Source organism: Symphalangus syndactylus, chromosome 16 (genome assembly GCF_028878055.3).
Source record: "Symphalangus syndactylus isolate Jambi chromosome 16, NHGRI_mSymSyn1-v2.1_pri, whole genome shotgun sequence".
In the NCBI taxonomy this organism is placed as follows: domain Eukaryota; kingdom Metazoa; phylum Chordata; class Mammalia; order Primates; family Hylobatidae; genus Symphalangus; species Symphalangus syndactylus.
This window is the reverse complement of record NC_072438.2, coordinates 89,528,068-89,600,156: the sequence shown is the minus strand read 5'-3', so window position 1 is coordinate 89,600,156 and position 72,089 is coordinate 89,528,068. Positions and strand designations below refer to the sequence as shown.

Here is a 72,089-nt window from a genome sequence, read left to right as displayed (position 1 = left end):
ACTTCAGGCAAACAACCTGTAGTAGTATTTTCTTGCAAAGTTAAAAAAATACTTGCAGGCAAACACAAAGAAAAAAATAGAAAGGGCAGACATATTTGCAAGAGAGAATTCTGAGGTGGTAGAGCAATTTCCTAAGTAAACAGCAGTGTTTTCTCTGAAGAAGACTACACAAAAAATATAAAATTATTTAGGCTACTAATAAAACTATGTGTTTTCTAATTCTTTACAGGAAAAATATTCATTTGTGGATATAACTGATTTTGTTGACTATTATTAATATAACATATATTAAATTACAATTGTATTCATATAATGTCTACTCCTATTTACCTTTCAATTTTAAAAGTCCCCAGCATTTATGATATGTAAAAGGTTAATTGATTCATATGATAGTTTTACTATTCCATAAACAGATAATGATCTTTATTTAAAGTTCTTATAATAGGGGTAGTGTAAATTCATGCCATATTCTAAAACGTTAGAGTGTGTTAAAGTAACATAACGTGCATGTTACAACTCTCACTGCTGAGCCCTACTGCCAGAGTTTCTGATTCAGTAGATCCAGAGTGGGTCTGAGAATGTACATTTCTGAAAAATCGCAGGTGATGCTAATGTTTCAATCCAGGCTCCAAACTCAGGTCAAAACAATTACAAGTGTATCTTCACACTTTATTTAAAGCAAGTAATTTTAAAATTAAAAGTTAACCTAGAATGGCAGTATCAATTCCTGAAATTCTATGCCAAGTGTAATTTATGGTAGACAGGGAATCTAACCTAGTTTGATATTGGAAAACACTAGAGAAATCTAGGTTTCTCTTAAGTCACCTGGAATGTTATTTCATTAGATATTTATTTTTCGTATGTGAGATTCTTTTATGTTTATGAGAAATAGCAGATCTATGAAATTTTAGATTATCCAAACCATTTTGATTTAAAACATATCAAACTTATAATCTTTCAAAAATACCTAAAATTAGGGATTTTTAGAAGTCGGCCTTTATGATGTTTACTATTATATGATCATGATGATCAATTTGTTTCATCTTTAACCAGAATCTGTCCTCAGAAAACTCTAAAGCACTTGCTGGGTGCCATTGTTTTATGAAAGGAGACAGAGAGATACAGAGAGAAGAAGAGGAGGAGGAGGAGGAGGAGAAAGAGGAGGAGAAAGAGGAGGAGGAGGAGGAGGAAGAGGAGGAGAAGGAAGAGGAGGAGGAGGAAGAGGAGGAGGAGGAGGAGGAGGAAGAGGAGGAGGAGGAGGAGGAGGAAGAGGAGGAGAAGGAAGAGGAGGAGGAGGAAGAGGAGGAGAAGGAAGAGGAGGAGGAGGGAGAGGAGGAAAAGGAGGAGGAGAAAAAGAAGAAAGAGGAGGAGGAGGAGGAAGAGGCAGGGAAGAGGAGGAGGAGGGGAGGATGGGGAAGAAAGAGGAAGAGAAGGAGAAGGACAGGGAAAAAAGAAAAGAAAAACTCACATCTAAGGACAAAACATCTTCAAAGCATTTTCCCCCCTGACTTCCACCCAGGAATACTCAGGCAGAACTGGCTTTATGCATATTTGACCTGTACAATCACAAGATACCCTGTGTTCAGAAGATCCCTGTGCTTAGTTGAATATTCTGCTGTCGTTGTCTTGAAATTTCTAATAATTTTAGAACAAGCACCCTGCATATTTATTTTGCATTGTAGCCTGTCCTGTCCTCAGGTAACGAAATTAACTCAAACATTGTTTTTTCTCCTCTTGCACTGTAAGTGTATACTTGTTAAGTAAATGTCTCAAAATTTTAAAAATGAATTAAAGCCGCAAATACTTCTAAGCATATTTACACATAGGGAATGTGTTAAGTATGACAGAATAAACAGAAGAAAACTAAGGTTGGAGTGGGGAAAAGGAAAATAAGCGTATGGATGCTGGGAACAGATAAAACCTGAAATTAATCAAATAAAGGAAAAAGAATTTGAGCCAAAGACTTCCAGGTTTTGGAGGAACACTCCCATGTCTACAGAGGGAAGGACATCAGAGACTTGTAAATAAGAGGAACATACGGTTGAGTAAAGTGAATTATCACAAAATCTACCATGAAATATTCACAGGCAGATCTAACACTTTATAAATTGTGTGTGGAGGCATTTCTGGCCTAGAGGAACATAGATAAAATACCTAAATAGCAAAGCTAATCTACTCAATCCATGGCCTCCATTTGGAGGCTCTTATAAATTATTAAATCAATGCATTTTCTGTTACCCATAGAAAAAAATTAATATTTCTTTATTTTTATCAGATTGCACATGTACTTTCTTACAGATCGAAAGAAAATTCTCAGAAGTCTTTTTTTGTGCTACTTTTAAAGGACTACCCTAAGGAAGAGAATGCTTCCATTGTGTGGAGGGAGGCAGAGGGGACAGAGATAAGTAAATAGACATTTTGTTTCCATTATAATTAAATTCCAAGTCTCAGGAAACAAAACATCTAACGTGTTCAATAATTCATCCTCTGTTTGAAATAACAGCACAGTAAAAATGAATTACCCAAGAAATAAAGCACTCTAAAATAGGATATTGGGTCTCCTGTCCAAAAAGGATTTATTTTCATTAAAAAATATGGAAATGGTAGACACTGAATCAAAATTACTCTGGAATTTGAGTAGCAAAATTATAATTGATGATCTTCAAAAAGGTAAAATTTATTCTATACTGCATCCTACATGTTCATGTCCTTAACAGTTTTACAAATAGGATTCCTGAACTTCCAATTCTTAGGAAAATAGTCTTGTTTTGTTTTGTTTTTTGAGACAGTCTCACTCTCTCGCCCAGGCTGGAGGGTAGTGGCATGACCTCGGCTCACTGCAGCCTTCCCCTCCCAGGTTAAAGTGACTCTCGTGCCTCAGCCTCCTGACTAGCTGGGGTAACAGGCATGTGCCACCACAGCTGGTTAATTTTTGTATTTTTTTAGAGATGGTGTTTCACCATGTTTCCCAGTCTGATTTCAAACTCCTGACCTCAAGTGATCTGCCAGCCTCAGCCTCCCAAAGTGTTGGAATTACAGGCGTGAGCCACTGTGCCTGGCCACTTGGGCAATAGTCATGCAAAAAATAATTACTCTAATCCATCTATATCATTGTCTCCTTGAATTATGAAACTGAAAAGTGCATATATTTTTTAAAATCACAGCAAAATGTATTTTGGAGACAAATGCTTGAGAATCAGGCCACTAAAATTTAAATACTGACTGACAGTTCTGTGAATTTGTGAAAATGCTTACATTCTCGGAACCCCACTTTTTTATCTCATATTAATGACAACAAAAGAAAAATATTATAATTCTTTTGAGAATTAAATGCATTAGATGTAAAGTGCTAAGAATGATCCCTGGTATTCAGTAATTATTATTCTTATTATTATCACAATATATCAAGACCCCAAGACTAATGAAACAATCACAAAAGACCACCCAGAGGAAGTGCTTTAAGAAACTGAATTTAACTTCCCAACAAATGTTATGCACACATTTCCTAAAGCACATATTGCTTAACTGGCCTGACATATTAGACTCGAATAAAGCAAGGTCTGTGTTTCACTCACTTTTGCATTATTTATGCAAAATTCCAAGCTTAAGAAATATTTGCTGGATTGAAATTGCCATGACTTCAACTACTGGCACAAATTACTTCCAAACATTATAGAAAGGCTATGTTCTTTAAGATAACAGAATAGGAAGTGATTATAATTTTAGATGTGGCCTGTAAGAGACCCTAGATATCAAGAAACCCAGCATTTTCATTAGAGAGATGAGAAAACTTGACCTCAAGAAGCCAAATTGCGTATCAACATGTAGAGCAAGTGAACACCTGCAGTGAGATTATAACACAAATTCTTCATCAGCAGTGGTCACACCAACACTAGGGACTATGAGACCTTTTAGTTTTTAATCCCTAAGTGTATAATAATTTTGCCTTATAACACTCATAACAATAGGCTTCTTTCCACTGTTGAAAATGCCCAGGAAAAGGACAAATCAACCAACTGCCTTGCTCTGCTCCTAGAAAAACGACCTCTTTACTCCCTCAGACACTGTGCTCTTTTTAAAAAGACAGAATCAATGTAAACCCTATGTGCAAAGAAAATGTCACCCAATTATATTTCATTGCTTTAAGTGTTATGGATCTAGGAAAGAAAACAAGAGCCATGAAAATTCTATCAAAATGTTAACCCTAAACATTCTTCCATTATGAGTCAAGTGGATAAAAATACAATGTTAATTTTTTTCAACAACACCAATTACATCTTGGCAAGGATCCAATTACAGTTGATATATCTGTTTGTTTGACATCTTACCTCTTTCTGATGACTAAAGAACATTTTGTTTTAGAGATGACACATATTCATGAAACGATTTACTTCATTTTCTCACAGAATATCACATCTCAGGCAAATATAGCTACAAATATATACATATGTATATACATATGTATGTGTGTGCGTGTGTATATATATAAATATATATATAAATATATATACACACATGCACATTTTATGATCATTTTGATATAAATAAGAGCCCTATCTACAAAATTTTTAAGAAATAAATGTTAAAGTTTATAAAATAAATTTATAAAACAATACCATTCAAAATTAGCAGATTGGAAAGCTTTGAAGAATATTCTACATACACAGTGAAATTTCTAGTCCACTCATATCTGTTTTCTTATAATAAAAACAATATATAATTTGTCAAACTTTTAGCAGTCTCTACTGATATTACCCATATCTCTTGCTCTTCCATGGTTCCTGGGTGTATTACCAATGCTTGACATAATGCTAGAAAAATAATAAATATTTGATAAATAAATGCATCAATGGTTAAAAAGGTCTACAGAGATTCTCTTGATGCGGAATAATCTGCAAGCATTGTGCTTAAAACAAGTGCTTCCAATAAAAGCCTGATTTCAGTTCAGCAGCCTTCAATGCTTGGAAGATATATGCTTATTACTACTCTGTCCTCAAAAAACCCTCCATATTTTTTTCTATTTTTTTAAAATTTGCTATTTCTTTCCAAATGATAGCCAGCCACTAGACACAGTACAACACTGAGTCACCCCTTTGACCTCCTATCCTCACTTCTTACAAAGATCCAGGAACATAGACCATCTTCCTGTTCCTTAAAAGTGCCAAGCACAGGCAGACTTTAAGCCCTTTGTACTGGCTGCTTATAACCTGTCATGTTGTGGCCCTTAATAATTATTGCCTTGAAGGATGAAACTTTATACTTTTTAAGGCTTTCTATTTGGTTTTTTAAAAATTAAACAAGATCTGCTTAAAGCAAAAATTGCAAGTGATTGTGGGATGGGTTGGAGGAAGGGGTGATCTGGCTCCTCAGTTAACTATATCAGTATCTTTGACTAGAGGGTTTCTTTGGCTTGTCCTCTTACTACATGCACAGCTTTTACTAAGATGTTGACTGAGGAAAGAATAAGATTATAAAATATGGATTCAGGTCCTTGGGAAGCACTGTAGAAAAAATTTATATGAAGTTTTATTTTTTAATTTTGAAATATTGAAATAATGTGTTAAATTGTGCTATGAAACCATGGAATTGTTCAATTGTAAGAAAAGTAGAACAAAATATTTCAGAAATCGAAGACAATTTTCTTGATTTTTGTCAGATTTTACACAGAAATCTGGAGAGATTGAGGAACAAAGGCCCATGTCCTCCATTCCCTAGTTTTCCTTGTAGAGGAACGATGGGTTAGAACATTCTTATGTGCTCCTTCAAGATCAAATGTTCTGTTTCACCAAAGTGTCAAATTTTATTTTCTATCCCTATAAGACTATCTTCCATATTATCCTCTTCATATGAATAATTTCCTATACTAGGAGCCATTTACTTACTTTTTCTCCTAAATTCTGCCAGTGCTTTTTCTTTCCGTAGGTATTATAGAGCCAGCTTGCCAAAGGAAATAAGGCTGAGCTACAGTGAGAGCAAGGACACAAAGGGGAGCACCCAGGGGAGGTTTGCAAATGCTCTTTCAAATGCCTAACGCTGAAATGAAGAGCAAAACGTTGCCTAGGATAGTGAGGAGGAAAGCAAGATTTGAGAGTAAACCCACAAAATTACACTTGCATATACGCTTTGATGCAGCAACCCCATGTCTAGGAGTCTGTCCTAGAAATTCAGCTGCACAGAAGTAAAGTGACATGTGCATATGGTAATTTATGATGACATAATTTGTAATAGTTAAAGCTAAGAAATAGCCCGGTTTCCACAAAGAGAGGACATACGTAAACCATAAGTGGGATACAATGCAACATAAGAGTGAGAAAGTTCTCCACTTACTGTGGGAAACAATCTCCAAGATATGTTTGAAAAAACAATCAAGGTAAAAAATCATAAGTATATTATGCTAACATTGTATTAATAGAGAAACTGAGAGGAGAGCATATACTTATATTTGATATTTATTCATAAAAACTCTAGAATTAGGTCTAATAATTTTTACATTTTAATTTCTTTAAAATTTAATTTGTACTTGTAATTTTACAAAAACAAAGTGTTACCCATATGTGCTGACTGAGAGGGAGGTATGCTCTCTATGGAAACACACAGATGACAGGAAGTTATTCTTCTACACACTACTTAAATTATCCATATTTGAACTTTATAAATTAAATATCTATTCAAATACATCTGATCTTTGACAAAGCTGACAAAAACAAGCAACAGGGAAAGGATTCCCTATTTAATAAATGGTCCTGGGAAAACTGGCTAGCCATATTCAGAAACCAGAAACTGGACCCCTTCCTTACACCTTATGCAAAAATTAACTCAAGATGGATTAAAGACGTAAATGTAAAACCCAAAGCCATAAAAACCGTAGAATAAAATAAAACACAGCGAATACCATTCAGGTCATAGGCATGGGCAAAGACCAAAAGCAATGGCAACAAAAGCCAAAATTGACAAATGGAATCTAATTAAACTAAAGAGCTTCTGCACAGCAAAAGAAGCTATGATCAGAGTGAACAGGCAACCTACAGAATGGGAGAAAATTTATACAATCTACCCATCTGACAAAAGTCTAATATCCAGAATCTAAAAGGAACTTAAACACATTTACAAGAAAAAACAACAACCCATCAAAAAGTGGGCAAAGGATATGTCCAGACACTTCTCAAAAGAAAACATTTATGCAGCCAACAAACATGAAAAAAAGCTCACCATTACCGGTCATTAGAGAAATCCAAATAAAAACCACAATGAGATACCATCTCACGCCAGTCAGAATGGCAATGATTAAAAAATCAGGAAACAATAGATGGTGATGAGGCTGTGGAGAAATAGGATTGCCTTTACACTGTCGGTACGAGTGTAAATTAGCTCAACCATTGTGGAAGACAGTGTGGTGATTCCTCAAGGATCTAGAACTAGAAATACCATTTGACCCAGCAATCCTATTACTGGGTATATACCCAAAGGATTATAAATCATTCTGCTAGAAGGACACATGCACACATATGTTTATTGTACCACTATTTACAATAGAAAGACTTGGAACCAACCCAAATGCCCAGCAATGATAGACTGGATAAAGAAAATGTGGCACATATACACCATGGAATACTATGCAGCCATAAAAAATGACATCAGGTTCTTTTCAGGGACATGGACGAAGCTGGAAGCCATCATTCTCAGCAAACTAACATGGGAACAGAAAACCAAACACTGCATGTTCTCACTCATACGTGGGAGTTGAACAATGAGAACACATGGACACATGGAGTGGAACATCACACACTGGGGCCTGTCAGGTAGTGGGGGACAAGAGGAGGGAGAGCATTAGGACAAATACCTAATGCATGCAGGGCTTAAAACCTAGATGACAGGTTGATAGATAAAGCAAACAACCATGGTACATGTTTACCTATATTACAAACCTGCACATTCTGCACATGTATCTAGAAACTTAAAGTAAAATTAAAATAAAACAAAAAACAAATGCATTTCACAATGAAATTATTAAGTAGGATACATTAAGTTTGATTAAATTTGGTATATTTTTAAGAGGAACACCACTGGAGTTTTGTTGGCTTTTTAATTTTTAAAAAATTTTTCATTGAGATATAACTGATGAAAGTCGTATATGCCCAAGTTATTAATATATACACTGTAAAATGTTTTCCACAATCAAGCTAATTAACATACCCATGTACTTAAGATCTACTGTCTTAGCAAATTTCAAGTATGCAGTACATTATTAGCTACAGTCACTATGCTACACATTAGGTCTCTAGAACTTACTTAGCTTTTAACTGTACATTTGTACCTTTGATGGGGAGATGTTGATCTCCCCTGATCTCTGAGCCCTGATACCCATTCTTCTACTGTTTCTATGAGCTCAGTGTTTTAACATTACACATAAAGCAAGATCACACAGTATTTGTCTTTCTGTGCCTGACTTATTTTACTTAGCATATGTCCTCCATGTTTATCTATGTTGCTGCAAATGACAAAATTTCCTTTTTTTATTTTAGATTTCTTAATTTTAACTTTTAAGGCTGAGTAATATCCATTATATATTTCTTTATCCATTCATCTATTGATGGACAACTAGGTTATTTCCATCTCTTGGCTATTGTGAGTAATTGTGCAATGAACATGGGAATGCAGATACCTCTTCAAGATTAGTGATTTTATTTCCTTTCAATATATAATATACCCAGTAGTAGAGTTGCTGGATCATATGGTAGTTCTATTTTTAACTTTTTGAGGAACCTCCATACTTTTTTCAATATTTTCATATAACAGTTGGTTATTTGTATATCTTAATTGGGAAAATGTCTATTAAATTTCTTTGCCAAATTTTTAGTCAGGTTATTATTATGATTTGCCATTGAGTCATTGGAGTTCCTTATTATTTTGGATATTAACACCTTGTGAGATATGTTTGCAAATATTTCCTACCATTCCATGGGTTGCCTTTTCATTTTGCTTCTGTACAGAAAGGTTTTAGTTTAATGTAATCCCATTTGTTTATTTTTACTTTGGATGCCTGTGTTTTAGCAACAATTGATAGAAAAAAAATTTACCAAGAGCAATATCATGGGGCTTTACCTCTATTTTCTTCTAAGAGTTTTTGGTTACAGATGGTATGTTTAAATTTTTTTTTTTTTTTTTTTGAGACGGAGTCTCGCTCTGTCGCCCAGGCTGGAGTGCAGTGGCACAATCTCGGCTCACTGCAAGCTCCGCCTCCCGGGTTCACGCCATTCTCCTGCCTCAGCCTCTCTGAGTAGCTGGGACTACAGGCGCCCGCCACCATGCCCGGCTAATTTTTTTTTGTATTTTTAGTAGAGACGGGGTTTCACCGGGGTCTCGATCTCCTGACCTCGTGATCCGCCCGCCTCGGCCTCCCAAAGTGCTGGGATTACAAGCGTGAGCCACCGCGCCCGGCCCTGTTTAAATTTTTAATCAATTGTGAGTGATTTTTAATTATGCCCTGAAATAAGGATTCAATTTCATATCTTTTGCTTGTGTATATTCAGGTTTTCAAACATATTTTATTTAACAGAGTACCATTTCCCCATTGTGTATTATTAGCACCTTTGTTGAAGATCACTTAGTCATATACACATAGGTTTATTTTTGGGCTTTCTATTCTGCTTAATTGCTCTATATGTCTGTTTTTAACAGTATCATACGTTTTGATTACTGTGGCTTTGCAATATAATCTGATATCATAAAACATGATACCTCCAGCTTTGTTCTCTTTCCTCAATAATACTTTAGCTACTTATTTGAAGGATTTTTTTGTTTCATATTCATTTAAATTTGTATTTCTCTGAAAAAATGACATTGGAATTTTGACTGAGTCTGTAGATTGCTTTGAGTAATATAAAAATTCTATGAAAGCATAACACTCAATGGCAAAATAAGCAAATAGTGAAAATTAGAATGTCCTAATACTGTAATGCTGGTATATAAATTGCTTACATCCCAAGTATAAAGGTCAAAAGACAAAACTTTTAAAAATAACTAAGTTATAATAATTTGATAATAACTAAACAATATAAAAAGACATAAATTGTGACAAATCTAAACAGACAAATAATAAATAAGGAAATTGAATCAGTAATGAAAAGTCTGCCATCAAAGAGAAGCCTAGGATCTGATGGTTTTACTTGTGAAACTACCAAACATTTGAAGAATAACTAATACCAATTCTTCTCAAACTCTGCCTGAAAATAGAGGCAGAAACACTTCCATATTTGCTCTATGAGGCCAACAACCAAGATACCAAAGCCAGACAAGGACACTACAAGAAAAGAAAACTATTGGCCAATATCTCTGATGAGCACAGCTACCAAAATCCCCAATAAAATACCAGAAAACCAATTCAAGAGAACATTACAAAGATCATATACCATACCATGGGATTTATCCATAGGATGCATGAATAATTAAACTTATGCAAATAAATTACTGTGATATACCACATTAAGAGAATAAAGGACAAAAATCACATGAACAACTCAATAGATGCAGAAAAACTTTTGACAATATTCAACAATCTTTCATAATAATATCTCTCAACACATTAGATATAGAAAGTATGTATCTGAACACAATAAAGGTCATATATCACAGGCCCACAGCTAACATTATGTTCAACCATGAAAAGCTGAAATATTTTCCTCTAAGATCAGGAAAAACACACGGACATCCAGTCCTGCCACTTCTACTAGAAGTCCTAGCCAGAAAAATTAAGCAATAAAAAAATAATTAAAAGCATCCAAATTGGGCCAGGCATGGTGGCTCACACCTGTAATCCCAGCACTTTGGGAGGCCGAGGCAGGAGGATCACGATGTCAGGAGATGGAGACCATCCTGGCTAACATGATGAAACCCCGTCTATACTAAAAATAAAAAAAAAATTAGCCAGGCGTGGTGGCATGCACCTGTAGTCCCAGCTACTTGATAGGCTGAGGCAGGAGAACGGTGTGAACCCAGGAGGCGGAGCTTGCAATGAGCAGAGATTGTACCACTGCACTGCAGCCTGGGCAACAGAGTGAGACTCCATTTAAAAAAAAAAAAAAGAAAAAGAAAACATCTGGCCGGGCACAGTGGCTCACGCCTGTAATCCTAGCACTTTGGGAGGCCGAGGCGGGTGAATCACGAGGTCAGGAGATCGAGACCATCCTGGCCAACACGGGGAAACCCCATTTCTACTAAAAATACAAAAAATTAGCCGGGCGAGGTGGCGGGCGCCTGCAGTCCCAGGTACGCAGGAGGCTGAGGCAGGAGAATGGCGTGAACCCCGGGGGGCAGAGCCAGCAGTGAGCTGAGATAGCGCCACTGCACTCCAGCCTGGGCGACGGCGAGACTCCGTCTCAAAAAAAAAAAAAAAAAGAAAGAAAAAGAAAACATCCAAATTGGGAAGGAAGAAAAAGTTGTCTCTTTTTGTAGATGACATATATATAAAGAGAAAACTTTAAAGACCCCACCAAAAAACTGTTAGAACTGATAAACAGATTCAGTAAGGATGTAGAATACAAAAATCAAGACACAAACATCAATTAAGTTTCTAGAAACTAACTTCAAAGTACTTGAAAAAGAAATTTAAAAAAAAAGTCTAATTTACAATAGCATTAAAAATAATAAAATTTTCAGGAATAAATTTAACTGAGGAGGTAAAAGATCTGAAAACTATATGCTGAAAACTATAAAATATTTGAAAAAATTGAAGGAGACATAAATCAATGGGAAGATACACTATGTTCATGAGTTAGAAGCATTAAAATTATTAAAAGGTCCGTAGTACCCAAACGAGCAACTTTTTTGTTTGTTTGAGATGAAGTTTTAGTCTTTTTTGCCCAGGTTGGAGTGCAATGGCATGATCTTGGCTCACTGCAATCTCCACCTCCCAGGTTCAAGCTATTCTCCTGCCTCAGCCTACGGAGTAGCTGAGATTACAGGCATGCACCACCACCCCCGGCTAATTTTGCATTTTTAGTAGAGACGGGGTTTCACCATGTTGGTCAGGCTAGTCTCGAACTCTTGACGTCAGGCGATCCACCCGCCTTGGCCTCTCAAAGTGCTGGAATTACAGGCATGAGCCACCATGCCTGGCCCCAAATGAGCAACTTTAACGATAAATGCATTTAAAGATAAATGCAATAACATTACCAATAACTAATACCAATTCTTCTCAAACTTATCTTTGAGCTTTCTATACCCCTTTTTCATGTATCCCGTATTTTCATGTACCAGGATTATCCCCAGGCTTTCTCCCACTATTCTCAAACACCATCAATAGTTTTACCTTTTAATTATGACAAAAATATTTTCTCTCTGCTTAACATTAACTACTTACTGTTTTTCTAAATATCTACCAATACATAGCCAGCAGTCATGATATCTGTCTGTTACCTAGAAACACACATCCTGAGATGGTAGTCTCATGGTTCTACTTTTAATCCAGGAACCCAGAATTTGAGTGCAAAGGGGTTCCATTACAAGCCACGATGTGAATTTAAAAATTAGATGGAAGCACCGAGAGATTTTATATCTGTCTTATGTGAAGAATTCAACATTTTCTTGAAAACCTCATTGATGTGTTATTTGATTAACTGCCTTTTCAAGATACTATATAGTGCTTTCTCCTGAGAAATTGTTTTTACTTAGTCTGATTTACTATCAAATCAGTAGCTGGCATGATTTAATACAGTTTCAATTACATCTGATCTCATAAATTCACATGTGTGCACCTTTATAGATATTGTGCATGCATTTAGCAATTCTTGTAACTAGGAAAAAAGACTTAAACATGTGGGGTTTTTTTACATTTATAAAAATTTTATAAAGATGAGACAGTCAACATTTTTTCTCATAGTTGAATGTTCTTTGAAACAAATAAATTCAATTTATATTGATACCTACACATTTATTAATTTGTGGGACATCCTCTGGAAATAAAAAAGAAATCACATTTAAAATTAGATTTTGATTAAGAAGAATTTTCGTTCTGCTGTTAAAAATAGATTTTTCAGAAAACAAAACTTTTATATGGACTTTAATAAAACATCATTCCTTGATGATTATTAAAAAATCAGGGAACAACAGATGCTGGTGAGGCTGTGGAGAAATAGGAATGGCTTTACACTGTTGGTTGGAGTGTAAATTAGTTCAACCACTGTGGAAGACAGTGTGGCAATTCCTCAAGGAACTAGAACCAGAAATACCATTTGACCCAGCAATCCCATTACTGGGTATATACCCAAAGGATTATAAATCATTCTACTACAAAGATACATACACATCTATGTTTATTGCAGCACTATTTACGATAGCAAAGACTTGGAACCAACCCAAATGCCCAGCAATAATAGACTGGATAAAGAAAATGTGGCACATATACACCATGGAATACTATGTAGCCGTAAAAAAGAATGAGATCATGTTTGTTTCAGGGACATGGATGAAGCTGGAAGCCATCATTCTCAGCATATTAACACAGGAACAGAAAACCAAACACGGCATGTCCTCATACGTGGGAGTTGAACAATGAGAACACATGGACACAGGGAGGGGAACATCACACACTGGGGCCTGTTGCTGGGGAGAAAGGGGAGGGAGAGCATTAGGACAATACCTAATGCATGCGAGTCTTAAAACCTAGATGACGAGTTGATAGGTGCAGCAAACCACCATGACACGTGTATAACCTACGTAACAAACCTGCACATTCAGCACATGTATCCCAGAACTTAAAGTCAAAAATAACAATAATAAAACATTCTTAAAAATAATCTAACAGTGTAGATATGCCATCTATTTAGATCAACAGTTCTAATTTCTAATTTGTGTTTCAAATAAACGAACATTTTATGTTATTAAAATGATTTGAGAAGCCAAAAGGGCTTTTGTTTTTTGTGGGTTATGTATATCAAAATCTTTGTGAAAAATTACTATGTTCTATATCTCCCTCAAAATACAAAAAAGAAAGAAGAGTGAAATCACACCACAGTTTTGCACACTTCTTTCATATCTGGTTGAATAGCCCACAGCAGGATTACCACATATGATTATGGATCCATCTGTTGCCTCCTGCATATATGTAGTTGGATAATGGTGAAATATTTTAAAATAATTTTTCCATGATTGTAGATATTCTTCTTTGCTTCTACCACAAAGTTTAACAAGTGCACAAGTGGTGATTTCTTAAAGGTTAGCTGCAATGTGGAATGTGAATTAGTATCGATGTCCTTTTCGTACTGTTACATTAAAATTTATTTTTTGAATTAAATTTGAATTAAATAGATCATTTACCCATGCATAATTTTGTAGCATCATGTACTGGTCATTTGGTATATATTGTCTCATTGAATTATGTAGCTCATGGAAATGCGGACACATTTTGTTTTATGACATCAAGACATCACATTCGTTAATATCACCAATAATCTCATCAGAAAAGTCTTTCAGAATCCTGAATCTCTCAAGCTCATGATGATGGACACAAGTTTCCCAAAAGTCTAGTTTTCACTTGAAATTTCCAGTACAATCATTGACAACAATTACTGTCAGTTATCCTTGAAGTGACAGTCTCACATCACTGATAATTTCTAGAAAATACCTTTCAAATACTAAAATCCAAATAATTGGTGTCGGTCATTCTTTACAATAAAAATTGTGTCTCATGGAAAACCACCTAGTACAGCTCACAACTCAAACAACTGTATATGAAACAATTGCATCTACTCAAGTAAAGCATCATCTTTCCTTTTGTAACAAACGTGTGTAGTGTGTACTTCCCGTTTCACCACAGATAATTTTTAAAACACAGGGATCTAAGGGTCACTCAAGTGTTTCTCTCCTAAATAGTAAAGAGAATAAAGGGAGGCCACTAATCAAAGCAGGGTCATAAACTGATGAATTATTTTATAAGGTGAAGTTTTCTTTACATCTTACTCCACTCCTTTGTATGACACCATTCCTTCCATTTTGGTCAAAATAGAAAGTGTTTCCCAAGCCTAGTTCCATACAGGAAAATCTAAAGTTTAATTTTTGTATCAGAATTGCTCAATAAATATTCTATCATGTTGATGGTATGAATAATCACTCCATCTCTTAGGTGATTTTACTGTTCTTTACTTGGACCATAGAATGCAGATCTAATTGTGATATTAGTAACTTATCATATATGTTATCATTTAGCTCTCTGGATTATACACAGAATTTATATGATTTCTAAACATTTTTAAGATGTGCATGAATAGCATTAAATGTTGAGAATAAGCAAAAGTTTCTGATTAGCCTTAGTTTTCAAATTAGTTTCAACCACAGATAAAATTCACTAAAGAATATAATCAGTATTCCAAAAATTATTGTGTGGGTATCTTCACAATTCATTCACCTTCTTTTTTTTTTTTTTTTTTGAGATACAGTCTCGCTCTGTCACTCAGACTAGAGTGGAGTGGCACCATCTTGGCTCACTGCAACCTCTGTCTCCCAGGTTCAAGTGATTCTTCTACCTCAGCCTCCTGAGTAACTGGGATAACAGGCATACACCACCATGCCCAGATAATTTTGTATTTTCAGTAGAGACGAGGTTTCACCATGTTGGCCAGGCTGGTCTCAAACTCCTGACCTCAAGTGATCCACCAGCCTTGGCCTCCAAAAGTGCTGGGATTACAGTCATGAGCCACTGCACCCGGCCTCGCTTTCTAATTCTCTCTCTTTATAATAAAGCCACTAGATTTGTTTTGTAATTAGAACACTTTATAAAGTGCACAGAAGTGCTTGGATTTATGCTGAAAGAAGCTGAATAAAATAAATACAAATGAAGTAGAGATCTCAGTCCACTGGATTCATTATGTGGAACACAAGGCAATAGAAGTATTTATTGTCACTTTACTAGCTGATAAAAAGTATCTGGATTTATTTCATATAATATACACTATTTCAGTTCTAGGAGAGTTTGTGAGAAATTGTTAAATTATATTCTTGAGATAAAGAGTTGAGGTCTGATAACCAGTTGGAGAAAAGTTTAGGAATAAATTTTCCCAAATAAGAAGTATAAATGCAAAGAAGATATTTATAATTCTGTGTGTTTTAAAAAATACCTGTTACATGTTAGGGTTAATAAAGACAAAATAGGTAGAAAGTATAAGAAAATTGGAATTAAAATTATTTTTTGATATTTTTCTTTAAGTGACCTAAATCACATGACAATAAAATATAGAATATGTTTTTTACAAGGCATAGTACCAAAAGCAAATAGTTGCAAAGATTATTTTAAACTAATGGTTTAAATCATATATTATTTTACTGAATCTTTGGCTGGGGAGTTAATTTAGAATAATTGTATTTGCACTATTGGCAAGAACCTGTGGCTGAATGTAATGGAACAGCATCTCACTGGGAAGCAAATGACTTTGTTTGCTCTTCAGCCAGTCAGAACACCTCCAGCAGCTTAAGCATGGCACATAGCTTACCATGAAGCAAAACAACTGTGCACAGGATGATGGGCTTTTCTTTTGAGGTGCTAATTAGTCATAAAATTCACACTGGAATCAAAGTAATTAATGATCAGAAATTGTTACTTACAGGGTGCATCATTTGGAAATGAGTAAATAATCAGGCTAAGATTCTGGATTTAAGATCTCTTTGCCAAGTGGTTGTCAGCCAATACACAGGCCGTGTTTGCCAGAAAGACTTCTGTGCCTATGAGCCTTCAGAATCCTGTAGTCCTCATGAGTCCCTACTGTCATGATAATGCCTTTCTTCCTCCTTTGTCCCCAAGATAGGATCCTAGGAACTCTGATTTCAGAAAGATACCTGGAAGCAAATCCTCTCACAAAGTGTATTGAATAAAACCATTAACAGCCTAAAGACATGAAGACAAAACTATTTCAAATTCTTATAAGAAAACCATAATTATATTTAGCAAGGCACTAGCTTTATTAAATGGAAAGGGCATGAACTCAGGATAAAAAATACAAACAACAACAATAATACTATAACAAAGGAGATACATGTGCACCTGATGTCATAGGTTTTGTAAAGTAGAATTTTTGTTTTAATACATAACTTCTATCCCATAAAATCTAACTTTGTAGTGCTTAAGATAATAAATGATCAGTAAGAACATCAAGAAGCATAACTATACTACAGCCTTTTATGCATAGGTAATAATTACAAATGTGTATATGTATGAAAAATATATTTTCAATATATTTTTAAAACTTTAAAACTTATGTTTCCATGTAAGTAAGCTAAGTATCTTACAGCAACTCTTTTACCAAGAGTAGACATTAGCCCTGGAATCTAGAAGAATCCAAAAATAAGATCAATTATCTTTCAAGTACCAGCAAACAATCTTAAAAAATTCCCTGATGACTCAAGGAATCACCATCCTCCACTGCCCCAAGGTCCTTTAAGTCACTTCTTTCCCCAAAAGCCCAGATAACATTTTGAAGAAAAAGCAGAGAAGAGGAATCTAAAAGACTGAGGTATTAAACCTATAGAAACTAATGATGTACTAAACTATGCTGATTAAAATCCTTTTAAGTTTCTAAGTTCGCTGCATTGGACTACATTTCATATATTTTTCCACCAATCAACGGCATGTCTGTGAGGGGGAAAAAAGCAAAACTTCATACATCCAAGTTGTAGTACTATCAATTATGTGATCAGAATAAATTCAATAAGATAAATAAAACAAAAATAAATAGATGAAAAGAAGAAAATGACAAAGAAAACAAATGCAATTAATTCCCTGGGCCTTTTGATCTGTTATAATTTTATTTAACATTCATCTCATCTCCTACAAATTTGTCTCTACTTCACAGTTGATGCTTTAACTGTTATGTTTATCTTCATGTATCTGATGGCCTTCCTCTGTTCAGCTCACATTTCCTGTTATTTTGTGCTCTGTCACCTCTGGGTTTCAACACATTCCCCAAAGTTTCTCTCCTATTATGGCTTTCTCTTTGACTTCCTTATCTTCCAATGTCCTGCCTGTACTATCAATACCCAGTAATCAAGGTGTTACAGGTAGTTCAGCATGAACAGGGCAGAAGTGGGCTCCCCGCACCACCCACTAGAAATATGGGTGATGATTCAGCAGTTATCACGTTGCCTCTCTAAAAGTGATAAGTTGGCAGCCAGCTCCAGGCAGAGGCTGTTTCCTGATGGTCCACACCTGTTAACATTAAAGTGTTAGTTAAAGGCAGGCCCAGGGAGAAGAAACTTCCTAGGCACGCACATTAAGAGACAACAATGGTGAAGTATGATCTTTCAGGTACACTCCACTGGAAAAAGGAAGAAAGCCTCAGGTGGGCATGCATACAATTCCCTAAACACACTGCATGCTCACTTCCTGAGGGTAAGGAGTGCTCTGCACATGCGGCCAGCCTGCCGAGACCAGCTCGGTAGGGGAGACCCTAACCCAGCGGCACTAGAGGAATTAAAGACACACACACATAGAAATATAGAGGTGTGAAGTACATAGAAATATAGAGGTGTGAAGTGGGAAATCAGGAGTCTCACAGCCTTCAGAGCTGAAAGCCCCGAACAGAGATTTACTCACATATTTATTAACAGCAAACCAGTCATTAGCATTCTTTCTATAGATATTAAATTAACTAAAAGTATCCCTTATGGGGAACGATAGGATGGGCCGAATTAATTGCAACAGGAACACACCCTTAAGACACATCACTCATGCTGTTTGTGGCTTAAAAAAAAAAAAAAGAAAAAAGAAAACCAAACACCACATGTTCTCACTCATAAGTGGAAGTTGAACAATGAGAACACATGGACACAGGGAGGGGAACATCACACACTGGGGCCTGTCGGGGGTGGGGGGCTAGGGGAGGGATAACATTAGGAGGAATACCTAATGCAGATGACGGGTTGATGTGTGCAGCAAACCACCATGGCACATGTACACCTATGTAACAAACCTGCACGTTCTGCACATATATCCCAGAACTTAAAGTATAATAAAAAAAAATTAAAAAAAAAAAAAAGGAAAAAAAAAAGAATGCCTTTAAACAGTTTTCTGCCCTGGGCAGGCCAGGTGTTCCTTGCCCTCATTCCCATATACCCACAACCTTCCAAGTTGGGCATTATAGCCATTATGAACATGTTACAGTGCTACAGAGATTTTGTTTATGGCCAGCTTTGGGGCCAGTTTATGGCCGGATTTTGGGGGGCTTGCTCCCAACACAGCCCACCCTAGGGGAAGAATCATGGGAAAGAGGCACCTATAAAAGTCCTAGGGAGACGGTTATACAGGGCACTTGATCTCTCTTCTCTTCTCTTGGACTTTCATGCACCCAATTGAGTCTCTTCCAAAAAGTTCTTTTCTGTTCTAAAGCCTTTTTAATACATTTCCACTCCTGCTCTGGAGCTCACCTGGGCCTCTTTTTCTGCATGCTGCCTCTCAGTCGAATCATTTCTTCTGAGGAAGCAAGGGCTGAAGCTGCTTCAGATGTGTACAGATTTGTTGCTGGTAACTCAGGGTAATTTGGATCTCTTCCATGGGTAACAAAGAGGCCTGTGCAGTGGCTTCCAGTTGATAATGTTCCAAGGAAAACAGGTTGCAAGGTTTCTCAAAAGTAATTTCTACAACTTATGAGTGTGATATCAAAATAGGATATATTTTAATTTTGAGGGTTTTTTTTATGATTCTATTGCTCCAGTGGATTGGAATCAAGAATGGAGACTGTGGGAGAAGGAGCAAAATTGAAACCAACCCAATTGTCCCATCAACAGTTTTCTTATTTTGTTTTGATAAACATAGAAATTGACCCTTCTGGTCTTAAAGCATGAAACATATATTTTTTATTTCTGAGTTCTTTCTTCAGGAAAGAAACTTCCGACCTCTCAGAAAAATTATAAAAGAACTGAAACTCACCAAATAATAATATCCATATAACGAGATGCGAGACCCCTCATTCATCATGAATGCTTCGTGGCCTCTCACTAGTTTCTGTTTTCTTACACATTGTTACATTTCTTCCCTGCTATATAAACCCCTAGTTTTAGTTAGTCTCAGAGATGGTTTCAATTGAACTCCCATCTCCTTGGCTGCAGCACCCAATTAAAACCTTCTTCCCTGGCAATACACATCTTCTCAGTGACGGGCTTTTTGTGCAGCAAGCAGCAGGACCCAGACCAAACCCCTGGTGTTTTGGTAACAAATTAACTCTATCTGTCCATGCCCAATGTACAGCTAAGGAATTCCAAGAACCAGAAGTTGAAGGCCCAGCATGAGTTTCTTTGTTATTTTTCCAAAGTTATTTCAGTAAATTCAATAAAATATATTACATATTTTCAATATATAATAAAACTCTTTATTCTTCAGTGGCCACTGACTCTACCCTTCACCTGAAACAGGAAATGGTAAGGTGGCCAGCAGAGAAAGAGAAGTGTGAAACGAAACTAGAGAGATGAAATTGGCCAGATTACTAAAGATATTTCAGTTTGGGGGACTGTTTTCTCTAGACAAAAGGAGAGAAATAAAAGTCTTTCAAGGAAGAGAATGACATATTGTAATTGGCAATTAAAGCCACTGAGAAAACTGCTGAAAGAAATCATGAGGGAGGTCAAAACCACTGCCCCATATGGAAAACAAGCCTATGGAAAGTAGTGCACTTGCATTGCTGTGTGTGGAGGGCTAAGGGAGATACACTGGGCTTGGATCTGAAATGTATCTTCCCTAGGATTTTCAGTAATATTTTGTGATAGTTGTTATGGGATACTGTAAAATTTGAGCTTTACCTGGTTTCCTAATGCATAAAAATGATGACTTTCATAATAGTAGTATTTCAGTTTTGAAATATAAATCAGTATGATTACAGAATATATGTTCTTGTGTACACGTGTGGGTGTATGTGGACCTTTATATGTGCATATATATGTGGTATATATATATATATGCCTGTTTATGTGTATGTGTGTGTGCACATGGCGTTTGTGTATCTTTGGAAAGGGAATGATAAACCACCCAGTTGGAAACCTACCTGTGAAACCTTTAGTGAAGAGATTTCACTAGGTTTCTAGGTGGGAAATCAGACTAATAAAAACGTGACTTTGTTACTGAAACATTAGGGGTTCAGTTTCAGTGCTGCTGCTTGCCACATAGTAAGTTAATCACTGAGATGCCAAGTATTACCAAGGAAGAAGGCTTTAATTGGATGCTGCAGCTGAGGAGATGGGAGCTCAGTCTCAAATCCATCTCCCTGACTAAACCAGGGGTTTATATAGAAAGAGAGAAATGTAACAATGTATAAGAAAACAGGAACTAGGGAGAGGCAAGGAAACAATCTTGGTAAATGAGGGGTCCAGCATCTGATGCGATGATCTGGTTTCAGTTTTTTGAGACTTTTTGTGAGAGGTCTCGAGGTCATTTCCTGAGGAAAGAATTCAGATAAAACAAATATAATCACACCTGTAATCCCAGCACTTTGGGAGGCCGAGATGGGAGGATCACGTGAGGCTAGGAGTTCAAGACCAGCCTGGCCAACATGACGAAACTCTGTCTCTACTAAAAATACAAAAATTAGCTGGGTGTGGTGGTGCATGCCTGTAATCCTAGCTACCTAGGAGGCTGAGGCAGGAGCCAGGAGGCAGAGTTTGCAGTGAGCCGAGATTGTGCCACGGCAATTCAGCCTGGGCTAAAGAGCAAGACTCTGTCTCAAAATAAATAAATAAATAAAAATAAAAATAAAAACGAACATAAGTTTAAAGTTTTTAAGACTAGAAGGGTAAAATTTATATGTTTACTGAAAAGAACAGTCTATGGGACAACTGGGTCGGTTCCAGCCTGACTCAAAAATGGCCATGCCTTCTGTGTTTAGCACTTTTCTCATTAAAATTTGATACACAATTTGTGTGTTTTGCAATATGCTAACAGGTATCTATAGGCTTTGTAAGGAAGGCAAGGGAAAGGTCCCTTATTCTGCCAATGGATTCTGCACTTTAGTATCTCCAGACTGCTTCTCAGCAAAAACCTTTTTCAAAGACACAGCCCATTGGAGGCTGTCTCAAAACTCATGGCTAGAATTCACATATATCAGTGATCTTGTGGTTCTTTTGTAAAATTTCTGTGTATTTGTATACATTTGTAGTTGAGTATAAGTACTCCCACAGCAGTATCCTCTTATTACATATATGTGTACAATTTTACCCTAAACATAGTTTAGGCACACAAGGAAAAGAAGAAAAAAATGTTATGAGTCTCACTGCTTGGGGAGGCTACAGAGCAGACTCTTCAATTCCTTTTGGGAAGAGGCCAGTAATTCTTTCAGGAAAAAGAAAAGGGTAGTTGACTGAGAATTCTTCAACCCAAATCACTGTTGAAAAACATTCCTCAGTGCAATTACAGCAGAAAATTTCAGGCTCTGAGGTTAGGTCTTTAATATACATGCAAAAATTACAGTTATATAATATAATCCAAAAATAATATAATTCAGGACTTGCAGATGGTAGTGAATATCCACAAAGTGGAGGAGATGAGGCACAGAGAGAATAACCTTTCACAACCACACTAAAATCACTTTTCATTTTTCTTCTAAACTTCACTTAAAGAAGAATAAAAAATAAAACATTTTCAAGTAGATTTTGGCATAAATAAAGCCAGTTCTTATAAAAAAAAATATCTCGTTTCTGTTCTGAATGGTCAGATTAATTATCGGAAAGTCGGCTTCCAACTTGATGAGATTTGTGCTTACTTTGCTTTGAAAATTGACCTTTTCGTTAAACAAAGCTTTACAAAGACCAAATAAGTCCTTACAAACTTTGTTTCCAATGCATCATCACATGTGACTTGTTTGCAAATAAGAATTCTGCATTCCTAGGGCCCAGTTCTCTTTTATTTATACCTTTGATCTCAGCACATTTTCTCTGGAGGTCTCTAAATACTACTGCCCTTACTGGATCTTACTCTAATGCTGCCTAATGCTGCCTAATGCCCATGTCCTACAGTCAACTGTTCCAGTGGGAAAATAATACTTACTTCTTCCTTTACAAGTGGCCACTCAGAACTGGCCCATGACAGTATTTTTCATCATCTTCCCTTTGTAAACCTCCTGCATCCATAAGTGAATCTCTTTAGGATGAAACGTTAATGTACTAAAGTGTCACAAATGGCTGTTATCCTACATCTGCTATATTTGTCATCCATTTCTCAACTTGATCTTTATAGTTCACATTTATTCATGATTAATGTGTTTCCAGTTAGTACTAGTAGAAAAAAAATCCATTTCTTCATGGTTCACTAGAGAAGATTATAAACCTTCTAACTTAAAATTATCTTCATATTGAAATTCTGTCCAAATGCAAATCCCAGATAAAGCTTCACATGCCCTGTTATGTTTTTCCTTGGTGACCTCAGCCTACAGAAATTTGTGTTTTCTCCAAGTGTCTTTTGCATTTATGGCTCCCAGCATAAACTTCATCACACATATTTAAACTCTATAGTTGTTCTCTGTGTAAATTATTGCCTCAGCAGTGCTTAATCTCCTTGTCAGTAGGATCTATATTATCCTTCCTCTGTATCCCATGAAGTGCCTAGAATACTACTCTGTAGGGGTCAAAAGTGTTAATAGATTTGACTTTGTAATGTCATAAATGGGAAATTATAAAGAATATTTAATCTCTTCAATTATTAGATTTCAAGACTTGAGTTCTTTCTAAACTAAACTCCTGGAAATCAGAGAAAATGTAACCTGTTGACAGACTCACTCAGCATCCATCTTGGTGCCTTATAAGTTAGAATGCAATCTCAGTGAAGCCAGGGATGTTGACCCTCCTGTTCACCCCTACAACATGGCACACAATTTAGGTCCTAGACAACTGCATGTTGAATGAAAAAAAGTGAGTTGTATCAAATAATTTCTGGGATGTTTTCCTAGCCCATATTTCTCTTTTTGAAAACATGCTATGGTTTGGATGTGGTTTGTTGGTCCCTAAAAAACTCATGTTAAAATCTCGCTCCCAAGGTGGTAGTGTTGGGAGGTTCAGCCTACATGGAGGCGTTTGGATTATGGAGTAGATCTTGCATGAATGGCCTGCTGCTGTTCTTACTCTCGCAAGACTAGATGAGTTCATGGGACTGGATTAGTACTTGCCAGAAGGGGTTGTTATAAAGCTGGGATACTCCTCAAGTTTTCTTCTTTTCACATGCATCCACCTCCCCTTTGGCCTTCTCTGTCATGTTGTGACACAGCAAAAAAGCCCATGCCTGAAGCCAGGGCCATGCCTAAGAACTTCTCAGCCTGCATAACCATGAGTTATATAAACCTCTTTTAAACAAATTATGCAGTCTTGGGTATTCTGCTACAGCAACACGAAGCCAGTTAGGACAGAACACTACTTCCCTCACCAAAGGTGAGCCCCATAAGCAGAGAAGGCCCCTTTTATTTTTGTCATAACTGATTAGACTTGTAATACATACTTGACCTAAACCAGCCAGTCAGATTCCCCCTTATTCTTGTTGAACTATTAACTTGGGGCACTGGAGTACATAATAGGGATGAAAGCTGACAGTAGAGGTGAATTGCAGGGCTGGAAGAACCACATGCTGCCATAGATACCGATGGCAGAGCTCTCATGTACGAGGAAGGAGAAGACAAAGCTGATCTGTGGAGAAAGGTGAAGGAGCAAACCAAGGGGAAGAGACTCATGGGGCAAGAATAGACAAGCTTTGCCCCAGGGCTCTTGTCCGGTCCTGCCTCTGATACCTCAGGAGTTTGACTCATCCCCTGCCCTTAATTTCCATGAATCACTCCTGGGCGGTCACAAGCCATCTCTCAGGGTTTCCTATTATTATGTCACCAAACATATTTTATGGACCCAAAATATTCAATAAATATGTGTCATAGAGATTGAATTGAGAGGACCATGAAGGTGCTTCTAAGTAATAGACAGAGGACTTGAACCCTGCTGTCAGTTGCACCATAGGTTGTGACTGAGTTACAATTAAGTTACAGTTAAGAACGCTGAACCAGATTACATTCATGGATGCTTCTACCTCCCAATTTTTGTTATCTGCCAGGTACCAGTCATTCCAATGAAAATGATTACATTCAATTCACCAAATATTTACATTCACCAGTTCACCAAAACTATTACATTCAATTCCCCAAACTATTTACATTCAAGTCACCAAATACCCAGACATTTCATCAGTTACGAGGATATAGCTAGGCATTTATAGCATTTTTTAGTTTTCATTTAGTTTAAATTAAATTGGTGCAGTTTCTTTTCAAATCCATTTGTAGCTCTTCACATTCATATCTCACCAGATTTTATTTCCTTTACTCTGGGATCTTTCCAAAGAAAATGAAATCAAAAGTATGTTTAAATAGGCTTTTCTAATCCATGTGCATGGAACACCTGTCTTTTTTATATCTGTAGAAGGCTCTCTCATTAACAATTTAGTGTTGTGATTTTATGATTTTTTTCTTCTGAACATATTAAAGCAGCTTTGTTAACAACATTTACAAGATTTTCTGGGCATATGTAAGTGTAAAAAACATGGTACAGGCCTTGATAGAAATTAATACAGACCCAAGGGACAGAAAGAATGGCGCATAGCAAAACAAACAAAAACAGTAGATATTTATATCATATCCAACTCTAATATTTCAATAAACCTTTACATAATTACTTCTATGTAGTTGAATGATAGTTTGTAAGATGGAATTATAGTTGTTAAAGATGAGTTCAAAATGTGTTTTTTTCTCAGTAACTTTTTCTATACTTTGTCTTGTTAAGCAGCTGCAAAATGTGTTTGCTAGCCCTAATTAAATAGTATGTATAAAACTGTATTTGTTACATACCAACACTGTCTGCTTAAAATAAAAAATATATATACATATGTGCGCATATATATGTGTGTGTATATATATATTTTTTTTTTCAATATTCTCTCATAACTTAGTCCAAGTCCAAAATATTAGTTTTGTTGATGTAGTTATCTACAATATGATCACATCATATGTTCCTCTAGGAAAACTCACATTAGAAAGACAGCAGAATCCTCATTCTGACCCTCAGTTCATGTCTCAATGTAGCATAGTGGCCTAATCCATAGCATGCTGGCATTCATCCTGGTACAGGGGACCATCCACCCTTGTCCTCAGATGCACACAGGCAGGCAGGGAGCCTATATATATTCATAGGCCAATCTCTCCCTGGTGGGAACCAATCCATCTGAGTATCTAGACTCATTTAAATGGAGCAGAATAGTTTCATGAGTGGCCAACAGGAAGGGGGAGAGAAGAACTGGCTGACAACCATGGGAAGGGAGGAAAACCAAGAGCTTTGTTAAAATGAGGACTCAAAGAAATCAACAAACGTGCAAAAAACAACAAATAGTTTAGTTAGACTCTGTTAGACGTTGCATGAAATGATGAATGGGAATTAAATCTAGAAATTTAGATCAGAACCAGATTATAGATGGCATTGATTACCAGGCTAAGGAAACCAAATCTCAAACTGTACTTAAGACACCACTGATGATTTTCAAGCAGAGAACTGACTTACAACAATGGAAACAGAAATGGCAATATTAAATCCTACTATCATGTCATAATCATTTACACTAGGCAGAATACTGCAAGGAAAATAAAGATTAGTAAGGCATCATATTTGCCTTCAGGAATAAAAAAGTCTACAGGTATACAACATAAAATAATGAATAAATATCCTTATACTATAAAGTAGAAAGGATTAACTTCTTAAGGAAGGACAAGAGTGCTATGGGGGTCATGTCAGTCCTATAAATTCTTTGCTGCTGTATCCCTTTTTCTTCCATTAATTGACTCTGACCCTCTATTAATTCAGTCCTACTTCCAGTCTTCAGAAACAAATATGATTTCAGATAAAAATTACTGAACCAACTTTTACCCAATACTCTGAAGCTTAGCAAAAATCACCTTTACCGCCCACATCTAATAATAGCAAACATCCCTTGAGCATATGCTAGATGGCAGGCATATTTCTAATCATTTTATAAGCCTCATCTCATCCAATCTTTCCAAAAGCACTACCTGGTAAGTTCTGTTACCATTTCCTGAGGCTGAGAGACATAAAAGAAGATGCCCAAGGCGACCAAATTTATGCTCCTTGCTCCTAGTCAACACACACACTGCTTATGACATAATTTGAAAATTGGCCTCTGACCTGGAGTCAAAAGCCCTCACATTGTTCCCAGTGTCTGCCTTTTCTTTGAGATCTTGTCCTCACATTGTGTTCACATTTTCTTACATAGGTTCTGTCTTGTCTGGCCTGCTGTAGTCCCTGTAGCAAGACAACGTCTCAGAGAAAGAGGGCTTCATCAGCCTAGCTCTGGGAACAAGGGTATGTGGGGTAAAATCAAAGCTGACTCGTAATAGAGGCTCGGAACCAGATTCAGATATCTCTGTCTCCACACTGGTTCTTTCTCATTCCCTGAAGCATATACACTCCTCACAGCACCAGTATTTACCTTAAGTGTTCTAGCTGCAGGCCACATTCCCAGGAAATTGACCCTGAAATGCTTGGATTTGTGCATGGAAAGTTTATTGGGAAGTCACCTTCGGAAAAACACCTAAATCCTATTACCACGTCATAATCGTGGGTGAGGAAATGATGGGTGAGGGAAGCAAAACTCGGCAAGGCAGAAATTGAGTTCTGATGCAGATGTCTTCAGATTCCCTATTTGTGAACCTGGATCTAGAAGGCCCTTTAGAATTCTCCCAACTGAGACAAGAGGACAGGAGATTTGTATGCCCATTCCATTGGCTTGTCATTGGACACAGGCTACCCCATTAGGTAAGGCAGCTTCCTTGGCCAAAGTTAATTCCTGGACAAGGACTTAACCTTTAACCATCTAAGGCAATACTCCCTGTAGTTGGGGCAATGGTTGATCCATTCTAAAGTGGGTTTTAGACAATACACAACAGTATTGACCTTAGCCCCTCATCGTGATTTCCATCCATCTTGAAAAAGCTTCTGGTTGGTCTCTTTTCCTACAACAACTTAAATAAAGGAAGGTTAGCTGGCCAACTACATCCACTCCCACTGCAACTGGTCTTAAGGCCACAATGGGTACTCACCATCTGTCTGCTACTACCCATGCTATATTTCCCAGATCTTTATTTAAGGACTTGAAGGGCTTTGGGAACATATCTGGTGTGGTGAACCAGACCCTTATTTCCAAGGGCAATGCTTTCCTGTCCACCTTGTCCTTCTCCAGGTGCACCTGTCAGTTTTGTCCATTTACAGTCAAAAGTGAACAGGTGAGTGCTAAAAGACACACCAGTAGGTTACCTGAGTGCAATACATTTTATTCCCTTTCCCCATTGAATAATGACAGCTTTTCCTCAATTACCCCTTCAAGGAAGGAGCCTCCTTTCCTTGTCTGCTAGTCTCTTGAGACAAGGAGTCAAACGCAGCCAAGAAGCAGCCCTAGCTTTACATTTTGTAGCAGGATTCCCATTGCATTCCCAAATGGAAGCATTTCTTCCTCAGAATCAGGATATCAGACATGAAAATCTTAAGAGTTTCATAATCAAGAAGCACAAATTTCCAATTGTGATACTGGGAGTGATAGTCCTTGTGGCTAAGGCTGCTATAACATAACAACATACCATAAACTAGGTGGCATGAAAAACAAAATTATTTTCTCACAATTTTGGAGCCTAGAATGCCCAAAATCAAGGATCTTTCAGAGTTCAGATTCTGGGGAGGATCCTCTTTGCAACTTGCAAATGGTCACCTCACTGTGTTTGCATATGGAAGAGAGAAAGAGAGGGAGAGAGGGAGGGAGGGAGGTGGAGGGGGAGAGGGAGAGAAGGAGGGGGAGAGGGAGAGAAGGAGGGGGGGGAGAGAGGGAGAGAGGGAGGGGGAGAGAGGGAGAGAAGTAGGGGGAGAGAGGGAGAGAAGGGGGGAGAGGTAGGGAAGGGGGGGAGAGGTAGGGAAAGGGGGGAGGGAAGGAGAGAAGGAGGGGGAGAGAGAGGGAGAGAAGGAGGGGGAGAGAGAGGGAGAGAAGGAGGGGGAGAGAGGGGGAGAGAAGGAGGGGGAGAGAGGGGGAGAGAAGGAGGGGGAGAGAGGGGGAGAGAAGGAGGGGGAGAGAGGGGGAGAGAAGGAGGGGGAGAGAGGGAGAGAGAAGGAGGGAGAGAGAGGGGGAGAGAAGGAGGGGGAGAGAGGGGGAGAGAAGGAGGGGGAGAGAGGGGGAGAGAAGGAGGGGGAGAGAGGGGGAGAGAAGGAGGGGGAGAGAGGGGGAGAGAAGGAGAGGGAGAGAGGGGGAGAAGGAGGGGGAGAGAGAGGGAGAGAAGGACGGGGAGAGAGAGGGAGAGAAGGAGGGGGAGAGAGAGGGAGAGAAGGACGGGGAGAGAGAGGGAGAGAAGGACGGGGAGAGAGAGGGAGAGAAGGACACGGGGAGAGAGAGGGAGAGAAGGACACGGGGAGAGAGAGGGAGAGAAGGACAGGGAGAGAGAGAGAGAGAGAGACAGACACAGAGAGAGACAGACACAGAGAGAGAGTGACAGAGAGAGAGTCTCTTTTTATAAGGACACCAATCTCATCAGATTAAAGCTTTACGCTGATGCTCTCATTTAACCTTAGTTAATTCCATAGAGGTCTATTTCCAAATGCATCACGTTGGGGGCTAGGGCCAAAACACGAATTTTGGGGGAACACAAACATACGATTCACAGCAGGGCCACTGCTATTCTATCTGCTGGTTCATAAGTCTTTCTCTTCTGATTTCAGACATAATATCACAACATGCTCATTTATTTGTGTGCATAATACATTCTAGAGGTGCATAGTATAATATCTCTCTCTGTCAATGATGGGGTTTCAGGTGCACATTCTCTCTTCCCAACAGCTTTTAGGTTGTGGGGTATATAATATAACCAGTGGATCTCTTTGACCTCACTTGGTCCTCACTATATCCTCACTTTCTTGCTGTAAATTGTGTCACTTGGTCTGCTGCAATGTTAACATGCAATCCCATATCAGTTGAAAATACATTTCATAAACAGATAATAATGATGGTTGAGGCCTTATGGGTAGGAAGGCAAACTAAACTAAACATATGTGCTTACTCCTGTTATAATAAATCATCTACCCTTTCCATTGTGGAAGAAGATCAATATAATCACCTCACTAACAAGATGATGATTGCTCTCCTCAAGGGATAGTGCCATATCAGAACCTCAGGTTTTCTGTTTCTGTAGGTTTGGAGTTTCAGCAGCAGTGGTAGTAAATCATCTCGGTGAATAGGCGTTCATGCTGTGTCTAGGTACATCCTCAATCCCTGTAACTATGATAATTCAATCTATATGCCAGTCCAAGTGTGGCCAATGATAGAAGTAACTGACTTCAACTGGTTATCTTATCAACTTGGGTTTTTTAGTGCATTGTTCATGATAGATGTTATCTGTTGGAAATTTATGTATCACATGAGAATCCTCACAATTTGTGCCCACTTCTATATGTTAACCACAGATGTCGATTCCTCAATTGATCTCTTTGTCCCTAATATTCCAACATTTTTTATACCCAGACACTTACTAACCATTCAAGCCATGCTTATTGGCCCCCAAGTGAAATAAATTCTTATTTCAGGCCATCTTTCTTTTCACTCAAAATGAATGACATGATTACCTGAAACTTGGTCAAAGGGAATATTTCCTCTCTCTGCTGTTTTCAAGGCCACTTTGAGTGGAGCTAGACTATGGCAGGTCATTTTTATTTTTTACATCTACAGAAAATTCATCATTAAACAAGTTTGACATTTTTTTCTTCTTTCATCAGCTGCTCATAAGGAAACCTCCATTTGGCCATGGGCGTGAGCTGCAGTAGAGAGAAAGTGTGATGTGGTGGATGAGGTGGGTCTCAGTCCCTTGCTTATGCAGCTTACTTGTGTCCTCTACCCTTGCTAGTACCTTATCCCAGGTATGTGTGTGCATGTGTTTTGGGGCGGGCTATATAATTCTCTATCACCAGTGCCATACTTTGTTCCTGCAACCTAAATGTATACATTGTGATCATCTTCTGGGAATTGGAATAAATCACACAACATCTTTTTCCACTATGGCTACCTCTACCATCACAGGGGTTCAGGATTGTATTAATCAAGTAGCAAGACTTCTTGCAATGCTACCTGTACCTGCTAGAGCATCTTTATGTTTCTTGTAACTTACTCAAATCTAGCAGCCTGTGTTGTCACTTGATAAATTGACAGAGGCAGTTTTCAAGTATAGAATATGCTGCCTTTAGAACCTATAGAGACAGTTTCCCTTATATAAGAGTATCTGGGTAAAGGCTGCAGGTCCCTTTGGGGATAACTGGATAAATCATTATCTTCTTCATTTTTACCCAAACTTTCCTCCATTCCATATCTGAGATCCAGGAACTATTCCAGGGCCATGATTTTCATTGAGGTGCCTGCTCTCTGCAACCTGATCATCTGATCTTTGTTCCTTTTGGTTATAGATTGAACAACACCCTTGTTGGGTGTCCATAAGTACATCAGAGCTCTTTTTGGGTCAGGACTCCCAGTTGCCTTTCTTACCTAGTTATCCATTAGGATTATTTTGCCCTCTGTCTTAGTCCATTTTGTGTTGCTATAACAGGATGCCACAGACTGGGTACATTACAATGAATATCAATCTACTGGCTCACAGTTCTGGAGGCTGGGAAGTAATATCAAGATGTCAGCAACTGATAAGGCCCTTCTTCCTATGTCTTAACATGGCAAAATACATCACATGGTCAAAGAGCAAAAAGAGGACGAGAGAGAGTAAGAGGTGTTGAAACTACTCCCATTAAAAAAAACAAAACAAAAAAAAACACTCTCATGATCATGGCATTAGTCCATTAATGAGGCCAGAGCCCTTCTGACCTAAATACCTGTTAAATGTCTCACCTTTCAATACCATCAATTGGTTATTAAATTTATTTTCTTAATTTTATTTTTAATTGACATGTAATAATTATACATATTTATGGGGTACAGAGCGATACTATTATACATAGCAATTAAATTTCCACATGAGTTTTGGAGGAGAAAACCATTCTAATGAAATCATCCTACTTGCAACTGATGGATAAGAGCTGCCATGTGGCCTCTACTAGTTCAAGATCCTGCTATTTCAGTTGCTATCAGGGAGCACAGCATCTCCTACCACCAGGATGTCTAATCCTATTTATAGCTCTTCCTTACCAAACTTTATACTTCAACCCTCTTGATCCAACACTCTCAACATCTGGGCCCAAATGTACTTTTCCTGCTCCTGCTAGAACATATTGTTTGGGTGCTGCAGCAATGTGGGATACAGTCTCTTTCCTCTCTTTGTAGGTGCAGTACCTTCCTAGGCATATCAATAAAGGAGGTGCAATTAGAGTCTGAGGGAGGTATATGTGTCTTATGAAAAGCAGGAACCCCTGAAATGTCTCAGTGAAAGGGAAGACCTCTAGCCAATCACAGGAAAGACTGGGCTATTAACGCAGGACCAAAAAGTTAAAGGAAGTCTGGAGACTCCAGGCTTTAAGTGGACCAATCCAGATGTTCTTATTCCAAGTATAAGGGTCTCATTCCTTCACATTCTTACTCCTTCATATTCAGTGTCCTGACCTTGGCATACCAAATGGCCAAATGTTGGGGAGTCAACTTTCTCTGGAGCTCTCTGCTGTCATAAACAAGACCTGATCTGTATCCTTATCTTTTTCTGTCCTTTGGATGTATGAATTAAGAGTCTCTCTAGGCCGGGTGCAGTGGCTCAAGCCTGTAATCCCAGCACCTTGGGAGGCCAAGGCAGGTGGATTACGAGGTCAGTAGATCGAGACCATCCTGGCTAACATGGTGAAACCCCGTCTCTACTAAAAATAGAAAAAAATTAGCCCGGTATGGTGGCACATACCTGTAATCCCAGCTACTTGGGAGGCTGAGGCAGGAGAAACACTTGAACCTGGGAAGTGGAGGTTGAGGTGAGCTGAGATGGTGCCATTGCACTCCAGCCTGGGCAACAAGAGTGAAACTCCATCTCATAAAAAAAGAGTCTCTCTATGTACTACAACATCATCTCCTGTTTTTCATGCTTTGTCTTATATTGGAGTTATTTACCTTCAGCTTTTGATGACCTTTCCTCAATGAATTGATGATTCCCAGCAATAACCATCCTATTCCATATAATTACTACCTCCTCCAAGCCCATCAAACACCTGATATAGAGTGCACATTAGCATTTTCGCTTCCATTGGTATTTCACCCCAGGTCACCAGCAGTGAAAGCTGAATGTCTACACCACAGCCACCTGCCATGGCCAATAAGGGCTTCTACCAAAAGTAATAATGTTTTAACTGCCAGACAGTAACTGGGTAATATAGCTTGAAAAATTCATCTCAGAGTCAGCCTCCTATGACAACAGAAGTTGGCACCAACTGTCAATAAACAAGATTCCCAGAAAACAGATACAGCGAGTCTCTGAGATTTGTGTACAAGTGGTTTACTCAGGTGGAGAGGTGAGGAGAGTAGAATTGGGCAGGTAGAGAGATTGAACTGTGATGAAATTTCAATGGGGGCCTCAACTGGATATTATGGAGAGCTCTGGAGCTGGAAATTCCTTGGCTTGCTTCAACTGAGGCAAGGAAGCCATGTCTTTTTATTCCTACACCAAGTTATTGATTAGAGGCTGCCCCCAGGAAGGAGGCATAAGACCAGGCAAAGCACTTTCTTTCAGTTGAGAATAGTTCCTAGAGAAACTAGACCGTGAGCAGTCAGCTGACAAAACAAGATAGACAAGAAAAGCAGTTGCGAGACTGACTGCCTAATTCCCAAAGCAAAACACGGTTGGCACACAACAGGGTTCAAGGGATTCTGGGTCTGTAAACTGGCTCTACTCTGAAAATTAATTGAGGGGCTGTGGGCTGTGATTCTCTGTTTTTATAATTCAAATTAATCTTTTGTCCATTCGACCTAGAGTTTTTCTCCTTATATAAATTAAGTAGGAATGCATCAGGCTTCCTATCAATTTCACTTCTAGGAACACCGTTATTAATTAGCCAGTGCCAGAGCTCTACATGAGTCGGACGATTCTGATTGCAGCTTTCCCTCTGCTGGCCATTATGGTAGTAGCTGTGCCCACCTTGCCTTTGACGGTTGAGTGCTGCCACTTTGCCCCTGCCACCTCGGGATCCAATTATTCCCATTGTATTTAAATTTTGTAGTTTCGTGACTGAGATTCCCACTGTTAGATCTGACATAAAGAGAAGAGCAATTACAGGGCTCTTCAGAGATGCAGGTGCTGCCCTCACAAATCTATTTCACAAGGCACTGGTCAAGGATATATCTTCTGGACCCTCCCAGCTGGGATGAGTAGGTCTAAAGTGACTAATCCACTGCACCGTCCCAATCTCCCTCAGCCTTTAGATCTCTTCCTCTACATTAAACCAAGGGAAATCAGGCATTTCCAGCTCGCTCACAGTGGGCCATCTTTTAATCCATATTTTCGATAACCAAGCAAATAAGCTATTGGAACTTTTTCTAACTTCCCTAGCTGCAACATTAAATGCAGAGTCCCTACTTAGTGGGCCCAAATCAATAAATTCAGCCTGATCCAACTCTATGTTCCTTCCACCATTATCCCATACCCTTAATATCCATTCCCATGCCTGTTCTCCAGATTTCTGGTTATACAAATTAGAGAAGTCAAACAGTTCTTTTCTAGTGTAGCCCACCTCCTCATGGGTCACACTCTCAACTTCACCTCTACGGACCTGCCAGAACGTTAGTCTAGTTTTAGGTCTAAAAGCCAACAGGGGTGTTGGGGGTTGGGATTCTCCTCTTCCTGAGGAGAACCAACATTATTTTGCCTGGCAACTGCTTCAGAAGAGGTCATCGCTGTTGCCTCAGGCAGCACCAGGGTTTATCTCTTCAGACAAAGGCAGAAAGGTTAATGGCAGCATGGGTGGAGGAGGGGATGTTGCCACTACTGAGGATGGGGAAGCTGTTCCTTCTGGCAAAAAAAGGTTCATCAGGGCTTACAAACTCAGTGTACCCAGCCTCATCAGGGTCCTCCCAGATGTCCCCACTCCAAGTAGCAGGGTCCCATTCTTTTCCAATCAATGTCCTCACTTTAACAGTAGACACCTGGCGAGGTTGTGCATGCACCTTTCATTGCAGGTCAGCCACTCACATAATAAGAACTTAAGTCTGTTTCTCCATGATTTCTGCTCTTTCTCGACTGGAGATAAGACTTTTACTCAGGGCAATGATAGCAGATTTGAGGCTTAGTATCTGCTTTTGAAGCTGGGAGACAGAATCCCTGAGTGCATTATTTTCTTTCATCATTCTCTCCAGTGAACTTGGGAGCAACCAACCAGCTTCATTATGTTCCTTGGTTCTCCACATATGATCAAAGGTATTATGTATAGAGTCACTAAACTCCTTGCCCCTCATGAGGGGTGAATCAGGAGTATCAAATGCATTTATTTTGCATAACTGTCTAAAATCTTCATGCCAAGGACTATCAGTGTTCTCCATATTATTAGAAATAGAATCCTTAGCATTTTTGGGTCTAATCATATTAAGCAGCCAACTCGAGAAACCCTAAAACCAATGAAAGAACTCCATTTTTAACATTCTGTTCCTCTAGAACCACTCCTGATACCAAAATCTGTATTAGTCAGGGTTCCCTAGAGGTACAGAACTAATAGGAGATAGATAGATAGATAGATAGATAGATAGATAGATAGATAGATAGAACTATAAATATATATCTATCTATAAAGGGGAGTTTATTAAGTATTAATTTATATGATCATAAGGTCCCACAATAGGCTGTCCCCAAGGAGAGCCAGCCTGAGTCTCAAAACTGAAGAACGTGGAGTCTGATGTTCTAGAGCAGGAAGCATCCAGCATAGGAGAAAAATGTAGGCTGGGAGAGTGGGCCAATCTCACCTTTTCATGGTTTTCTGCCTGTTTTATATTCACTGGCAGCTGATTTGATTGTGCCAACCAGATCAAGGGTGTGTCTGCCTTCCCCAGCCCATTGACTCAAATGTTAATCTCCTTTGGCAACACCCTCACAGAAACACCCAGGATTAATACTTTGCATCCTTCAATCCAATCAAGTTGACACTCAGTATTAACCATCCCAACAAGCAAGGAAAAAATACTGGAGGAAAGATCTTCTCAAAATTATAAGACATATGAAGACATACATGACTGCTTATTTATAAAACCATATCACAGTAAAATTTCCCAATTTGAGTCAATAGCTGTCTACTTATTGACCACAATGAATAGAATATTGGGCATAGACAGGCACCAAAGTGCAGAACACTAAATCTTCGTTTTAACAAGTCTCATTATATGGAAAGAATACATTAATTTATTCAATCCATTTGTGTCGACTTGTGTTCAAACATCTGTCACTGTATAGACAATTTAGGTGACACAGAACTAAGCACATGACCTCTAAGTTTATGATTAATTGGGATAGTGAGGAAGATATAAAATGAATTACATTAAATGAGATACAGAAATGGGTAGTACAGAAAATAAACCAAAAAAATGTTGAGAGGAATTGATTTCAAATTTGAAGCCATTTGTGTTGTCATACATCTGTTATCGGTACCCATCAGAAACATTTCTAGAAAGAAATTCACAGAGAGCTATGGGATGCAGTAACCAACAAAGATGATCACATAGGTATATGGGTAAGCAGCTCATGAAGACTGAAATCAATACCAGAACTTGAAGTAAATAGGCTTAGAAAAGAACATGATGGGGGCAATCAGAAAATAATGCCTCCTAAGCAAAAAGAAATTATTTTTTAAATATTTTTATATATGTAGATAGATAGATAGATAGATAGATAGATAGATAGATAGATAGATAATTTGTTTTGTCTCTATCGATAAATGTTTGGCAGTTTTCAAATGGTTTAAGATACCAACCATCTGAAATATAGGTCACTGACAATAGGTGAGCCAGAAAATCAGTATACTACATCTAAGGAAGAATTGATTTGTTTAAAAGGAAAGAATACAACTTGACCAAAAGTTAAATAGAAAATGAATCTTACACTTTACCCCACAGATGAAAACATATAAACTCTGAAACCACACACACACAAACTATTACTAAAAGGTTCTCATGCAAGTTTAAGTCTGAGATATTCTTATCCAGGGACTGATAATAATGAATTGTTCTATATTTTATTTGCTTATTGCCTAATTGTTATACCCCAACTTCACAGGCAGTTATTAGTGCAGTAGAGTGCAGATTATACAGGTTTCAAATAATGAAGTGTGAATTATCAAGGACAAAAATCAATATTTCTACAGAAAATATGCATCTTTATTACATACCTAAAATGGTGCATTTAGCCCTTAAAATGGTAATGATGAGCATGTGATTTTATTTTCTGTTAATGCTAATACTATTCTTCTTAAAGTCAGTGTTCTTTTGTTTTACTGAATCTTATTGGAATTTATTTAATAGATTTGGTCTTCTCTGGACAGAATAATCAATACTTGATTCAAACATTGATCATATTTTAGTTCTTGGGATAAATGAAGAGTTCATGAGTATCCACCATATGTTTATAATTAAAACTAACATATGTGGCTAGTCAGTTTTCCCAGCACCATTACCATTTACAAAGAATAGGAGATCCTTTCCCCATTGCTTGTTTTTGTCAGGTTTGCTGAAGATCAGATGGTTGTAGATGTATAGGGTTATTTCTGAGGTCTGTGTCCTGCTCCATTGGTCTATATGTCTGTTTTGGTACCAGTACCATGCTGTTTTGGTTATTGTTCCCTTGTAGTATAGTTCGAAGCCAGGTAGCATGATGCCTCCAGGTTTGTTCTTTTTGTTTAGGATTGTCTTGTCTATACAGGGTCTTATTTGATTCCACATGAAATTTAAAATAGGTTTTTTCTAATTCTGTGAAGAATGTCAATGGTAGTTGGATGGGAATAGTATCGAATCTATAAATTACTTTGGGCAGTATGGCCATTTTCATATTGATTCTTCCTATGCATGAGGATGGGATGTTTTTCCACTTGTTTGTGTCCTCTCTTATTTCCTTGAGCAGTGGTTTGTAGTTCTCCTTGAAGAGGTCCTTCACATGTCTTGTTACCTGTATTTCCAGGTATTTTATTCTCTTTGTAGAGACTGTGAATGGGAGTTCATTCATGATTTAGCTCTCTGCTTGCCTATTATTGGTGTAAAGGAATGCTTGTGATTTTTGCGCATTGATTTCATATCCTGAGACTTTGCTGCAGTTGCTTATCAGTTGAAGAAGTTTTGGGGCTGAGATGATGGCGTTTCCTAAATATAAAATATTGCCATCTGCAAACAGAGACAACTTTACTTCCTCTCTTCCTATCTGAATGCCCTTTATTTCTTTCTCTTGCCTAATTGCCCTGGCCAGAACTTCCAATACTACGTTGAATAGGAGTAGTGATCCTTGTCTTGTACTGGTTTTCAAAGGGAATGCTTTCATTTCTTTTTTTTTGTATTCCAACATTTTTATTTTAAAATAGTTTCAAATTTACAGAAAAGTAGTAAGAAAAATTCAGAGAATTCTTATATTTGTCTTTTTTTTTTTTAAACAGGAATGTCTTTTATTTCTCAACATTATTCAGATAGATTACTTCCCTCACATATAATCAATCCTAAGGGGAAATTGCCAATTTCCATGTTTGTGGAAAGTCCATTTTCTTTTTTTTTCTTTTATTATTATTATACTTTAAGTTTTAGGGTACATGTGCACAATGTGCAGGTTTGTTACATATGTATCCATGTGCCATGTTGGTGTGCTGTACCCATTAACTCGTCATTTAGCATTAGGTATATCTCCTAATGCCCTCCCCCTCCCCGCTCCCCGACCCCACAACAGTCCCCAGTGTGTGATGTTCCCCTTCCTGTGTCCATGTGTTCTCCATGTGTTCTCATTGTTCAATTCCCACCTATGAGTGAGAAAATGCGGTGTTTGGTTTTTTGTCCTTGCAATAGGTTTCCAGTTTCATCCATGTCCCTACAAAGGACATGAACTCATCATTTTTTATGGCCGCATAGTATTCCATGGTGTATATGTGCCACATTTTCTTAATCCAGTCTATCGTTGTTGGACATTTGGGTTGGTTCCAACTCTTTGCTATTGTGAATAGTGGCACAATAAACATACGTGTGCATGTGTCTTTATAGCAGCATGATTTATAGTCCTTTGGGTATATACCCAGTAATGGGATGGCTGGGTCAAACGGTATTTCTAGTTCTAGATCCCTGAGGAATCGCCACACTGACTTCCACAATGGTTGAACTAGTTTACAGTCCCACCAACAGTAGAAGTGCTGCTATTTCTCTACGTCCTCTCCAGCACCTGTTGTTTCCTGACTTTTGAATGATGGCCATTCTAACTGGTGTGAGATGGTATCTCATTGTGGTTTTGATTTGCATTTCTCTGATGGCCAGTGATGATGAGCACTTTTTCATGTGTTTTGGCTGCACAAATGTCTTCTTTTGAGAAGTGTCTGTTCATTTCCTTTGCCCACTTTTTGATGGGGTTGTTTTTTTCTTGTAAATTTGTTTGAGTTCATTGTAGATTCTGGATATTAGCCCTTTGTCAGATGAGTAGGTTGCAAAAATTTTCTCCCATTTTGTAGGTTGCCTGTTCACTCTGATGGTAGTTTCTTTTGCTGTGCAGAAGCTCTTTAGTTTAATTAGATCCCATTTGTCAATTTTGGCTTTTGTTGCCATTGCTTTTGGTGTTTTAGACATGAAGTCCTTGTCCATGCCTATGTCCTGAATGGTATTGCCTAGGTTTTCTTCTAGGGTTTTTATGGTTTTAGGTCTAACATGTAAGTCTTTAATCCATCTTGAATTAATTTTTGTATGAGGTGTAAGGAAGGGATCCAGTTTCAGCTTTCTACATATGGCTAGCCAGTTTTCCCAGCACCATATATTAAATAGGGAATCCTTTACCCATTGCTTGTTTTTGTCAGGTTTGTCAAAGATCAGATAGTTGTAGATATGTGGCATTACTTCTGAGGGCTCTAGCTTTTTCCCATTCAATATGATATTGGCTCTGGGTTTGTCATAAATAGTTCTTATTATTTTGAGATATGTTTCATCAATACCTAGTTTATTGAGAGTTTTTAACATGAAAGGATGTTTAATTTTATCAAAGGCCTTTGCTGCATCTATTGAGACAATCATGAGTTTTTGTCTTTGTTTCTGTTTATGTGATGAATTACGTTTATTGATTTGCATATGTTGTACCAGCCTTGCATCCAAGGGATGAAGCCAACTTGATTGTGCTGGATAAGTTTTTTGATGTGCTGCTGTTCTCAATTTCCCAGTATTTTATTAAGGATTTTTGCATTGATGTTCATCAGGGATATTGGCCTGAAATTTTTTTTTTTTTTTTTTTTTTTTTATTATACTTTAGGTTTTAGGGTACATGTGCACAATGTGCAGGTTTGTTACATATGTATCCATGTGCCATGTTGATTTCCTGCACCCATTAACTCGTCATTTAGCATTAGGTATATCTCCTAATGCTGTCCTCCCCCCCTCCCCCCACCCCACAACAGTCCCTGGAGTGTGATGTTCCCCTTCCTGTGTCCATGAGTTCTCATTGTTCAATTCCCACCTATGAGTGAGAACATGCGGTGTTTGGTTTTTTGTCCTTGCGATAGTTTACTGAGAATGATGTTTTCCAGTTTCATCCATGTCCCTACAAAGGACACGAACTCGTCATTTTTTATGGCTGCATAGTATTCCATGGTGTATATGTGCCACATTTTCTTAATCCAGTCTATTGTTGTTGGACATTTGGGTTGGTTCCAACTCTTTGCTATTGTGAATAGTGCCGCAATAAACATACGTGTGCATGTGTCTTTATAGCAGCATGATTTATAGTCCTTTGGGTATATACCCAGTAATGGGATGGCTGGGTCAAATGGTATTTCTAGTTCTAGATCCCTGAGGAATCGCCACACTGACTTCCACAATGGTTGAACTAGTTTACAGTCCTACCAACAGTGTAAAAGTGTTCCTATTTCTCCACATCCTCTCCAGCACCTGTTGTTTCCTGCTTTTTTAATGATGGCCATTCTAACTGGTGTGAGATGGTGAAAATTTCTGCAACCTACTCATCTGACAAAGGGCTAATATCCAGAATCTACAATGAACTCAAACAAATTTACAAGAAAAGAACAAACAACCCCATCAAAAAGTGGGCAAAGGACATGAACAGACACTTCTCAAAAGAAGACATTTATGCAGCCAAAAAACACATGAAGAAATGCTCATCATCACTGGCCATCAGAGAAATGCAAATCAAAACCACAGTGAGATACCATCTCACACCAGTTAGAATGAAATTTTCTTTTTTGTTGTGTCTCTTCCTGGTTTTGTATCAAGATGATGCTGGCTTCATAAAATGAGTTAAAACTGGACATCTTCCTTATACCTTATATAAAAATTAAATCAAGATGGACTAAAGACTTAAATCTAAAACAGAAAACCATAAAAACTGTAGAAGAAAACCTAGGCAATACCATTCAGGACATAGGAATGGGCAAAGACTTCATGACAAAAACACCAAAAGCAATTACAACAAAAGCCAAAATTGACTAATGAGATCTAATTAAACTAAAGAGCTTCTGCACAGCAAAAGAAACTATCATCAGAGTGAACAGGCAACCTACAGAATAGGAGATAATTTTTGCAATCTACCCATCTGACAAAGGTCTACTAATGTCCAGAATTTATGAGGAACTTAAACAAATTTACAAGAAGATAAAAGTAGCCCCATCAAAAAGTGGGCAGAGGATATAAGCAGACACTCCCAAAAGAAGACATTTATGCAGCCAACAAACATATGAAAAAAAATCTCACCATCACTAATCATCAGAGAAATGCAAATCAAAACCACAATGAGATACCATCTCATGCCAGTCAGAAAGGCGATTATCAAAAAGTCAGGAAACAATAGATGCTGGTGAGGCTGTGGATAAATAGCAACACTTTTACACTGTTGGTGGAAATGTAAATTAGTTCAGCAATTGTGGAAGACTGTATGGTGGTTCCTCAAGGATCTAGAACCCGAAATACCATTTGACCCAGTAATCTCATTACTGGATATATACTCAAAAGAATATAAAGTATTCTACTGTAAAGACACATGCACACCTGTTTTATTGAAGCACTGTTTACAAGATCAAAGACATGGAACCAACCCAAATGCCCATCAATGATAGACTGGAAAAAGAAAATATAGTAAATATACACTATGGAGTACTATGCAGTCCTAAGAAGGAATGAGATCATGTCCTTTGCAGGCACATGGATGAAGCTGGAAGCCATCATCCTCAGCAAACTAACACAGGAACAAAAAACCAAACACCACATGTTCTCACTCTTAAGTGAGCACTGAACATTGACAACACATGGACACAGAAAGGGGAACAACACACACCAGGTCCTGTTGGGGGGTGAGGGGTGAGGGGAGGGAACTTAGAGAATGGGCCAATAGGTGTAGCAAACCACCATGTCACATGTATACCTATGTAACAAACCTGCACATTCTGCATATGTATCCCTTTTTATAGAAGAAATAAAGAAAAAACAACACATATAATTATAATTTAAACCAACATATATATTAATTATAAACATATACTATATATTTATTTATAATATGTATTATGTTTCATTGTAAACACTACACACACACACATATATATATATATATATACACTCTTTTCTGATATAAAAATGTTGGAAAATATAATTCAAACGAGTAAGTTTAAAAGCAACAAAGAAACATGAATTGAATTGAGTCTACCATTACTTTTGTCTTCTGACCAAATATACCCATATCCAAAGTTTTCTAGTTACATTTTTCTTTCTAATTTATTGAAGCATCCACAATTCTATCATACCTTCAACCTTGAGAAGAAATATCTGAGCAGCTAGCCTAGTTGTAAAATACAACAGGGTGCAAATTGTACTCTTTACTGGGAGTACCTCAATTCCAGAGAAAACTTTTAAATGAATTTCTAAAAGTGTTTATGCAAGGTTAAATGGTAAGGAAGAAAAGCAGTTAGCATTAAAATCACTCAGCTCATGTTTGATATTTCTGTAATAAAGGATGATTATCCTTGACTTTAGATTATGTATCATGATTATAACTTTCATAATATAATTATTCACAAAATTCTCCAAATTAGCCAGGCTTCTCAAAGAAATCCAAAATTTGAATCTATATTGCTTTCTCTTGCTTGAATGTCCTGATTACAATCAGCAAATCTCAAATACTTTCCTCAGTTCTAAGTTGAAAGCTATATACATTTTATACTAATTATGACTTTAAAATTTAACTATAATTCAAGAGACAACTGAAGAAAAACAAAGCAGCACTTTTGTGAATGTCTCATTAATTTTAATTAAATTTTTAAATTTACCCTTCCATCCTACATTTATAGCAAAATTACAAAGCTTAAAGCTTTTAAGCCCTGTCTACTTGAGTAAGTGAGAGTTAGCTTTGTTTTATGATGATACTTGGTTGAATTCTGGGAGTGTGGAGGGTGGGGAATCGACTGTTTTCCAGAAAACACTGATGTCCGTATTTCTTTCATAATAAGTTCTCTTCCAGAAGCTTTCTACAACTGAGATGACAGTTGCCTAAGGATACAGCAGGTCTTCCCTTTATAAGTCTTTCTCTCATGGAGAATGTAGGTATGGTGGATGCAAGAGTGGGCTACTGATATGGTGGATCCAAGAGTGGGCTACTGATATGGTGGATTCAAGAGTGGGCTAGGCCAGGAATGGTCAAGTTCAGTGGCCCGCTGTAACTTCTACTGCCTTCTATGAATTCTCAGTTCTACTCACAGTTTCTACCACTTCCAGTAACTTGGTAGCTTTTTCTTCGAATCACTATCTCTACAAAACCTTAGCTCATTGTTAACCAAATGTTAGGCAAGAATTTACTAAATATTCATTGGTCAATACCTCCATGAAATCTTTAACAAACAAACCTTAAATCCTGATTACTCTTTGCCATAGTAATGTCTAATAGAAATTTGAAAGTAGTCTTCACCAAGCAAAGTTTTCATTATCTCAAGCCCATGCTATCCGAAAATCTAGCTCTATGTGAAGATGAAGACTAAATAGCATAAGTTAAGAACATCCAGTAGAAGAAATAACAAGAAAAGGAAAGAAATCAAATTAAGGTGCAACACAATCTATGTAATTTGACTATATTTTGACCATGTGTGTATATATATATATACACACACATACACCCTCATGAAAAGCATATAAGAATGTGTCAGAACATGATTTTTTTGTTGTTCTTTTTTTGAGACAGAATTTTGCTCTTGTTGCCCAGGCTGGAGTGCAGTGGCGCAGTCTCAGCTCACTGCAACCTCTACCTTCCAGTTTCAAGCGATTCTCTTGCCTCAGCCTCCTGAGTAGCTGGGATTACAGACACCTGCCACCACTCCCAGCTAATTTTTGTATTTTTAGTAGAGATGGGTTTTCACCATGTTGGCCAGGCTGGTCTCGAACTCCTGACCTCGTGATCCACCCACCTCGGCCTCCCAAAGTGCTGGGATTACAGGTGTGAGCCACTGTGCCAGGCCCAGAACATGATTTTTTAAAATTAGTATTCTTATTATTTAAAATTATGTGAAATTCAGGTAAATTTTATGTAACTAAAACTAGAAGTCTGAAAGTTTTGTGAAGCATGGAATGAATTATTAGGCAGATAACAAAAGTTGGAGAAACTCAGTGTGTAGACGATCTTATTCTAAAGCCTTAAACAACACATTTCATGCTACTTAGCTCCCAATACTAAAGTGAAAAAGTCAAGTATTGTTTTTCCCAACCTCCCTTGCAGCTAAAGGTGGCCACGTAATACAGTTTTTACTCATGATATTTGATGTGAGATAATGCTTTTGATAGGAAAGGGGAAAAGAAGCTGGCAAGGTACTTCCTCCTGAACCCTTCTTCCTGCTTAAATACAGAGATGATTATTGAAATTACAGAGATAAGACCAGGCGTGGTGGCTCATGCCTGTAATCCTAGCACTTTGGGAGGCCAGAGCAGGTGGATTACCTAAGGTCAGGAGTTTGAGACCAGCCTGGCCAACATGGTAAAACCCCATCTCTACTAAAAATACAAAAATTAGCTGGGTGTGGTGGTGTGTGCCTCCATGCCTGGCTAATTTTTATATTAGCTACTCAGGAGGCTGAGGCACAAGAATCACTTGAACCCAGGAGGTGGAGGTTGCAGTGAGCCAAGATCACACCACTGCACTCCAGCCTGGGCGACAGAGCAAGGGAGAGACTCTGTGTCAAAAAAAAAAAAAAAAATAGGAATTACAGAAATATTGGCTATTACATCATTAAGCCAGTGAATCAAAGCAAACAATTTCCTCCTGGTGGACTTCTTATACATGTTACATTTGCATAAGCCATTATTGCCTTATTGTAGCATTTTCTTTTTTATTTCAAATACATGTTGCTTAAGTGAATCTTTGAATTACGCTGCTGCATTTTCTTGTTTTTTACTCCTGTACAAAATATACAGACTGATAAGTGATAAAGAGATGGACAGACAGACAAATAGTCTGATAGAAAACAGATGCATAATATATCAACACTATAAAGGGAATAGTGTCTGAGTTCCAACAGCCTAGCTTTAATTCCCTGTTCCATTACTTAATATTTGTGCAACCTCAAATGAATTCGTTTATCGCTCTGTGCTTTAGTTTCCTGTATTTAAAATGCATTTTCTAAAAAATAAATTAAAAATGCATCTTATGACAGTTATTATTCAGTTAGTTTAAGGATCATAAGAATGAATACATACAACACTAAAACTTAGCATTAAACCAAAGGCAACCGTAGAGCACTGACTCTTAATTTTTCTCTGATGACGTACAATATAAGATAATAGAATTGCACATTGAAATAAAATACACATTTGAATTAGAATATTCAGAATCAATCATTGGGCTCCTACAGAAAGAGATGAATACTTAAAATTTCTCTAATACTTTAGCCTTGTCATCAGTTTCATATTTTTTTCTTTTTGTTCTGTTCCTATGGCTCTTTTGATGACATTAAACCATCTTCCCCTCTCTGCCCCAATGTAATTCTTCCCCTTTCCTCAGGACCCTGGAGGATTAGCTTGAGCTTATCAAGGAAGGTTTCCAAAACACATACAGTTTTAAAATATGTTACATATAGATGCTTAAGATAATCCAGTAGCCTTTTTTCTCTACATTTCATTGCTCTTAGCTTAGAGCTATCTTTTAGCTTAAGCTCTCTGTTAGGGAATGAGGAGGCTCAAAGAAGAACTACTTGTCTACATCTGAGATCTGAAGCATCTTGAATAACTCAAAAGGGAAATGGAGTTGAAAAACCAGAGTACCTCTTTTATTAATGATGAAACAGACATCAAAAGAACCTAGAACAGAGACAGTTACTCAAGCATCACTGGGCCTCCTGGGGCTGACACTAAATTTAAAGTAAAAAAGGATAGAGATGGACACATGCTCTATGAGTATTATTTATGAGGGTGGGACCTGAGTTCCCTATGCTCAGTTTCTTCTTGCACACGCCTCATCAGATTACGACCTTCCTCATTCCCCAGGGAGCCATGAGTTAGGAAGTGAACAGGAGACTACAATGCCATGTGAGCTGTCCTCCCTGACTAGAGGAATGCCATGCTAACTGTCCTGTCTGAAAACCTACCAGTTGCAAGGAAACATTACAAGAGGAGACAAAGCCTTCACCCTCAATGCTGGTTCAAGTTGTACCTCTCTTACTTGATATTAAGGGCCCTATATATTTCCTAAATGAATGACTTCTTTCTTTCTCTTTTCTTTTCTTTCTCTCTTTTTTTTTTTTTTTTTTTTTTTTTTGGACAGAGTCTCACCCTTTTGCCAGGCTGGAGTGCAGTGGCGTGATCTCAGCTCACTGCAACCTCCACCTCCCAAGTTCAAGTGATTCTCCTGCCTAGGCCTCCCAATTAGCTGGGACTATAGAAGTGCGCCACCACACCCAGCTAATTTTTGTATTTTTAGTAGAGATGGGTTTCACCATATTGGCCAGGATGGTCTTGATCTCTTTACCTCGTGAACCACCCACCTTGGCCTCTCAAAGTGCTGGGATTACAGGCATGAGCCACCGCACCCAGCCTGAATGACATATTCCTAATTCATTGTTTTCTTCTTGGTTGTGGTAGGTATAGTCGATGCAAAATAATTAATTAAGATTATTGGCCTGGCGTGGTGGCTCACGCCTGTAATCCCAGCACTTTGGGAGGCCGAGGCAGGCGGATCACAAGGTCAGGAGATCGAGACCATCCTGGCTGACACGGTGAAACCCCATCTCTACTAAAAATACAAAAAATTAGCCAGGCATGGTGGCAGTTGCCTGCAGTCCCAGCTACTCAGGAGGCTGAGGCAGGAGAATGGTGTGAACTCGGGAGGTGAAGCTTGCAGTGAGCTGAGATCGCATCACTGCACTCCAGCCTGGGCGACAGAGCGAGACTCCGTCTCAAAAAAAAAAAATTATTAATTTTCTAATAATGTATAATATTTACAACCTCGGCTCAATAAATTCATCAGCCCAATCTGCCAGAAATATTTGATAAAAACACTAATATTCCTTGGAATAGACCATTTAAAACAATTATAAGGAGGTTTTATGAACAGTGATATAAGGTTGTTTCACTGTAGCATACATACCAGCAAATCAAATTAATGAATATTTATCAAAGTATTACAGTCTGTAAAATACAGTGCTAGTGTTATAAGGAATAAAAAAATGATGTGACAAAGGTCATTAATACTTGGGATGTTTGATTTTTTTCAAAATCACTAATGCAAATTTAGTTGGGGATATAAAGACCAAACACAAAAAAATAAGCGGCAATGCCAGAAATGTATGCCTTATCAACAAGGCTATGAAACTGTTACTACACAAAATCTTATTAATTTTCAAAACAGAATTTATAACACTAGCTGTGCATACAATGCAGGGAGAGATCTCATTGAGATGCTAAAGCTACCTAGAAGAAGGGATCAAGGTTATGAAGGAAGAAACGAAGAGTAAAAAAGGAAGGGATGGAGGGAGGAAGAGTTAAGCAGTTCACATTTTTAAAAAGAAATACGACATTTTAAAATTGGGAAAAAAGTAGTAAGAAGACCATTTTGACAGGCACTAAAGATTAAAGCCTGAACAAATAAAGATGTCAAAGTGAATATAGTTCAAAAGCCATGCTAAGGATCTGGACTTATGAACAATGAGGAGTAAGAGAAATTTTTCTGTTATTAATTGTGTTGCCCAAACCACAAAAGTGGCCATGCTGACTATGCTGGCTGTTGTTCCTTCATGTATTATGTCTAGTCATTTTTTTTTTTCTTCTAGGAACGGTATATTGAAATATCCAGTCCTAGTAGTACCCTCAACTCCCTGACAGCATCCAATCCATAGCAAAGTCCTGCTTCCTTAAACCCTTCCCAAGATCACCTAACCCAGGCCCACATAAGAAGTACTTCCTCACATCTTACTGAGACATCCCACAGTTCCCCATGTGTGTGTTCCTCCTCACTTCAATGTGTCTTAAACCAACCTGTTCAGTTGCAGATGTGTTCCCAGTGGTGTATGGTTCGAAGTCATTGGCACAACCATGCCCCTATAACTCACCCTTAATTTTTCTTTGCGTGGTAGATGACATGCTGCCACTTTCAATTTGTAAAAAATAGAAAATGCATATTCTTTTCACATTGAATCCTAGACACAAAGCTACCACTTGAGAATACAAATTGGTGTATGCTGTGCAAGCAAGAGGTGAAATGAACATATAAAACTAAACAAATAAGGGAGAGAAATGTCCACCTTTATCTCAGTTATTTCAAACACAGATCTAATGGGAGGCACATCCATAGCCATCCATCATAATTGTTTCTTCCTATGTTTTCACTCTTAGTGTGCCTGGCGGAATTTTTAAAATCAGTTACAGTTTCAGTCTCTGAAAAATGATCCCATGCGAGGGAATCTTTATTGTCATGGACGTGATATATATTCTTGTTATTTTTTCCTTGAAAGCAGAGAATATTCTATAATCTTTAATATAGAATGATTTATTTCTTCATTTCACTAACCAAAATTTTTTTTGGATTGAAAGAATTATTCTGCATATTGCTATCCCAGGTCCTAGTAATTTATGTGATTTTTATTCTGAACCAATTAATCAATTTACATATTCATCCTCTCATAATTTTTGTTTGTGTCTGAATTTACAAAGGTAATGTCCAACTTGATTCATTAAATATATTTTATAAACTGTTACTCCTTTGTGTGAATTTCAATTAGGATTTAGAGAGAAAATACTATTTTTCATGCCTAACAGACTTTGCTTACTTTTCATTTCCATATATTCCTAACTAAGCACTGTTGGCCTATAAAGAAGGCTTCATTAAGGTTCTAGCGTAAGTTGAACTAGTATTCTAAACTAACCACCACCACAAGATAACTCTAACTCAGCTACATTGAGCCATGTGTATATCCTTTCAAACTATCTTATTAACTCTAATTTTATCACTCTGTAAATTGAGTAAGATGAGTCTTCTCAGTTTGTTCATTTTCAGAATTGTTTTGGCTGTTTCAATAACTGTGACTTTTCACGTAATTTTAGAATCAATTTTTGGGTATCTCCAAAAAGAGTCTTACTATTATTTAGAATAGGATTGCATTGAATTTTTAGATAAAATTGGAAAGAACTGACATTTTTTAAAAAATATTGACTCATCCAATCCATAAAGATGGTTCATCTCCCAATATTGCTAGATCTTCTATGATATCTTCAATCAGTGTTTCCTGGTTTTCTCTCTACATATATCCTGTACATATTTTACTTCTTAAATTTATATCTAACTACTTCCATTTTTGTTGCTACTATATAGGGTTTTTGTGTTGATTTTGTTTTCAAATTCCAGTTTTTCATGGCAAGAATAAACAATATATATATGAAAACAATTGACTTTGGACACTGGCACTGTACCCTGTAATCTCGCTAAACTCATTCACTAGTTCCAGAAATGGTTTGTTGTGTTTGTTTGCAGTTTTTTGGAATTGTCTACGTAGGCATCTGTGTCATCTGCAAATAAATATAAATTATTCCTTCTTTTCCTTTTTTATATGTATGGTTTTTGCTTTTTATCTCCCTTTATCACAATAGCTGGGAATTCTGGTCCAGTGTTAAATAACAATGGTGAGATGATATCCTTGCATTGTTTCTAATCTTAGAAAATATTTCATTTCCAGATACTAAGTATGAAACTAGCTGTAGAGTTTCTTTGTTTACCTATGCCCTTTATGATGTTAGGCACTTCCATTCTATTTCTAGCTTTTTAGTTTGTTTTATAACTTTAAGTTCAGGGGTACATGTGCAAGATGTGCAGGTTCTTGTGGTGTTTTATCATAAGTGTTGCATTTTGTTCATTGCTTATTTTGCATCTATTGAGATGATCACATGTTTTTCTAAGTCTGTTAATATAATAAATTATATTTTTATACTATTTGTATTTTAACTTTATAACATTTAGTTATATTAATGTAATAAATTATACTGCTGTATTTACAAATGATGAAATATACTTGCATTCCCAGAATGAACCCCACTTGGTCATAGTCTTTAAAATTCATTTTAAATATTGCCACATTGAATTCACTAAGTATTTCTGCATCTATGCTCATGAGACATAATGATATTTAGGATTTTGTAATATATTTCTCTAGTTTGGCTACTAACAAAACATCCCTTCTTATATTTTCTGAGAGAGGTCGTATATAATTGCTGTTAATTATTTCATCAATGTAGAAGTCACCAATAAAACTATACTGGCCTAATGTTTTCTTTTGGGAAAGTTTTACACTACTATTTCAATTGCTTATTAGGTATAAAGCTTTTTAGATTATCTGTTTCTCTTTCAGTGATTTTTGTAGGTAGTGTCATTCAAGAAATTCAACGACTTAAGTTGTGGAATTTATGGATGAAGAATTGTTTGTAGCAGTTCTATATTATCCTTGCAATGTCTATGGAATCAACAGTGAAGACCCCTCTTTATTTCCTATTGGTCATTGGTATCTCCATTTTTTTTTTCTTTGCTAGCATGACTAGAACTTTATTAATTTTGCAGATTTTCTCAAATCTGCAAAAGAACGAATCTTTGGCTTCAGTAATTTTCCCTATTGTTTCTCTACTTTAAATTTCATCGATTTCTACTCTAATTTTTATGTTTTTCTTGTGCTTACTTTAGAGAGAGAAATATTTTAAAGTTGTTCCTGCATGTAGAACAAACTGTAAACATCCTGAAAAGATTTGATAGCCAGTCTACTTTCTGTACATCACCTATAGACACCCTCTTCCTTCTCAAGTCAAACTCAGTGGGTCAGTCATGTTCACTACTATGCTTTTATGGAGATGGCTACCAGAGTGGAACCACACTGTGGAAGAAGCTTCTGTCTTCTCTGACAAGGAAGAGGAGGTGACATCTTAAGTTCTATGATAATAACATACAAATACATTCAATATATCTAGATTTAAGTCATATACTTCTAATAAGGTAAGTTGAAAATAATTAGACTCAGCTGTTCATATGCAGAAGCATGTAGTAAGCATAAAAAGATGATTTTGGATTCTATGATGATTCTGCATACAATTTTTCTCTGGTTAAATTATTTCATTTTTTCCCAAACTGCCCTCAAGCCTACTAGATTAAGAAAAAACTAAATTATGTGATTGCTAAAAATAAAGATCAGTAAAAATATATTAACTTTCCAAATGTAAAATAAGGCAGCTGGTATTCACATTGCACAATGCTTTATTAATAGAGACATATGCATATTGGAGTTGTGCAGAGTGAGGATGTGTCTCCAATATGCATAGGTTTTTCTTAAAATAGTGAAATCTAAAGTGAGCACTCTGTTTAAGAATTAATTACAGGAGTTGTGTAGTCAGTGCAATATCATGTAACTTTTGTATGTTTGTAATTTAATGTTCAAAGAATATCAGAAATATAAATGTCTAGAAAGAGACAAAACTAATTGCTGGAAAATAACTTACGCTTTTGACCCACATTGTGTTCCTTCTGAGTTTCATGTTTTATTCTATTTCAATTATTACTTTCTTTCTCCAGATGCCCTTAATTGTACTTTAACAACAGATTGCAGTTATATGTATGTACTATTCTTTTTATTAGACCAGTTTGCTATTCCTTAGTATATGATGTTGTTGTGCCTCTGTATTTTATCCTTCGACTTTTATCTCTGTTTTAATTATTATATTTGAATACACAAAACAATACCCAAACTGTTTTGAATGGTAAGCTGAAAAGTTCTTTTTTTTTTCAAGGCAACTTTCTTCTCAGAAGCGAGCTCTCCCTATCTATGGAAATATTAAATATTTTTGTATTTTCTCATGGAGCCTTACAATTTATAAGGGATTTTATTTCTTTCCACCTTTTCTAAATTGAATAATCCCTGCTATGAATCCACCCTTATAAGCTCTAACAAAGATCTTCATTGTTCACTGCAACATTATTTATGAGAACAAATTATTAGAGACAACTTAATATACATAGAGGGCCATGATCAAATATAGACTTTGTCAACATAAATGTCTTCCTGTTAAAAAACAAGGGAGATATAGAACATATAGAGAAATATAAATACATATATATATATGCCTATTAAAAAGAATAAAGGACACTAGGACATATTAACATGGAAGCATATCATTGGTACATCACTGCGTGAAAAACTGGGGAGTGTGTTTACCTACAGGTGTATAAGGCAACAACTTTATTGTAATAAAGTACCTATCTTTGTCTGCCTGCCTATTTCTCTCTAACCTGACTCAGTAAAGCATAGCACATAGAACACATTAAATAAATATTGTTTGACTCATAAATCTCTAGAAGAAGGCAACCCAGCTATTAATGATGGTTACATAAAAAAGTGAGATTATGAAGAGATTTGGAGAGAGAAGGAAGATTTTTCACCCATATATATATATATATATATATATATATATATATATATATATATAGAAAGGGATAGTTTAGATATTTCACCACATATACACACACACACATATTATATATATAATCTACAGCACAGTATATGCATGTGCACTAAAATACTGCAACTATATAACATATCTCTATAAAGTGCTAGAAAGCCAATAAATATTTGGGGAAAAATAATTAAAAAATTAGACATACCACTTAGTAGCATTAATTATCAGAGAGCCTGTAAACTTCAGTTGTCTTTGTCTTCTGAGAGGCTATGATGTAAATCCCAAAGTAGGTTGTGATGTGGCAGCTTTATTTCAACATTCCAGATAAATCTAAAATTTAGCATTGTGGTATCCATTGGTTTAGAGGTGGCTTTCCTGCCCAAGTACTCCCTTTATTTTAGCGAGAAAAAACATTAACAAGCATACATATATATATATATATATATATATATATATATATATATGTAATTTTATATATAAATATGTGTGTGTATATATACACACGTGTGCTTTTTAATTTATATATACATTTTATATATATATAAAATTACCAACTGCTGTAAATAAGATAAATAGGATACTTCTGGTAAATAATGGGGCAGGAGTGCTACTTTTTTAATATCTTAGTTAAATAACTATAAATCATAAACAGAATTTGGATTGAAGATAAAAAAGAGAAGATGAGAAGAAAATAGGTATGAGATAAACATAGGAAGAGAGCATTCCGGGCAACAGAAAACAGACTCTAAAGCAAAATAAAGTTTTACCTATTTAAATAACTGAAAAAAGAATGGTGTATCAGAAGTCTAGTCAGAGAAAAACTTGGACAGAAACAAGTGTTAGTGATATATTAGCTAAGGTAGGCCACCATATGCTATAATAACAGATGGAACCCAATGTGGAATGGATTAATATGAAGAATGATTTTTCAGTTGCACTTAGTCCAGGACATATGGCCCTAGAGCATCTGAGGGATATAGACATCTCTTTCTCCAACATATGCACTATAATTTACCATGTATCATCTAGCAGTCAAGTGAAATGAATAAAAAGAGCATGAAAAAGGCACGCCTGCTCTTTACTGCTTCAAATCCTGAGTGTTACAGTGCTTCTGTTCAAATTCTATTGTTAAAATAAACATAAACACAAGGGATGTGTGAATACAGTTCTGCTCTGTATTCTGAGAAGCAGGTATTTAGTGGGCAACTAACCAGTTGTTGCTGTAAGAGATTTTGGGATACCCGTAAGATATGCGTATGTACATGTTACATTCATGTTGTAAAACTTAATATGAATGTCATAGAAGTGGTTTGGTGACAAATGGTGAAATGAGAGCATATGTTATTAATTTTAAAATTATGGAAATAGAATATAGCATTTCAGAAAACAAGTGTAGAAAAAGAAATAGATTCTGGCTAAGATCAGCCTGTCAGGGAAAGAGACTAAGAAAAATTTCTAGAGGTAGGAGATATTTCTCAATATCTAGATGTCACAAGAGTCAAAATAATAGACTGTGTTGTATGCTGCTAAGATGTCCAGGACACACAGAACAAATATTGGATGAAGTTTTTGATGTTTTAGGAAAGAAATTTAGATAACTTAGGAGTGCAGTTAAAGGTAAATTCATGAATCCTTCAGAGATTTTTGGATGAATATGATACAGATGTTCAAACTTCAATCAGCTCTAATGGTTTAAATAGCAGTGCAATAAGAGATGAACTAGGGAGAAAGCAAACAAAGAGAGACAAAGTATGCCTCAAATATAAGGTAAATATCTCATTGGAACAAATGGAAGAAATGGAACAAACACAAAAAGACCAAGCAAGCCTGAAACAGTTAGTATTGCCTGGAAATTTGATTTAGGCTGAACAATGGGAATTAAATTGTTTCATGCCAAAAAGAAGAAAAAAAAAAGACACGAGACAGTTACACTCCTTGAAGCCAAGGTCGGGGTCCATTTTCCATTTCAGAAACAAAGATTTTAAAAATTTCCTCCATTGCTACCTAAGGCTGGAGCTCCCAGAAAGTGGCAGTTCTACCTGGGGACACAGAAACCACAAATTTATAATCAGAACTGAGCCAAGTTCTACTCTGGAACTGCAATAAGTCTTCCATATTTCCAATTTCACATTAGAATTTATTTCCAAACTGCCCTTATGTGACCATTCTCTGAATGAGTGGGGACCTCAGTGGGTCTCCAGAAGGAGAAAAACTACAAACTCTAAGTCAGGGAGTGTGCTGTATGCCAGACCCAGAGAGAAAGAAGCAGAACTGGAATAAGAAAGATAAAGAAAGCGCCTTCTTCACAAAATGAGTGTACAGTCAATATTTGACAAACAAAGAAATGCAATACTAAAAGATAATCAATAAAATTTATTATCAGAATATTAATTTATATATCATGAATTTAATTTATAAAATAGAAATAAAAAGAATTTAAAAATCAGTATGTTTAACATATAAGAAAATATAAAGGCATACTTTATACTCAATAAAAATAAACTGCAACATTAAAATACCAATGAATTAAAGCTAAATGTTTTAAGAAAAAAGGGAAAACTTAAAAATAAAAAATCTGGAGTGTTTGAAGTTAAACACACAATATCTAGAATAAACTCTAGAAAATTCATGATTGAGAAATAAATTCATGAATATGAAGACAATAAAATATAAGGCATTAAAAAATAAATCACAAAGAGACAAAAGGGTAAAAAAAATGGAAAAGCAATATTTGTCTGGAAACAGTTTCACAATAAGAGAATTAACTGGATGATGGGAAAATAATAGTTATTTGGGAGAATTTTGCAAACTAAAGAAATTTTACAAACTAAAAAAATTTGTATTTCCTGATTAAAAATGTACACCAAATGTTAAGCAGGAAAAATGAACCTAAATTTACACTTAGAAACATCATAGAAAAACTATTTTTTAAGATATAAAAGAGACGAAATCTACCAGAATAGAAAAAGACCTATTTCCTGTTATTTGTAGACTTTTTATAGCAGCAAAGGTGTCAGAAAAACCTATATCATATTCAAAATTCTTAGGGAAATTTTCTATTTTAGAATTTTATTCTCAGAGACTCATTAAAGGGCATAATAAATATTTTCAGACATACAATGATGAATAATATTGGTAGTTATCAGAATATGCTGTTCTGGACATACATTTAAGTCCCATATAATTCAGTGTTACAGATGAATAAACCAAGGCACAACTGATTAACTGACTTTCTCAAGGTAACAACTAGTAAGTATCGAAGTAAGATTTTGAAACAACACATTCACTAGATTCAGAGTCTATGCATTTAATATAATACTAGGGGAACAATTAAAGAATATTTAGCAACAGAAAATGACCAAATAAAACCCTCCAGTGATTGCTCCCTCCCCCACAGCAACCAACCTGCACTGCTAGCCACACAAGATAGTACTAGTACTTTCATATGTACTGAAAATCAAGTGAGCAATCACAGTACTTGGTCTTAACATCATATCAAGGAAAAGGGCACTCAAGAGGGTAGAAAAGGAAGTCTTGAATTGCTAACATCACCCCTTTCCCATTCCCTGGCAATGGCCACATGGAGAGAAAATACGTGTGTTTGGGGGAGGGAGAGCATAGCGAATATCAGACTTTGTATTGTAACTCAGTACTGCCCTGTCATAGCAGAAAGCAACACAGAACCGAATTTGCTGGCACCAGAGAGAAAGCATTTAGACCAGGCCTAGCCAGAATGGAATCATTCATCCAAACAGGAACCTGAGTTCCAGTTAGCCCCCCTACCATGGGCAAAAGCGCCATAGGATCCTAAATAAACTTGAAAGGGAGTTGAGGCCAAACTACTGAAGTTGCTAGGCAAGTTCTAGTACAGTGCTGGGCTCAGAACCAGTGAACTTGGGGTGTACATAACCTAGTGAGACGATAGCTAGAGCAGCCAAGAAAGCGCTTACATCATCCCCCCACCCCAAACCCCAGAGAGCGCAGCTTGAAGCTGCAGGAGAGCCTTCCATCAGCTTGAGGAGAGGAGAGGGGAAAGTAAAGACGGCACTGTCTTGCAATGTGGATACCAGATCAGCCATAGGAAAACAGGCCACCAGGCAGAGTCCTGAAGCCCCATTCCAGGTACTGGCTCCTGCAGGCCATTTCTAGACATATCTTGGGCCAGAAGAGAACCCACTGCCATGAAGGGAAGGACCCAGTCCTGGCAGAATTCACCAGCTCCTAAAGAAAGAGCCCTTCTACCTTGAATAAACATTAATGGTACCCAGGCAGTACTAGCCACAGACCTTAGGTGAGACCAGGGCTTTGCTGGCTTCAGGTGTGGCCCAACCCATTCACAGCTGCAGTGGCCAGGTGGAGAAACCCCTTCTGCTTCAGAGAGAGGAAAGAAGAGTAAAGGAGACTGTTTTGCAGCTAGGACACCAGCTTGGCCAGTGGAGTAGAACATCAAAGCAGGCTTGTAGGCTGCATATTTGGGATCATCAATTGTAGGCCTTGGCCTCCGGATGGCATTTTTGGACACAAGCTGGACAAAAAGGAAGCCCACTGCCCTGAAAGGAGAGATCTAGGCCTGGCAGCATTCACCACAGGCTGATGGAAGAGCCTTTGGGCTTGAGCATATATCAGCGGCAGCCAGGCACTGGTCACTGTAGGTCATGGGCGAGATCCAGGGCTGTTCTGGCTTTGGGTCTGACCCAGCACAGCCCCAGTGGTAGTGGCCACAGGGGAGCTTGTGTCACCCATCCCCTAGCTCCAGGCAGCTCAACAAGAAGACAGAGACTCTGTTTCTCTAGGGCAAAGTAACAAAAAAGAAAAAAATATCTGCCTGGTAATCCAGGCGATTCTCCCGGATCTTAAAGACAAGCAAAGTGGAATTTTATGAGTCTGTAAGAATCACAGTGTCACTGGGTTTGAAGTGTCTCCTAATGCAGATACCATGACCAAAGATTAAGATCACAAAACTCAATTATTTTGAATATTTGGAAAGCCATCTGTATTAGCTGATTTTTACTCAGCTGATAAAGACATACCTGAGACTGGGTAATTTATAAAGAAAAAGAGGTTTAATGGATTCACAGTTCCATGTGGCTGCGGAGGCCTCACAATCATGGCAGAAAGTGAAAGCCACGTCTTACATGGCAGCAGGCAACAGAGAGAGGACTTGTACAGGAAAACTTCCCTTTGCGAAACCACCAGATCTCATGAGACTTATTCACTATCATGAGTACAGTACAGGAAAGACCCACCCCCATGATTCAATTACCTCCCACCAGGTCCCTCCCACAACACATGGGAATCGTGGGAGCTACAATTCAAGATGAAATTTGGGTGGACACACAGTCAAATGATATCACCATCCCAAGAAAGAAAGATACAAAAAAGCCCAAAATACGAAGACTACAATAAATACCTAACTCTTCAAATATCAGACATTGGCAAACAACACGCATCAAGACCATTCAGGAAAACATGATCTCACAATATGAACTATGTAAGGTGCTAGGGACCAATTCCAGAGTGATAGATACATGTGACCTTTCAGACAGAATTCAAAATAGTGATTTTGAGGAAGTTCAACAAAATTCAAGTTAACACAAAGAAGGAATTCAGAATTCTATCAAATAAATTTAACAAAGAGTTTGAAACAATTAAAAAGAACCAAGCAGAAATTCTGGAGCTCAAAAATCCAAGAGACATACTGAAAAATACTTCAGTCTCTCAACAGCAGAATTAAGAAGAAAGAATTAGTGAGCTTGAAGACAGGCTATTTGAAAATATACAGTCAGAACTCTGAGACACAAGAATAAAGAAGGATAAATATCTTCAAGATCTAGAAAGCAGTCTCATTGGGGCAAATCTAAGAGTTATTGGCCTTAAAGGTGAGGTAGAGAGATTGTGGTAGAAAGTTTATTGAAAGAGATAATAACAGAGAACATTCAAAACCAAGAGAAAAATATCAGCATTCAGATATAAGAAGTTACAGAACACCAAGCAGATTTAACTCAAAAAAGACTACCTCAAGGCATCTAAAAATCAAACTCCCAAAAGTCAAGGATAAAGGAACCTAAAACCAGCAAGAGAAAATAAACCAATAATATAAAATGGAGGTTCAATACATCTGTCAGCAGATTTCTCGGTGGAAACCTTACAGGTCAGGAGAGAGTGAAATGATATATTTAAAGCAATGAAAGATAAATGCATTTATCTAGAGTAGTATATCCAGCAAAAATAAAAATAAAAAATAAAGAAAAGAAATCCTTCTAACGTGAAGGAGAAATAGATTTCCCAAGGAAAAGCTTAGGGATTTTATCAGCACCATACCTGTTCTAGAATAAATGCTAAAGTAACTCTTCAATTTGAAAAAAAAAAAAAAAAAAAAAAAAAAAAAACATTAATGAGCAATAAGAAATCACCAGAGTGTACAAAACACATTGGTAATAGTAAATACACAGAAAAATACACAATATTATAATACTGTAATTGTAGTGTATAACCTATTCATATCTTGAGTAGAATGACTAAAAGATGAACCTATCAAAAATAGTAACTACAAAACTTTCAAAACATAGATAATAATATATAAATAGGAACAACAAAATTTTTAAAAGCAGTAGAGGATGAAGTTAAATTATAGAATTATTATTAGTTTACTACTTGCATTCTTTGTTCATTTGTTTTTGCAATCGGTGTTCAGTCACCAGTTTAAAATAATAAGATGTTATTTGCAAACTTTACGGTAACCTCAAATCAGAAAAACTACAACAGATACACAAAAAATAAGAAACAAGAGATTTAAAAACACCACCAGTGAAAATCACACTCATGAAAAGGAAGATAGGAGGGAAGGGACGAAACAAGACCAGAAAACAAATAATGAAGTGGCATGAGTATGTCCTTACTTATCAATAATGACATTGAACTTAAGTGGACTAAACTCTCCAATCAAAAGAGATAGAGTGGCTGAACAGATTTTTAAAACCAGACCAATGATCTGCTGACTAAACAAATATGTTTCATCTATGAAACACACATAGACTTAAAGGGATAGAAAAACATATTCTATGGAAGTGTAATGCAAAAAAGTACAGGAGAAGCTATATTTATATTATACAAAATAGATTTAAAAACAAAACTATAAAAAGAGATAAGGCCATAATATAATAAAATAATAATGGGCTCATTTCAGAAAGCAGATATAACAATTATAAATGTATATGCACTCAACATTGGAGCTCTCAGGTATATACTAATATCATTGGAGCTTATATTATTGGAGCTAAAGAGAGAAGTGGCCACAATGTAATAGTAGCTGAAGACTTCTACACCCCACGTTTAGCATTGGACAAATAATCCAGAAAGAAAATCAACACTAAAGACCAAGTGAACTTAATAGATACCTACAGAACATTTCATCCAATGGCTGCAAAATATATATTCTTCCCCTAGCACAAGAATTACTGTCACAGATGGACCATATGTTAGGCCAAAAAACTAGTCTGAGAAATTCAAAAACAGTTGACCTATCAAGTCTTCTCTGACCACAATGGAGTGAAACTAGAATTAAATAACAAGAGGAATTTGGGAGACTACACAGACATATGGAAATTAATTAAACAGTATGCTCCTGAATAACCAGTGGGTTAATGAGGAAATTAGGAAGGAAATTTAAACATTTTCTGAAACAAATTAAAATGGAAACAGAACATACCAACATTTGGGGATACAGTGAAAGCAGTACTAAAAAGAAAGTTTATAGCAATAAGCATCTACGTGAAAAAAGGCAGAAAAACTTCAACTAAACAACCTAATGATGCATCTTAAAGAAATAGAAAATCAATAGCAACCCAAATCCAAAGTTGGTATGAAAGACATAGTAAAGATAAGAATAGAAATAGCTGGGTGCAGTGGCTCATGCCTGTGATCCCAGCACTTCGGGAAGCCAAAGTGAGCAGATCACTTGAGATCAGGAGTTTGAGGCCAGCATGGCCAACATGGCAAAACCCTGTCTCTACTAAAAATACACATATACACACAAATAGCTGGGTGTAGTGGCACGCACTTGTAATCCCAGCTACTTGGGAGGGTGAGGCACAAGAAATGCTTGAAACCAGGAGGCACAGGTGGTAGTGAGCCAAGATGCAACTGCACTCCAGCCTGGGTGACAGATGAAGACTCTGTCTCAAAAAAACATAAAAACATTAGGACAGAAATAAATGAAGTTACAATGAAGAAAATACTAAAGATCAATGAAATGAAAAGTTGTTTTTTTTTCAAAAGATAAACAAAACTGACAAAACCTTTAGCAAAACTACAAAAAATCAGAGAGGAAAAGGAGACATTACAACTGATACTACAGGTATTCAGGAATCATCAGAGACTACTATGAGCAGCTATATGCCAAAAATTGGAAATCCAACAAGAAATTAATAAATTTCTAGACACATGCAGCCTATCAAGATTGAACCATGAAGAAATACAAGCACGAACAGACCAATAACAAGTAATGAGACTGAAGCCATAATAAAAAGTCTCCCAGCAAAAATAAAGACTGGAACTCCATGGCTTCACTGCTGAATTTACCAAACACTTAAAAAAGAACTAAAACCAATCCTACTAAAACTATTCTAAAAAATGGAGGAGGAGAGAATACTTGCAGATGCATTCTACACAGCCAGTATTACCCTGTTAAAATAACCAAAGACACATCAAAAGAAGAAAACTACAGGCCAATATTCATGAATATTGATACAAAAATTCTCAACCAAATACTAGCAAACCAAATTCAACAACACATTAAAAAGTTAATTGTGCATGACCAACTGGAATTAATCCCTGGGATGCAAGGATGGTTCAACATATACAAATCAATCCATGTAATACAATATACCACCAGAATTAGGAATAAAAACTATATGATCATTATAATTGACACTGAAAAAGCATTTGATAAAATTTAACATCCCTACATGATAAAAACCCTCAAAAAACTGCGTTTAGAGGGAGCATACCTCAACACGATAAAATCCATGTATGACAGACTCACAGCTATTAACATACCAATCAGGGAAAAACTGAAAATCTTTCCTCTAAGATCCAGAACATGACAAAGATGCCCACTTTCACCACTGCTGTTCAACATACTACTACAGCAATCATACAAGACAAAGAAATAAAGGGAATCAAAGCTGGAAAGGAAAAAGTCAAATTATCCTTGTTTGCAGATGATCTAATCTTATATTTAGAAAAGCCAAAAGACTCCATCAAAAACTACTTGAACTAATAAACAAATTCAGTAAAGTTACAGGCTACAAAATCCACATATAACGATCAGTAGCATTTTTTTTTTTTTTTTTTTTTTGAGACGGCGTCTTGCTCTGTCACCCAGGCTGGAGTGCAGTGGCGCGATCTCAGCTCACTGTAATCTCCATCTCCCGGGTTCATGCCATTCTCCTGTCTCAGCCTCCCGAGTAACTGGGACTACAAGCGCACGCCATCACACCCAGCTAATTTTTTGTATTTTTAGTAGAGATGGGGTTTCACCGTGTTAGCCAGGATGGTCTCTATCTCCTGACCTTGTGACTCGCCCACCTCGGCCTCCAAAAGTGCTGGGATTACAGGCGTGAGTCACCGCACCTGCTAACAATCAGAAGCATTTCTATCTGCCAACAATGAACAATCTGAAAAAGAAATAATGTAATACCATTTACAATAGTTAAAATAAAACTAAATACTCAGGAATAAACTTAACTAAAGGAGTAAAAGATCTCTACAATGAAAACTATAAAACTCTGATGCAAGAAAATGAAAGATGCACAAAAAATGTAAAGGTACTTCATGTCCATGGATATGAAGACTCTTGCTAAAATATCCATTTTACCAAAAGCAACTTACCGATTCAATGTAATCCCTATCAAAATACCAATGATATTCTCCACACAAAAAATTCTAAAATTTATATGGAACCAGAAAAGGCCCAGAATAGCCAAAGCCATCCTTAGCAAAAAGAACAAAACTGGAAGAATGAACAATTATGTGACTTCAAATCATGCTACAGAGCTATAGTACCCAAAACAGCATGGGACTGGCATAAAAACAGACCCATAGACCAGTGGAACAGAATAGGGAACATAGAACTAAATCCATATATCTACGGTGAACTCATTTTTGACAAAGATGCTAAGAACATACATGGGGGAAAGCAGTTTATATAATAAATGGTGCTGAGAAAACTAGATATCCATTCACAAAAGAATTAAAACTCTCTCTTACCATATACAAAAATCAAATCAAAATGGATTAAAGGCTTAAATACAAGATTCAAACTATGAAACTACTAAAAGAAAACATTAGGGAAACTCTTCAGGACGTTGTTTGGGCAAAGATTTCTTGAGTAATACACCCCAAGCACAGGCAACCAAAGCAAAAATGGACACATCAGATCACATCAAGTTAAGAAGCTTCTATACAGCAAAGGAAACAGTCAACAAAATGAAGAGGCAACCCCCAGAACCTGAGAAAGCATTTGCAAACTATGCATCTGACAAGGAATTAATAACCGGAACATATAAAGAACTCAAACTACTCTATAGGAAAAATAATAATCTAATTAAAAACGGTCAAAAAATCTGAATAGACATTTCTCAAAAAAAAAAAAACCATACAAATGGCAAGCAGGTATATGAAAAGGTGCTCAAGATCACTGATCATCAGAGAAATGCAAATCAATACTACAACGAGATATCATCTCACCCCAGTTAAAAGACAAGCAATAACAAATGCTGGAAAGGATGCAGAGAAAAGAGAACATTGACACGCTGTTGGTGGGAATGTGAATGCATGCAAATTCTATGGAGAACAGTTTGGCACTTCCTCAAAAAACTAAAAATTGGGGTACCATATGATCCAGCAATTCCACTGCTACGTACATACTCAGGAAAAAGGAAAGCAGTATATCAAAGGGATATCTGCACTCCCATCTTTATTGTGGCACTATTCAGGATAGCCAACATTTGGAGCAACCTAAGTATCCATCAACAGGTGAATGGATGAAGAAAATGTAAATGGAGCACTACTTGCCTAGCAAACAATAAGATCTTGTCATTTGCAACAACAAGGATAGAGCAGTAGGTCATTATGTTAAGTGAAATAAGCCAGGCACAGAAAGACAAACTTTGCATGTTCCCACTCATTTGTGGAGCTAAAAATTAAAACAACTGAACTCATGGACATAGAGAGTAGAATGATGATTACCAGAAACTGGAAAGGGTAGTGCGTAGTGGGAAGTGGGAATGGTTAATGGGTACAAAAATATAGCTGGATAGAATGAATACGATCTAATATTTGATAGCACAACAAGGTGACTACAGTCAACAATAACTTATTGTACATCTTTAGAATAAACTAAAAAGGTATAATTGGAATGTTGTAACATAAAGAAATGATAAATACTTGAGGAAATGGATAGCCTATTGACCCTGATGTTATTATTATATATTGTATACATGTATCAAAATATCCCAGGTACCCTGTAAATATATACACCTACCATGTACTAATAAAAATTAAAAAGAGGCTGGGAACATAACAATTAAAAAGAATGCCTGTAATCCCAACACTTTGGAAGGCCAAGGCGGGCAGATCATGAGGTTAGGAGTAAGAGACCAGCCTGACCAACATGGTGAAACCCCGTCTCTACTAAAAAAAATACAAAAATTAGCCAGGCATGGTGGCACACACCTGTAATCTCAGGTACTCAGGAGGCTGAAGCAGGAGAATCGCTTGAACCTGGGAGGTGGAGGTTGCAGTGAGGCGAGATCACACCACTGCGCTCCAGCCTGGGTGACAGAGTGACACTTTGTCTCAAAAAATAAAAAAACATAAAATAAAATAAATATTGAAAGGGTATTTGTCAACAATAAGAAAAATCAATTTTGAGGGAAGGCAGTAAACAAAAGATGGTCAGTGTATCTTTGTTTAAATGTTTCTGTCTTTCACATTCTTGTGCTGATAAAACCCTTGCAGCTGAATACTATATCTTAAGTATCATTACAGTGGAAGTTACTGCACACTCCCTACTCCACATTCCTACTAAGCATTTCAGCTTTTGGTTTACATCATATGCTACACAAAAATCTTTGAAAGGAAAGCCCTAGAAAAAAGTAAGTAAAATCTAGTCTTTTAAAAACATAAATAACTTTAGGAAAACCTGAGCCCCTAAGTGGCCAGTCTCTGCCTAGAGACACATTCAAAGGAAACATCTTTATCCAGAAAACTTATAACTTTTGACTCCGCAGACGTGTAATTACTAATACTCTACTGTTCACCAGAACCCTTACTAATAACATAAACAGTTTATTAACCCCTATTTTTATGTTATATATATTATATACTGTATACTTACAATAAGGGAAACTAGAGAAAAGAATATGTTAATTAGGGAAATCATAAAAAAGAAAATATATCTCCTATTCATTAAGTGGAAGTGAATTATCATAAAAGTTTTCTTCCTTGTCACCTTCACATTCAGTAGGCTGAGGAAGAGGAGGAAGAGGAGGAAGTGGCGGAGCTGGTCTTACTGTCTCGGGGTGGCAGAATCCAAAAAAGCGGAGAAGGTGGAAAAGGAGATAGAAGAGGCAGGCACACTCTGGGTAACTTTTACTGAAAAACATCTTCCTATAAGTAAATTTGTGCAGTTCAAATCTGTGTCATTCAAGGATTAACTGTGCTAAATGTATTATAAAAACATAAATTGTTTCATTTTAGGTTAGAGATTTTAAATATGTACTACTAAATATCAATAAGCTTACTATAATTTTTCTCTTGAAATGTTTAGCTACAAATGTAGGCATGAGACAGACAACCAAGTTTGTCCAGTTTTTTATATTGGTGAGAATAATGGGGGTGAGAAATGTAACGATATTTACAAAAGGATGAATCTAAATAGGGGTCATGTAATCTAAGCTGAGTAAGGAGAGAAATGAAGGTGGAAAGTCAGTCGTCTGGATCAATAAGTTGAAGATCTCAGTGAGACAGAACATCTTTACATGGGGACATTTGTTAGAGCAAGTGAGCAGGAATTATTGTGTTATGTGATCAGCAAGTGGAACTTCAAGTGCAAATCCTGGGGCTTCATCTCATTCTCCTGACTATGAAGTGACTTCTAATTTGCTCTCAACACCTTGGACTCTGACCTAAGAATGTGATGCCTAATTTTTAATTAGGTTTTTTGTTGTTATTGTTGTTTTGGAGTGTTTAGCTGTGCACACACGCATGAACAGAATTCACTCTAATTCATTTTGAAAGGTATAGACTGAAGAGATATTCAGAACTCACAGAATTACTGCACAGCTAGAGAGAAATTTTCTAGGCTAAATTTTTAAGACCAAGAATTACACCAAAATACCCTGGCAAAGATGCAGACACTGTCATGTTGTGAACTCCAAATAATGCCACTGTCAGGCAGCTGCCACCACCACCCCCAACACCTGGATCAGCAAATGGCATGCGCCTGTTCCCTCAGTTAGCTCATGTCTTACCCAAAGCCTACCATGTAGGCACTGACTGGTGGAAATTAAATGACAAGTTTTCTCTCCACAGACGTGGGGAGCTGGGATGTGTATTGCTTTGTGATTCCGTGATAGACTTAACAACATGGAAACTACCAAAATGTGAGGAAGGTGTGTAAAGGGCTTCTGGAAGACTTTAAAAAGGCTCAAAGGGAAGAGCTTAAGTTACTTATTCCAATAGCAAAATGTGCTGTTTCCCATGTTGTTTAAAGACCTTGCTCTATAAGTTTGTCTTTATCATATTGTATAATTATCTATACAGTACTAAATATAGAGGAGTGTTGAGTAATAAGTGTGTGACAATGAGATTACATAAGGATAGGAGAGACAAATATGTGTTACCCAGTCATTCTACCCACACAGACTATGTATGTAGATTTTTTAAAAAGTGACTACTTTGCCAGAACACTTTCCAAACTGTATTCTAAATGACAAATGCCCAGTTAGTTCATAATATATGTAGTTTAAAATATTTCAGATCGAAACACAGGGAAATGCCCTGGCATGCTTCCGGTGAGAGGATTATTAGACTCCAGAAAACAGGAGACTAATTCATGATACTAATCTAGAAAAAAGTGTGAGTTTCAAATTATAAATCCAAGCCATCATGTGGAATGAGGTTTAAAGCCTTTACATTTTATAAATATTTATTTTTGCCTCACTTAACCAAATACCTCAGATGAGTGCATACTTACACCATAATTACCTCAATTCTGGATCACATTGCCACTGTATAACTATTAGTATGTTACCAGAGGAAAGTTGGAGAAACAATTCTGGTAAAACATTTTTTATGTGAGAGAGAGAAACCCTGTAATTTTCAGCAAAATGATTACATAAAGAGCTACCTATAATTTTATTTAATTGTACCTTTTTATTTCGTCAACCTAGCTTTTTTTCACCCTTGTCTCAAAAGAAAGACATTAAAACTATGTTCAAAGTTTTCAGGGATATTTACATAGTTAACTGTTCTCAATTTATGTCTAAGATTACAGCATTTTAAACAACTAGCAGATAATTTAAAACTCATTATAGCAAGATTTTCCGTAGATACAGGTACAGAGAGACCTCCTTTCAAATAATGAGCATAAAAGTATTAATCATGAGTTACATATAAGTAAAATTAATAAGAAGACTGTACATTAATTATGAATAGGCTATATGGCAAAAAATGCAATTATAACCTTATAGATTACCATCAACATATCAACCTATATAATCCACAATATGTTAAAAGTCCATGTTGTGGCATAATATTTCATTGTATATATATATCACATTTTCTTTATCCATTACAATCACCTACTGATAGGTAATTAGGTTATTTCCATATGTTAACTGTTGTGAACAATGCTGCAATATAAATGGGAGTGTAGATCTCTCTTTAGGAGCCTTATTTCAATTCATTTGGATATATACCCAAAAGTGGAATTGCTGAATCATATACTAGTTCTATTTTTATTTTTTATAGGACCCCCATATTCTTTCCCAAAACAAGTGTATCATTTTACACTTCACTAATAGTCCTACATCCTCACCAATATGTGTTATCTTTTGTTTGTTAATAAGTGAAATTAGCCAGTCTTCCAAAGACGAATCCTGTATGATTTCACTTATATGAGGTTATCTAAATAGAGAAATATGGAGGTAGAGAATCGAATGGTGGTTGCCTGGGAATGGGAGGGGGAAATAGGGGGTTGTTCAGCAGATATAAAGCGTGAGTTTTGCCAGACAATAAGTGTGGAAATCTGTACAACATAGTCCCTAACACTAACATCATGGTATCATGCACTTAAATATGTATTGAGTGTAGATCTCAAATTAAGCATTCTTACCACAGAAACGACACAAGGAAACTTACGGATGTAATGAATTTACATTTATTACCTTAGTTGTGCTGAGAGTATCAGCGGTGTATTCATATGTCCAAACTCATCTGATTGTATACATTAAATGTGCATATCAATTATACCTCCATAAGCTGTTAAAAATTCCATTATGAAACTTTTCTTTGTTGTTGCTACATAGAGGAAAGGTGATGGTGAAGAATGCTTTGAGTTCAAATACAGCTCTACTGATGCTACCCTCATGAGCAACACTAAATTCTTTAATATCTCTGTTTCCTCATCTGTAAAGCAAGGATTATATTAGTACCTACTTCATAGGATTGCTGTGATGCTTAAATAAGAAAACACATGTAAAGGACAGAAACCAGTGGCTAGCACATTTTGGAATCCCTATACAGGTTAGATTTTTAAATGAAGTGTTCACCCTGTAGAAATATTTTTAATGACTGACAGATTTTTCCATTTATATATTTTGTTCCTGGAAGATATAAAACTATATCTTCAGTGCATACTCAGTTAACACATCAATGTTCTATTCATACTACTCAAAAATTGTAGAGGTTTACCTGAAGTTTATTTATTCACCTAGATGAGTGGCTGGCACCCTTTTACTGCATAGGGCTAGTGAGTTAAGATTTTAGTATTTGCAGGCCATACGGTTTCCGGCACAACTACTCAACTCTGCCATTATAGTGCAAAAGCTGCCCTAGATAATACTGAAACAAGTGGGTGTAGCTGCAATCTCATGACACTTTATTTAAAAAAACAAGCAGCAAGCCAGATCTGGCCTATGTGTGTAGTTGTCTGACCCCTGATCTAGGTATTTGAAAAAATGAAAATAGAGTGCTCAAATATTTCAACCCCATTTAACCTTTTCTAAGGGAAATAAATTCAATGAAGCTCTTTGAGTATCACAATTGCACTCTGAGTATATGTATCTAAACACTGAATTCACATTAAATAAAACAAGTATAAGCAGTAGTCAGAAAATTCTGTTTTGTGTTAACAAACACAAAGAAGAGCTTTTAGAGTTTATAAGACTAGAGAAACGTACCTGATTCAACACTTAAAAGATGGAAGTAATGCAAGTTGTTACCCTCATATGTTTCTCTCTACTTACCATATGAAGATCAAACACAATATAGGCGTTATTTTAAAAATACCATTAGTGTATTAATTCAATATTTATAACTGCTAAAATGTTATGATAGAAAATCCTAATTGTCAAGTATAATGTTTTCTAAAATAAAAAGCAGCTAAATCTATCCAATCAGAGCCTGACTTAACAGAGATATGTCCATAACCACAGTCAATGCAGTGGTGACCTTACTCAAAAGGTCAACACATTAACAGTGCCTTTCATGAGGGATGATGGCAAATTTGTGCATTTTTGAAAATGATAAACGAAAGAGAAACTAAAACCATTCTAGAAAAATCTGAATATCAACAATACAAAATAAAATATATATCATCTTGATTTTTTTAAATTGTGTTTTGTTCTGTTTTAGGCTAAATTCTTGAGGTAATTGCCCAAACTTTCCATTTAATTTTAAAAAGTATGCCTAAGTGTGTAAGGAAAATAAATAACTGGAAGTCTGGCTACTATGCAGGTTTTGGCTTTTAATTCCTGGGGCCCAGCACCTTCCCAATTACCCAACATGTAGAAGACACTAACCTTGTGTAGAGCATGGCGGAGGGAGACGGCATGGACCGCACTTCCCAAAACATGACTGCACATTCCCAAAACATGACTGCACATTCCCTTGTAGGCTGCTTCTGAACAGTAGAGCCCCAAACACTGAAAATATCTCTGAGGACTTTTCAAAGGGTTTAATCCTCCTGCGCATTCACCAGCAAATACCTAAGCCTCAAGGAACAGATATGATTTCCTAAGCTTTTACTGTCCACACCAGAAAGGTTGATTATTATGCAGAGGGAGTACGCATAGCCTCGGGTCCTGGATGGACAGTTCCACTGGCTTCTACTAGAAAGGACTGATGTCAGTCTTCATTATGAGAACACATTCCTTCTCACCACTGCTCTCATTCTGAATTCCAACCCCCCAACAGATGTCTGTGCATTGAAGATTGGTGTCTACCTCTCTGTGATTTCCAATACCAGGGCCCATTCCACTGACCAATAATTTCTGAATTGTTGAAGGGCTGCTACTAGACCCCTGCCCAAGTCTTTCACTTTAATAGGATACAACTAGGAGTTTACTACATCCCCTCACTCCTTATGGTGACTCCTTGGCACTTTCTATGTAACTCTTCTATGATCCCTACCTAGCAGCTTCTCTCTCTCCTCTAGATAGCCCTTCAACCCAAACCAGCTCTATAGCTGGACACACCTGGTATTTCTGTCTTCTGTTCAAGCATTAGAGGAATATCAAATCCTAGACAGACAAACAAGTAGATAAAGAGATGGATGGAGACAGAAATATATAAAGAAATTGCTTCAAATCTTTTGTCTAATCTAGTTCACATTTATGAAACACAAGTCAAAAAGAGAAAGAAAAATAATTACTTTATTGCAGATTATAGTAATGGAGATCCGACGATATTTGTCAACAATTCCACCCAAAATTGAGTAAAGGATTTTTTTGGGCAATTTTATAGTCATTGTTTATGTATACATTTAATAAGTACATATTGTATTGCTATCTAAATATATTTTGTATTCTACATTTTTGCATAGTTTTCCTGTTTACTATTGCTTCTTTTATCTTATAGACATATCTAACCCTTTAATCTCACCTCTATTCCCAGGCATTAACTAGCATTTGTGAATTATACACACTGCTCTCCAAGCACAATGTACACAATTAATATGTATGCAAAAGAATGTGTTTTTTTGGTCTGTGTTTTAAAAGTGGGATCATGTGGTTTCTATTTCTCTAGTTCTCAAATTTCTTGAGCTTACTCTCATAAGAAGGCTCACATGGAATCTTACTTCACATGAAAATCACCAAATTTTTTAACATCTCTGCCCTCTATTTCTTAACTATCAATACACCAAGAAGCTACTTTCTGATCATTTACAATGTTTTAATTCTATTTGTAAATTTGCATCTGAGAAATAATTTTTACCAAAAACAAAGAAAGAAAAAAGAAAAGAAAATCTTTCCTCCTTAGAAATCAAAATATCTAGTTACAAAATAACACAGGTCCCTGCCACTACCACACACACATACAATTGTGAAATTTGAAGACATTTTTGTGTCTTAACATTACATATTTGGAGTTGGACAAAATACACTTAATTCCAGTGACATTATAATTCACTCAATGGACAGGAAATAAAAACCTAATTATTTGTGATTTAACCCACTACTTCTCAAAGTGCAGTCTATAAATCCATAGTTGGTCCACAATCTCTTACCTGTCTGCCATAACTTAAGTATAGAAGTTGACAGCATTTCAAAGTATTTCTGGTACTTTGGAGAAGAATTTCATGGTTGCTGAGTCAAAAGACCAAGATATTGGCTTGTATTTTGTATGTCTTTTTTCCTCCAACTATATCGAGGTATGATTGACAAATAATAATTTTATATGTTTAAGATGTACAAGATGT

The 72,089-nt window shown here is 36.8% G+C and overlaps 1 long non-coding RNA gene across 1 annotated transcript; it reads left to right on the top strand.

The window, feature by feature from the left end:
• Positions 1–30,804: 30,804 nt before the first annotated feature.
• Positions 30,805–65,688, top strand: LOC129464703 (uncharacterized). Its single transcript, XR_008651676.1, has 3 exons — positions 30,805–30,878; positions 52,224–52,263; positions 65,631–65,688. It is a non-coding gene; the product is annotated as an uncharacterized lncRNA (long non-coding RNA).
• The last annotated feature ends 6,401 nt before the right edge of the window (positions 65,689–72,089 follow it).